We start from the raw sequence: 72089 nt of genomic DNA, 5'->3' as shown, positions 1-72089 counted from the left end.
CGTCAATGACATAGTCGATGGCATCGAGTGCATCCTCAGCAAGTTTGTGGATGATACCAAGCTGAGCAGTGTGGCTGATATTTTGGAGGGAAGGGAAGCCATCCAGAGGGACCTGGACAGGCTGGAGAAGTGGGCCCTTGTGAACCTAATGAGGTTCAACAGAGCCAAATGCAAGGTGATGCAAACAGGTTGGAGCAATCCCAGGTATTCATAGAAACTGAGAGAAGAACCCCTTGAAAGCAGCCCTGCAGAGAAGGACTTGGAGGTCCTGGTGAATGAGAAACTGGATGTAAGCCAGCAGTGTGTGCTTGCAGCCTAGAAGGCCAACTGTGTTCTGGGCTGCATTAAAAGAGAAGTTGCCAGCAGGAAGATGGAGGTGATAGTCCTCCTCTGCTTAGCTCTTGTGGGGCCCCATCTGGAGTACTGTGTCCAGGTCTGGGGAACCTAGCAAAATAAAGACATGGAGCTCATGGAATGGGTCCAGAGGAGGGCCACTAAGATGATCAGACGACTGGAGCACCTCTGCCATGAAGAAAGGTTGAGGGAACTGGACTTGTTTAGCATGGAGAAGAGAAGGCTCTGGGGAGACATCATTGTGGCCTTCCAGTAATTGAAAGGAGTGTATAAACAGAAGAAGAATGACTGTTTACAAGCATGGATAGTGATAAGACAAGGGGAATGGTTTTAAACTAGACAGGGGAGGTTTTATTTATTTATTTATTTATTTATTTATTTATTTATATTATGAGAAAGTTTTTCACTCAGAGGGTGGTAACACACTGGAACAGGTTGCCCAAGAGGGTTGTGGATGCCCCATCCCTGGAGGCATTAAAGGGCAGGCTGGATGTGGCTCCGGGCAGCCTGGTCTGGTGGTAGGCGACCCTGCACATGACAGCAGGGTGGAAACTAGATGATCTTTGTGGTCCTTTTCAACCCAGGCCATTCTATGATTCTATGATCTTGCTAATAGGCTGTATGTGATGGCAACAGCTGTTCTAAATGATGTCAACTGATATCAGAATGATATCAAATGATGTCAGAAAGAAGTGTTCTAGAAGTGGTGAACCTCTCCTGCTTTTCTCTTGGTATAGTACAGAATCACTCATCAAAACACTTGAAACAAGGCAAAATACCATGTAATCTTAAAATGTTTTTCATATTTTGGCCACAGTGTGCACGTAGCTATAGTATTCAGTTTTGAACAGTGATTTCAAGAAGCTCAATCTACTGCCTAATATCAGCACATTTATGTATTCCGATATGCTACGAAAACAGAAATAAAGTTTTGGAATTTTTATATCACTCAATGACTTTTTGGCAGCAGAAAGGCTATTTGCACATACTATTGGAATCAGAAAATTAGATTTTAACCTCTAATGTCTTTTTAAACATAGCTAGCACATAAGTAAACAGCTGTGCTTATTACAGATCCAGAATGCAATAATAATAATAAAAAAATATAATTGGAAGAAATTCCAGGGCGTTCCCTTGAGATGAATTCTTTAAGCTCCCAGCAAATGAAGCGAGAGTCAGAACTACTAATTCTCCGGAGCTTGGCCCTATAATACCGGCATTTTTGTTCTTTAACGTTTGTCAGTAATATTTAGTACTCAGGAAATGCAGATTGCCAGCTGTTACACATCAACTCACAGCAGTAACATGCTCTGATGTTTAAGTCTTATAATTATTTTTATACAAATGATACTCAGGAAGCTTGAAACTTGACAGTGAATAAACATTGGGACATTCAGCTTAACTTGGTACATCTAGTTGGAAGCTTGATAATGCTGTTTGATAGATCAGAAAATTAAGCTAGATAAGGTGACCAGAAGGGGGGTTTCTTGTATGTTTGTATATTTATATGGCTTACTCTATTCTGCTTGAACTTAATAGCAAATCCTGAGGCATTCTCAACAGCAAGCTGATGGAAATGGCTGAACCTGGGGGTCATATGATTACTTGTGTCCCAACCAGCTCAATCTCAACTCCTGATCTGCTCAATCTTTAACAGTGATGAATCCTTCCTATGTCATTCCTAATTATCTCTTTTTCTTCTCTATTTGTTTAATTTGTTGTGTGTATGTTTAAATATTTTTGTTTATTTGTTTTGTTTTCACCCTGAGTGGAAATAAGTTAGCAAGAAAGACTATTCCAGAAGGGATTTCTTGGGCATGAACAAGTGGAACATCATCTTTTTTAATTCACACTTGCCAGAGATCCAAAAAACAGCCCCCTCCCCCCAAAGAAAACCACACACAAAAAAAGCAGAAATGTTATAACGTTACAAATGCTGTTGTAAATGCACCAGGAAGTTAATGGGACAAGTTCTGAATTGCTTTAGCACGGGTGAAGCTTGACAGACAGGCTTTCCTCAGGCAGCACTCATGGCTTCAGGGAATCAAGCACTCCACTTTGCTGGCTCACAGGATGCCATTTCGAGAGCACATTTTCAACTGATGTTATTATATAGTATTTAAAGAGAAACAGTAAGAATCCCAGATAGGTTGGGACTCCATCTGGACCATGAAAAGTGTATTGCTTAGCAACTAGCTGTTACTGTTTTCTCCATTTTTTTGTTGTTGTAAGTATATCTCCAAACAAGTCTGTCTGGCTTTTTTCTTTCTTTTTATCTTTCTTCTTTTCTTTCTTTTTTTCTTTTTCTTTTTCTTTTTCTTTTTCACAATTTAAAATACAGATAAATAAAGCAGAAAGGCTCCAAAACTCAGAGCTACCTTGTGGCAGAGCTCATGGCAATCCCTATGGGTCCATGCCCACAATAAAGACTACAACACTGCCACTAACCTGCACCATATAAAAAAACACTTTTCTATAAGACTCACCTACCCATGTATAAGTGGGTGATTTTTTTAAATTATTCTAGAAAGTCTATTATGGGAGATAAACTGATGTTGAATCAGTGCAGTAAAAAGAAGCTGTAGAAAATATAGGTTATTTATTTCCAAAGAACTTATAAATCCTGTTTAATTTGCAGTGTAAGATTTTACAGGTTTTTGGAAACATTTTTCACTTCCTTTGGTAGAGAACATACCGTAAGAATCAACTGTGCATTAAGCACTCACATCACACTCTGCCTTCTTCTGTAAAAACCCTCACATTTGAGCCTTTGTGAAAATATTTGTTTTCTTTAACACACATTTCAGAAGATGCCTGGTTAATATTTGAACTACAATTGCTGGAATCTAGCCTGGCTTCTCAGTCTGTTTTTGCAGAATACCAACTGGTATAAGGGTCCATGATCAATTCTGTAATTCATTAAAAAACATACATATAGCCATTATGATGTCAGATTTTTGTCGTTTTTGTGTCTGTGTACATGTATGCTTTTTGCTACATTATATTCATGGTGCATTTATATGTTTCAGGAACTATTTATTTTCTCTATGTCTCAGAGCACTGAGGTAACAGTTATCATACTTTGTCATTTGAACCAAGCTAAGATTTATTAGTGTGTAAGGTCACAATATGAGTACTAGACCCACAGTCTAGTTTTTGTGGGCTAATAAGCTACTGTCTATCAGCTAAGGTACACTGAATGATCGTAATATCCTCTTAGCCTGCAGCAAGTAGAAAGTCAAATGTATTAACGTAAGCCTCCATTAAGGAAAAGTAATGTTATAAATAAGGAAAAGAGGAATTAGTGTTTTGGTGCTTTGTTTTTTTTCTTCTTGTGTTTGCGCTCTAATTTTTCCTCTCACACTGCTGCTGACAATGGTGAACTAATTTTTTTTTATTATTTATTTATTTATTTATTTATTATTTTTTTAGGATCTGAGCCTTCTTCCCATTGCAGTCTTCTTATTTTTAACATGCAAGACAGCTACTCCAGCACGGACATAAAATTAGTTTTGCTCAATGGGTTTCTTGTCATGCATGTGCAAAAAGCTTCATTTGCCTCCAATTTAAATTTTTGTTTTCCTCTGGTGACTCATTTTGCTGCATCTGTGTTTATTCTATAACCTGTGGATAAGGCATGTTTTCCTAGCTGGGAGCTGGCTGGGCTTTTGCTGATGACTGCCATGTGTTGGTTTAGTCTTGCATGCTATTCTGTCTTGATTTCCCTGAAGCCCTCACTGTCAGCATTTCCCCAGGGTGTTCCATGAAACTCTTCTGGGAAGTTCTTCAGGTAAAGCTCCTCTGTGGTACTGTGAGAGACATCACAGATGCTTGTCCCTTGTAATAATGTTTATTTCTCTCTAAAAATTATGCATACTTCACTTGTCTCTGTGATAGATTATTTATTATTATAGTTTGTCTTTTGCTTTACAGATTTTATTTTGGTCACAGCAGCTAATAGTAAGAGACATATGCTGGAAACACTAATGAGAAGAAAGATGTTGAGTGATAACTTTCTAAGCTGCTAATAGTATGAGTTTGAGAACTTTTTCTCTATGAGAGATTAAACTTTGTTCATGTCTGTGTGTATTGAAGTTGTACTTCTAATTAACTGTAATTCACTGTAAATATTACTCTTTCTACAATAATAGTACCAATAAAAAGAACCAACAAAAAAGAAAATGTAAGATGCTTTAGTACAGTTTAAGCTTTCTGTGGTATCCTCCATTCACCTCTCTCACTGTTTCCATTTATCCACATTATGATCTAGGTGTATGTGTATATAGTTACCAGGTGTGCTTGAATTTTGCAGATTGTTTAAAATACATCACACTGGTAGGCTTGTTGTTATAAAAGTTTATAAGGGTCTACAGCTTACATAAAATTTGGGAAAGTCTTCTGAGGTTGTTAATAATACATGAAATTTAACTTCAGCGTAGTAGATATGAATATCTCTTCAGCAGAAAGATTGAAGGGTTTGTATTTTGGAAAAGGTGGAAAACCTTGACCAGGATTAATGCAGTGAAGGGTGTGCACAGCTGACATAAAATTACAAATGTCTCTAATAGATCAACCAGTATTGATGAAATAGAAACACCTAATGAGCAAGAAATAAAACTAGGTCAATTTCCTAAGACAGGTAAGTGTTACTATGTTTCCAAAGCTGCACCCATGAAGTAGATCTTGATAAAGTACAACTAATGGGTTTGTGAAACCGTTTTAACACACAAGTAATTTGGAAAGAAAGAATAACTTCTTTCTATCGAGAGCTGAATGGTTAGAAATACATCTGAGCTGAAAGTTTAGCGTGAGAACAGGGAAATCTTAGTGTTGGGTAAAGAAAATTAGAGTTGAATTATTATGGTCTGTCCTTGGACTGTGGTTTTTCTTGCCTTCATCCATCTTTTCTCATAGTGGTTTCTCAAGAAACAATACCTGCAGTTCAGCCATTGGTAAAAAAAGCTCTTATATATCTTGGTAATACTGAAGGTATTTATTTTGATTGTGACAAAGCTGACTCCTATTCTGTATATTTCTGTGGGCAAATAGAAGGCCTGATCTCTCCTGAGCAGATGAAACAGTCTTAGAAATTGATGGGGACTTCACAAAAACAAAGACTGCAAGATTGACCTTATGTCTTGTTATACTATCAGCTTGGAAATAAGTAAGTTTAGGCTTCAGCTTCTTGATACCTAGACGTGTGATTTTCACTATTAATTGGCTGTTGGGAGACAGCAGAGAGAAAAACGTTCTGTCAGGAAGTATGTGTGGTCTATGAGATGAAATGGTTATTGTACCAAGTACTTCTTGATATTAGAATGTGAAAATCTTTGCCACTTGACATTTGCCCAGGAAGGCACAGTCCATTTGTCTTTTTAGAGTACTGTAAAGGCACTGCAACTTCATTTTATTACTCATGCAGTCAAGATACAGTGCTTGTTTGAGAAAGCTTTCTGTTTTCCCTATAGGCTTGGAAAGGGCTCCTTGTCAAAGACTGCTTCCCTCAACCCACAACTCTAGTGAAGAATTCGGATTAACAACAGCACTTGTACAGTGGAACAATGTGGAACAATGAAAATGCTCTTTAAGTGGTGGCTTCTAGTGAATGATATGAGACACAAAGAACAGATCCTCCTTTGAACTTATTACAGAAATAAAATTATGCAAAAAAAAAAAAATTGTCTGTATAGTGCATCATAAGAATTAGAGGAAGCTTCATGTGTACTTTCTGTCTGTCTCTTTTTTTTTTTTTTTTTTAACCGTGAAAATTTTGTGGAAGTCTGGGTCATACAGGACCTGCTTCTATCAATCAAGGTTATACTATTTAGGTGGAAAAGCAGACATTTAATTGGTTTTTGGAGCATGATGTTACAGATTTGATCTCATGGTAGACTGACTGACTTGTCTCTTCTTAGCATCTTCTCCTTTATTAGAGACTACTTGTGGCTTTGTCTCCCCCTTTGTTAATAATACATTTCAGGATAAGGTGGAATAAAATGCAAATTATTTGTACACTTGGCATCTAAATCTGGGTTTTGTTCATTGGCAATAGCTACAGCTGTTGGCTTACCTTCATAACCAGACATCAGTCAAGGGCAAAGAGGAGGCAAGTCAGGAACTCAGGAAAAAGCCAGTGACAAACAGGTCTGTAACTCTGAAAGTAATTTGTCTTGAAACTGTCCTAATATTTTGGGAATTTTATTTCAAGGACATGAAAGTGTACAATGAATGATCATGCTAATATATTGTAGTTAACTGTCTCTGTAAAGGCACTTTTCATTAGGTGGTACAACATTGGATCTGGTTGGTTTTATATACAGTATTTTCCCTATGAAGCAGGAAGAGTTAGGGAACAGAAAAAAATAAAAAATTAGAAAACACACCAAGAAGCTTGATTGTAGTGAATTCTCATACTTCTATCTACAGGTCATATCCTGGGCTTGTTATAATCCATAACAGAAAGCCTTTCAGAGCCAGGCAGCTTAGCTACAGCAAGTAATTCACAACCTGAAAGGTACAAGTCTCCCAGTGAGGGCTGCATAGCTGTTTGGCAATACCTTCCAGAGTTTTTAGAGTTGGACTTATGTGATGCCATATTTAAAATTTTCTTCTGCTGGAATAAGTAGGACAATTTTGCAGATACTTTGTGCATTAGATTACCACTTACTCTCAGGAAAGGAAAGGTAGTTTCCTATAAAGTACATTTTCCTATGAATTTCAAAAGCATCAATGTTAAATACTGCTGGTATGAAATTGAAGACTAAAACATTTTGGAAATATACATATGCTCTTTTTTACCTCTCACCCTTATCTAAAATATGAAGATGTGTGGAGAGATGCTTTTGCTTACTCAGACATGTTAAGACCCTACAGATGGTTAGAAATTGAGAAAAATATGACATGTATAAATGTGGCAGGATCTAGTTAAGGAAAAAAAACTTTTATGCAACTGTCATTTTTTTCTCTTATGTGAGAAATATTATATGCTGTTGTGAATCATTATTGAAACTTGATGAGTATGGCTTATCATAGTGAGAAAAAGTTGAAATGCTTATTCCTGCAGCTTTAAACAGTCTCAGTGACCCATATAGCTGTATGTTCTTCCCCTCTTTCTGTTTAAAATTTAAATAGTTTTCTTCTGACTAGTAGTATGTGAAGAAATGTTAAAGCAGAAGAAGAAATCAATCAAAGTCTTTAAATTTTTCTGATATAATGGACTAATTCAGTGTCACGGGTTTGCACTTCGCAACATCTAACATTAAATAGATTTGTCAGCAGCTGGAATTCATTATAAGGTTACAGGTTATAAGGAATTTAGACCCACTAGTCCTCTCTACCACCATTAAGTTGCTGTTTAGCAGTTGGAGCCACAGTACTGCAGAAACCTAAACTTTAGTAAAACAAGATCTTTTATGTTTTTAGGTATGAGAAATATCAAGCTATGGTTTAAAAAAAAAAAAAAAAAAAAAGCACTGATTGAGATCTAGTCAAGCTCTTTATCAGATTTGAAGCTGAACTCTGGGACTATAATTTTCAGTATCCTTTCAGGTGAGTGTCTGCATCCTCTTTCAGAGTGTGGCAAACCTGTAGAGTGTAATGACCTTAGATGTTCTCAATTGATGAAACTGTTTGGCTGGAACTGCTCTGGAAGTTGCACAGAGGCTTGCTACAAAATAAGCAAGTTCTGATTTAGGTAAACATAAGTGCAGATTTGATTGGTAAAACTGCTATAAAGGAGCATAAGGCACTCAGGAGTGAAATAGGTGTAGAAAATGGGCTGGATTGTTTGGTTTTTCACTGCCTTTGTTTTCTGTGCCTGATAACTACAAGCTGTCTTAAAACTACTCAGTGCATTTCATTAATTTTAACTTTTATTTTCTGTTGTTAAAGTTTTGTTGTTTTTTTTCCTCCCTGGTGAAAAGTCTTTCAAGGATCTCAGAACTAGATGTTGAGTAATCAGGGCATAGATGTTTGTGTATGTCTAGATAAGTTGTGATGTGTAGGTGACTAGTGGGAACATAGACACTTGTCAGGATTATGGTAGCTTCTAGATGTTTGTCTCTACCTGCTTAACTTCAGAATGTTAGGCTTAATTTTGGCTATTCTGCAGTGCTGCAGAGGAGAAAACAGTAGTTCCCACTGAAGTATTATACTTCTCTAAAGATTAGACTTCATAGCCTATATTCGCTTGTCAGTAGCTAATATCTTCATAGAGGTATCTTTGGAAGCAGTTGTTTTGTTCTGACATAAATGTCTATTCTATATTCATGCAAATAAATTAAAAACAAACAAACAGCCTCCAGGATTCTAGGCAGACAAGCTTTTGATGTTTTTTATGACTCAGAAATTAATTAGGGTATCAAGACTTTAGCATAATTATAAATGAAAAAGCATTACTCTACTGCCACACCAAGTAAAGATAGTTTCATTTTCATGTACTCCCAATAACACCTGAAATGTAGCATGATGCACTTAAAATGTCTACCTTGATGTACTAGAGGAGAAACAACAGTATAGTCGAGATTATCTTTGCTTTTATGGCTTATAACAAACAGGTAATGATATAATAATTGGAGGGCATTCTCTGGTCTGCACTGTAGAAACCTTAGCACCATGAGGGCCAGAAAGAAAATTGCTGGACACATATCTGTCATCACGAATAATTAATAAAATGAGTAGGTTTTTTGACAGCATGGTTCTTCTCTAATTGTGATTGTTTTATTTATGCAGGCTATAAATAATGCTGAATATGGCATGCTACCTGGCTTTGGTCTCCTCACTTCTATGAGGGCTTTTTCCTAGTTTTTCTTTTTTCATGCCTTGTATTCACGTTTGAATTGCAAGATGTTTGCAGAAAGAAGTAATGTAACCATAAGAATTAGAATATCAAGTGCTTGAGTAGGCACTTCCCAACATCTTTAAATGCTTTGGAACTGGAAAAAGAATAGAGGTTTGAAAAGAAATTGAGACTATAATAGTAGTGCTAAGAAGTTGCTGGTGGTAGGTTTATTTCCAAATGAGTTACATTTGTTTCTTGTCTTTCTTCCCTTCTTTAGCTGCTCTACAGCTTATGAGTAAAATCAAAGTTAGGGTCTCAAGAAACAGATGCTCACAACTGATCGTCATCTTACTGTAAGGTAACTCTCCTCAAAATCTGAGAAATTGATGTGTCTTTAGTTGTTGTGATTCTTCCCAAGGCTGCATGCAGATTAGTTACCAAGATAGCACTATATGTTTGAGATGAAAAGAAAAAATAAGCTAATTGTGAATGTTCACTAATTTATTTTTGTCATGACATTATTCTGTTTTTCTCAAAGTGCATACCATTTTTGTGAAGAAAGGATGTGGTGTTGTTGTTTTTTTAAATAGGCTTTCTGTGCTATCTCTGTGCTTTGAAAGGAGTTGTCATCTTTTATTTTAACCATTCTTCTGGTTAAAAGCAAATACTAGTAATTCCCACCAGTGCTTTATCGATAAAAGGTAATACAAGGAATCTTGCAGAAAAACATTTTCCAGGTTGTTAGTGAAAAGAATTGTGGATTAGGCAGTACTCTGCTCTATTGTTTAATTTCTCCTTTTTGAAATGGATGTTATCAAAAGCAGCTGGCTAATTTGTTGAAATAATATGGAATAGTATTATTTTATGACAACAAACAACAAACTATCTAACTAGTAACTAGTTAAAAGTTACTGTTAAAGCTGGGAGGAGCCTTCAGCTCAAGCAGATTCAGATCAAGCAGTGCCTATGGTGCTGATGATCCCTGACCTGTTTAAACTAGTACTCTGCTGCTGTGTGTTTAAAAATTGTGTAACTCTTAGCTGAGGAGCCTTGATTCAATTGTTTTACCACTAACGATTTCTGTCTTTTAAAATGAGTTTAATTTTGTACATGGTGAAACACATACCTAAGCATATTTATTATACAGAATACCAACAAATATAATATAAACTTGAAAACAGGATATGGAAGAGGGGATGATTCCCTCCAAAAGCATGGAAGTGTAAGACAATCCTGAAAATGTGGAGCTTTTCTACCCAGTTTATTATAAAACCATAGGGAAGCAGGAAAAATACATCATAAAATGTTTCTAAACGTGGAGGATGCCAGCAGCATTACATTTAGAAATGAAGTTTCTAAAAAGAAAACACCTTCCACTGCCCTCTGCTGCCTACAGGCAGTGTAGTGAAGCTAGTCCTGCTCAATTGCATGTGCCTTTCTCAAAGCCCTGTGCTGGGGAAATGGTGCTAGTTATGAATGAATGGAACTGTGAAGGTGAGTCATACTTTGAGGATAACTTTTTACTGAAGGTGCTACTATAATATCTAAAAGCTTTTCTCTGTGATCACCTGAAACGAGGCGCAGAGCATTGCCAGATGTAAAAAGCTTTTTCAAGTCATCTCTGATTGCTGGTTATATTCAGTGCTTAATGTTGGTGTACTGTTCTTGTACTTCTGCTGCTTGGAGACATGTGAATTTTGGACTTCTAGAAAAATATGAGATGCTGTTCTGGCCTATTTGTATTACATAATTTCAGTTTAATTCCAATCACTAAGGAAAAAATGAAATAAAAACAAAAGCACAGGTCTTAGAAGTTTGCACTGGCTTTTAGAGAACATCATGATAAAACTTTAGAGACTAGAGGGATAAGTAGATTTTTACATTACAAGTAACTTCAAGCCCTTAAAGCTCTATACTCTTTTGGGATCACAGTAGTCATTAGGGTACCTTAGCTTGAAGGTACTATAACTTTCTTTTATGGGCAACTCTATCATTAGCAGGGCTTTGGATACGATGTGGCAGAAACAAAACTTCTGCTTGCTTACTATACCATGCTGGGAACCCTCCGTTATCCATCCAAGGAGTAAATCATCTCCCTGTAAACATCTTTTTACACTCTGTACCTAGTACTATGTTAACAGAAACAGTGTTATTACAGCAGAAGTTAGGGCTGACTCAAGTACCTCAGAACAGAGCACCAAAATAATTAAGTCAGCATTGTAGGAATTATAGCCCAATGTACTACTTCCACACATTGATTTTTAACCTTTCTAATATTACACAGCGATCTTGTTTCCTCAGCTTTTATAACTTCACTCTGCCTTAATTTAGAGATGAAATGGCTGTGTCTTGTACTTTCTGTGAAGAAACATAACTGGATGCTATGTGTAAATACAGTGATATTGTCAGGTACCAGATACATTCTTCACCTTCGTAAAAGCCAGCAACTCTTCAGAGTTGAGCTAATATTACAGGCCAAGTAATGATTCTAGGTCAGCAGATGTACTTCAGTAAATATCACTTGGTTAGCACAGATCCCAGAAGTAAGTTAATCACAGTGAGGATGTTTCTGGGTAAGTTTTTTTTTCTTACCTCGTCCTGAGCTTTTTGCAGTGTGGTTGAAAATGGCCTTATTGTTCAGGTGTAATGTTGTATGGATGAACTGATGGTATGCAGCCCTTATGAGGACTGAATATTGTGTAACTGCATTAGGCATTCTTGTTACCCACAAGGAAAGTGAATTATGAGGTGGTGTCTCAATCTGGTAGCTAGAAGTTTTCCTCAAGCTATTGTTCTCAGTGACAGTGCTCCCATCCAGACTGCTAGCAGGCAGCAGTCTCCTTCTGTTTCGTGTTCAGTATTACAAGTGGTCTTTGGGGTTTCTTGGATGTTGCTGCAGTACAACCTGTCTAACTGGCATCCGGAGCTGCATCCGAGCCTGCCTCTCCCTCCTGTAGATTTAAAGTACTCTTGGCACTTAAGCATGAACATGTGGGATCTCCTGTAGGAAAGCATGTGCCCATGATCTGCTGAGTTCAGAGGACTTTATGTTGGAGAAAAAGTCTGGAAGGTGGTTATGACTACACATTGTGAATGCACCCGAGGGTCAGGACATAGATGGAAAATGTAGCTATCCGGGTTATTGCACCTGTGGTCTACAATATGTTCAATTTATTGACTGAAGGCATAATTTTTTATGAAATTGTTGTCTAGCCTGTGCTTTTTTAAATCAGGTCAATGATCACAGTTAAATGTAGCTGGAAGGAAAGCAGCATATGAAAGTTGGTCTGATTTTAGCAAGAAGCTTTGTAAAAGAAGCTGTGCCAAGATTGTAGCCTGCATAGTTCTGAATGTGTCCATAGATGGAGTGCTTACGAAAATGCAGGTATCACTCATTATGAAAGGTGACCTTGCCAGCACAGGTAAACCAAAAGAACATCCCTGTAGCAAAATGATTTGTTGGCCTATCCTGGAGGGGTAAGAGTTCTGTATGGCTATATCCTTTGTGTTGAAAACATTGTTATGTTCTAATAGTTCCAGCACATCCTTTAAAAACAAACAAACAAAAACCAAACAAACAACAAAAAAAACCTGTTTCATTATCTTGATAAAGGGGAGATTTCAGGGGGTTTCACTCTGGCTTCTTGACTCTTCTATTCGTTGCATGCCTGATGCCAAATTTTGAATATCTAATAGCAAACCTTAAACTAAATGAGGTAAGACTGTACATCATTGTCTGCTCCTTAATTTACACTGATACTTTTAGTTTGTATTAGAATTCGGAATGTGCTGTAGCTTTCAGGATCAGTGACTATAGAAGAATTACATTTAAGACTGTTTCATTCAGCACCTAAGTGTTGACAATGTTGACAAAGAAAAGTTTTGCAAGTAGCCATTTGTTTCTTTGGGAGAAAGATCAATTCTAAATGCATCTGACTATTGACTTAATTAGCCACGAGCTAATGGTTATTGTAGTCAGTTATGTCCATTTCTATTAAATGGGTGCAGTTAATTTAGAATTATTCAGCTTGCAAAATAACCGCCCGCTCTGTAAACAATTACAGTACAATTATGATTATATCTTTCTAGTATCCATTTGATCACTGAAAATGCAGTTCTATAAATTAATTTAAATACTCTTCACAATACATTTGCAAAGCATAATTAATTAATACTTAGTGCATGTTCTTTCAATTGGGTATAGAAACAGCCTGCTGATTATTCCATCTTTGCCATTCTTGTAGGAGAGATGACAGTAGAAGATATCACTTTTTATTTGACATAAAAACAGATGATGTGAGACTAGCTGCTTGTAAAGTGTTGAAAGTTGACAATTTCACATCCTCATTTTTCAGAAGAGGATTGCAAATTAACAATTATTTTCACAGATAAATTCATTCCTATGTAGATTGTCATGAAGTTGCCAAATTGCATTCTTAACCAAATTCAAACTAATAGTTTGGATCAGTGTTAGTCAAAGAATATGTTACTCTTAATTGAGAATGAACTGGATATCTTTCTTTGCAATATCAGGACAAAGTATTATATTGCATTTGTAGACAGGGAATAATTCCACTAAGATCAGTGTTAAGAAAATCATATTCTGTTAAGTACCACAGAGTAATATTTTTTCATTTCTATTTAATTAATACAAGAAGATAAGAAAGTCTGCATGATATTATTAGTTTTCAATTATATTATTTTTGATAGACTGCTATAGAGATGAGACTAGAACAAATACTACTAGGAGATTTCATGTGGCCAAAGATTTGTTTGAGACATATGTCTACCCTATAACCCTAATATGGAGGGTCAATAAGGAGCAGACTTAAGATACAATGCTTTAATACTCTGTTGATAAATTTTTTTGACTATATAGCTCTAAGCTACCTCTGCCATGTGTCATAGCTATGGACTTTTGGTCAAGCAGAGGTTTCCTCCAACTTTGTGATGGAACCTGTGAGAAGTATTTAAGGGGAACTGCAATTATTTCAATCTCCCAATAACATTTCCAATTGGAAGCACACAGAGCCTCAAGGGAAAGTGGCATTGCATATGCTGCTCTAAACCTTCTGTTCCTGTCAGTTACACAAAGCTCTGATTCTGATTCAGTGGACAAACTTAAGTGAGAAGTCATGAAAGAAAATAATGTTTCAAAGATTGAAGCCCTTAGAAAGTGCTCTGTTTTATGCTAGTATTATTAATTTAGTAAAAACAGAGTCTATGGAAATTGTGCATGTTTTCTGCTAAGCCTCAGGTTACAGTTTAGCCTGCAGAAGAGAAGATAGAGAGGGGATTTAATCAGTGCTTGTAGATGTCTAATGGGTGGGAATCATATAGACGGAGCCAGGCTCCTTTTGGTGGTGCCCAGAAACAGGACAAGGGATGATAGACACAAACTGGAACACAAGAAGTTTGAAAGAACATGAGAATAATCTTCACTGTGAGGGTGACAAAGAACTGAAATAGGCTGCACAGAGAAGCTGTATAGTCTTTTTCTCTGGATATATTCAAAACATACCTGGACGCTACACTTTCCTGTGAAGTATACTGTAGGGGACCTGCTTTAGAAGGAGGGCTGGATTAGATGAACTCTGGAGGTTCTTTCCTACTCCTACAATTCTGTGAAGTGTTTTATTTATTTATTTATTTATTTATTTATTAAAATAAAGTAACCTAAAATTTTTTATTTACTCTAGTGGACATTCTTGCACTGTGGTTTTGTTTTGATTTAATTTTCTTTTTCTTGCAATCTGGTTGTATGTTATTTACATGCCTGAAATCCTCAGACATTTTTCTGAGTCCTACTAAATAATGTGCTCAGGAAGGACAAGGCAAGCTTTAGGGAAAGCTGCATTTAATAGAAGAAAGGGCCAGTTGCTGTCTTTTGTGATTTGATGACTATTCTGGGAACTTGCTGTACTTTTCTATATTTGCCTATGTTGCTACTTTGTGCCAAAGCTGTTTGTTTTCTAGTTTGTTGTGATTAGTAGTGTCTTTACTACAGTCTATTTGCAGATACTTGGTATATAGAAAGACACTGATGTGTACTGGAAACAAAATATATATTCACAAGAGCTTAGCTTTTTTCTTGGTAGGAGAAAAGGTATTGAGGGAGAATTAAGTCAAAGAATTGGAAATGATTTCTTAATAGATATTAAGAAATCACAACACAAGCATTTCTGCTTGTGCTTACAGCACTGCCTGGATGGTATAGCTACAGAGACTGGGAAGTGAAAACAGTTTTTTGGGTTTTTTTGTTTTGTTTTGTTTTTTGTTTTGTTTTGTTTCTTTATAGCCAGATATAAAGTAGTCTTAAATGCCTGAAAGGAAAAATTTTAGAGCTAGATCTGTGCTGTGTAATATTTGCTGCACAGCTGCATATTAAGACCTTCCAGAAGAGGCTATAAGGGGTCCACAGTCAAATGGCAAACAAGCTCAGATGGGTGGTCAGAAGTTCTGGATACTGCTCTGCTAACTAATTTTACACTAAAATTTGGAAAAAAAGTATGTATGTATGTGTATATAGTATGCATATGCATGCATTTATATAGCATGGGTTCAAGTAAGCTTCTATTTATACACTTACATGTATATTAAAATAGAACACATGGTTTAGGAAGAAAGGAGACCATGTTCCAACCACAATGGAGGATGCTATATAATACAGTGGAGCATGAATAGCATTAAGCTAGGTCTGTCTCTGAAAGTCTAACAATACCATGTCCGTTTCCTGAGTTAGGCTCCTTATGACTAGTTCTTTCTATAAGAGGAAACACTGTTGCAATTACCAGAACCAGCACCTGGTTAAGAGGAAAAATAAGCATTGATCAGGTCGTTGCAGACAGCTCCTTCTCCACACGGTTTGAGGCTGGAGCAGCTAACATGCATGCATGGTGCCTGCACAGAGCTGGGCCTGGTGACCCAGGGAAGGGAAGTTCACAGTGATTGCTGGCACAATTTGTTACATTAACTAGTCTGAAGGTCTTGAAGCTCATTTTCTACTTTTTTTTTTTTTTTTTTTTTTTTTTTTTTTTTTAAGTTCTTAGCTCTTCTGCATACCTGGTGAGCTAAACCTTGGCCTTTAACACTGAGTTTGATATCCTAAGCAGTCAGATGTTTCCACACTCAGGCAGTATTAGTACAATTAACTTTCTTGTTAAAACAAAGGTAGCAATTCAACAGGTGATACTCATGTTGTAAATTGCTTTACTTTCAGCACTACAAGTGAGGAAAACTAAAGCCAGTTCCATTACATCAAGCTCAGTTCCAGGCTATTAGATCACACTATCAGGTTTTTCTTCCCCTGTGGATAAATAATGATGAGGTAGTGTTATTTGAGTGCAGGGTTATAATTAAGGGTCTTTCATAGGCAGGTGTGTTGTTTGCATACTGTTCAGAGCCTTGCCAATACTCTGTGACGGATCTGCTTTCTGTCAGGATTTCCAAGGGGTGAGGTTTTCATCAGAAAGCTAATTTGTGGGTGTTATTGAATATGCACAGAATGTAGTAATACTAGGTACAGATAGTGTTTTTTTGTTTTGTTTTGTTTTTTAAATCATGGTGTCCTGTTGCAACTGTTGCAATTATAAATGCTAGATCAGTGCACTGTTCTGGTTTCCTCCCACCACACAGGGGCATTCTGAGCTCCTGGCATTTTTTCATTTCAGCCTGAAATCCTCTGTGCTTCCTTTGTGCTTAAAAACTATGACTTCAATGACTTTTCTCTTCTGCTTCTTAAGAGGCTCAGTTATTCTAGCTGTCATTTTACTTCACTGTTATTAATGGTAGAAATGTGATTATATTTTTTTCTCAGAAATTCTTTTAAGTTTAGAAGCTTAAACTCGTTGTCACTTCTTAAATCTATGTAGAAACTCAGCTTGATGGTCAGTGCTTTCATTACTATAAGTCTGCCAATACTTTCTAGAGGACATCAATAGTAGATTTCAAGATAAACGTCTCAACTATTCCAAGATTTTTACTTACATGTTCAGTTACAAGTATATCAATACCAGCACAGTAATTCTGTCAGAACTATCATTTTTTCATATTTCTCAGAAAAACTGTTTGGTGTCCCCTCCCCTGACCTCCCTGTTGCACAAAAAAAAAAAAAAAAAAAAAAAAAAGTAATGTTTCTCATGAAGAATAATTGTGATCAAATGTTTGAAAATATTTTTAAAGTACGTTGAAATGAGGGTACAGACCTGTTACAAAATGTTTGATGTTTGATATCCAGTATGTGTGCATTTCTACACAGTGTTTTTTGTTTAGATTGACTCTTCCTTCCATAAAATTAATAGGAAGAAGAACTTGGAAAGAACAATCTCTCCTTGGAGATGAGCTCTAGTTTGTTATTACACAAGGAGGTGAAAGGCTTTCTTTTTTTTTTTCTCTTCAGTGGCAAGCTAAATGGCTGTACAACCATTTATAGGAAGTGGCTTGAAATCTCGAGATCTTCAGGAAGAAATGGTTATCCATGAATAACTCCTTCAGGTCAGGTTCCGCAATCTGTCTTTTAGCCAAAAATTTTTGAAGAGAAATTCTCCTAGTATTGCTTTTACTGTCTACGGGAGCCTTAAGAATGGCTGGCAAGAGCTGTCTGCCTAGTAGTGCTTTCTTTAATTCTCTAATTTAACCAAAGGATTTATTTAGTAATGTCTATAGAAGAATATGAATTCTTGGCACCTTGCATAGTTCATTCGTGACAGACCATGAGGTGGACTGTGGCATACATTTCAACATAGTTCAAAACTAGATATAAAATAAATAAATAAATAAATAAAATATCTAATATTTATAATGGAGAAGATCTCTTTTCTCTGTAAAGTCTTACAAAAAAGAAGTGCATTACAATGTAAAACTTTTTCCAAATAAATTCACACCTGAAATTTTTGAATGATATCTTTAAAAAGATCTGCAGATTAAACACTTAATGATTATGTATCTTTTTGGGAGACATTTTAATATTTGTAGCTATAACAATGAAGACAGCCTTCTCTACATTTACCAGTTTCAGAAAGAAAATGCTGTACCAAGAGAAGTAACTAACTTTTGCAGGCACTATCTTAAGGTGGAGAAGAAAAATCCAGACTTCTTAAAGGTGACTCTGTAAAGCAAGATTTTGTCAAATACAGATCTGCCACTCTCTAGTGGTCACCCATAATTGAACACTGTAAGAAAAGGTCGTATCTTGTCTTTCTGTCGCTTGTTCTTTCTCTGAGAGGCCAACTTCCTTCTTTCTCAGCTTGATTTTGTGTTTAAGTTGTTCCATTTCTGTGTGTCTCATTTGAACAATGCTGTGGACAACGTTATAGGTTTTCTCTCCACAGCACAGAGTTTTATCCAAATGAATTTTTCCCTCTGATAAGAAGAGCACTGTTCAAATTGGCATTGTGTGTTCAGACTAGAAATACAAGTTGATAGAACAGGTACAGGCAGATTTAGTGCTTAATATGTGGAAACTTCTTAAATTATATTTACCACAAGACAGTACTATTATTAGTATCAATAAGTTGATCTCGCAATCCCTTTTCCACAATATTTTAACTTATTGCTTTTGTTGGCTGACCATCATTAGTATATAAGAAAGTTCAAGGATGTGATTGAATGAAAAACTTTTCAAGAGTTTTGACAGAATATTGAATTACTTTTAGATGGTTTTTCTGTAAGAAATCTTATGATGAACATTAGTTCACAAAATGGTGTAATTGTCTGAAGCATATTAAGACATACATGCACACTAATATTTTATCTAATCCCAGAAATTTTTAGTGTGACCTTAAATTCTTATACCGTGCTATGTATTCCATTGTAATGCCCAAGATATGCATAAAAGGTACAAGTATTTCTTCTGGAATATGTGCACATTCAGTATCCATGGCTGAATGTTTCTCTTGCAACTATACTGATTTTGCTAAATATGCTGTCTTTCTGTTGGACAAACATATAAAGAAAATCATCAGTGTGCAGAGTACATACCTTAAGAAAACATCCACTTTTAGGTACTACCAACAGGTAGTAAGCGAGAATTATAAGTACTGTTTTGAGCCCCTACAATCAAACTGGGAGTTAGTGCCGTCTTGCCTTCAGCCTTTTGACTGCTCACTCCATCATTCTCATCTAAATGAGAACACTCAGCATTTAACTGTATTTTGTAACTGGCCTGACTGGCATGAGTGAAACTACATCATCTGCAACAACAGAAAATGAGTAAGGTCTGTGAAAGAATGATAGGCAAATTAATCTCACTGACTGTAGCATTTATTTATTTATTTATTTATTTATTTATTTATTTATTAATTACAATTGCCATCACTAACAAATACAGGGCTGTACAATCTTGAGTATATCTGAACTCCATAGGATCCTGGCCTTAAATGCCTTGCTGAAAGGTTAAGAACAGCCAAGCAATCCTTGTAGAACTAATGAGTACCAGTTAAAGTGATCATGCTGGCAGGTTCAGTGCAGTGCCTGCTCCTCCCTCTCCTCATGCCCACACTGTATGAGACCAGCCTCTACTGGACCATGCTCTGTGTTATTGTAATTCATCAGTAGACACTGCAGTTGAGTACTACCAACAAGCTGGTGTTGGTGTTGCTGGAACTATGCTGGTTAATTAGAGCTCTTTAAGACTTCCAAACCAGACTGTTAACATACCACATTTTAGTATGCATCTTCTCTCCTTTAGCTCTGTTTTGATTTCCATAGCTCCAGAAAGATGGAACAATGACCTTCCCAGACTGTAGAGACACTACTGGGAAGTTAAGGTCTATAATGAAGCAGTGATGTTTGTTCTCATTTTTTTTGTGAACACTAGAATACAACTGGGACAAGGTTGTAATTGTGGTATTTTGCATAGTTGCTTTCATCGTGAATGGCATTTGCAGTAACTTCATAATAAAATAACTAAATTTGCTCTGTGTGAAATGATTTACTTACACAGAGGAGATCAGGTAAAGAATCTTCTCGGTGACTATCATTATAGTAGTGTTTGGCTTGTACACAGGGTTTCTTGAGGTAAAACTGATGCTGTTGATTTTAAACTCTTAAATTAATGTAGATCCTTGATGGATTTCCACTTTAAAAATCTTAGTGACTTGCTTCCTCTTTATATCAAAAATTCAGTACTTGAAAGTAAGAAAATGCAAGGATATACCAACTGCAAGAAAAGAAATTTGGTGACTTTTTTTCTCCCCTTTCCTGTGTGCAGCTAATTTTTTTCCTTTTGTCTCCATTTTCTGTATGTGGCAACAACGTGTAACATAAGAAAATGAATTTCACTTTTACATTTTTGTGAATGAAAGAGCTCTTATAGACTTCTACCAATTAAAATTTTTAATAAGTTTTGTAATTTTATAAGGAATACTTAGTTTTGCAACTTCGTTTCTTGGGAGTGGCAAAATGCATCCTTTTCCTGAAAGTGTTATTATTTTCTTTAGTTAATTGCAGAAAAATTGGAAGATTTTCAACTTTTCCAGTATAATCAGAAAGAATAGTATACATGTTGATAGTTTTAAACATATGGATACTCACATATTATTTAATACAATACCAGGATTATCACCTGCTTTGAAAACCGTAATTTATAGGAAATAATGTATTTGCAAGTTATACTTTCCTATTTATTAAAATTTAACTGCTCTATGTTTACTTTACTCTGTTTTGATATAGTTTATACCAGACAATTTTTTTTTTTTTTTGATTGGTTGGTTGTTTTTGATTCTTTTATAATGACATATTTATGTTCACAGATGTGGCTATTTCAGCTCCTATGAAAATGATGCATACTGTTCAGCAGAGCCCTTGAGTATCATTGCAGAGCACTCAGTAAGTGACATGAGACTTCATTGTGCCCTTATCAAGACATGTGCTATGTAATGTAAGTCTAAGTGATTTTTTTCAATTGGTGTACCAATTTCCAGTTATAACTCTCTTCCTGGCTAATAATGATTCTTCACTCTTGTTATGCATGTAACCATTGAGAACTATCATTTAGTTCTTCAGCAAGTGAAAAAAAAAAAAAAAAAAAAAAAAGCTAAGAAGTAAGGAAGGAGACCCAGCTAGCCTGACAGATCAACCTTCTATAAACGCTTCTAAAGTAGAGCTTGAAAAACGAAGCAAATAGTTTCAGCTTCATTTAACCTTCTACTCTGAGCCTGTTATTGCCACTCTTCTTACAGAGAAAATGCTGTTTCACGTCTGGTGGTAACTTTAAATACAGACTTAAAGAGAACAAGTTCTCTTAGCTTTATTAGGGCTAGACTTGTTATGGGGAGGAAAAAATCTTCAATTTCTCAGCAACAGTTAGTTAGACCTCAGCTCAAATGTGGCAATCCTGAACATGTTGAATTGCTGATATCTAACCAAATTATACAGAACACTTTGTTATCATTTTATTCTAATATTATTCCTAATAGGCATTTAACATCTTTACATCTTATTACGTTCAGGACTTTTATTAAAATTTAGGTCCAAATTCTGCCATCCTCTCTGTTGTTGGGTAGTATTTGTTTCAGCTTTGCACAGGAAAAACTTGAATGTAATTGTGTAAGGCACAAGGGATGTTTCTTAATGTATCTCAGCAGATATTCAGTAGTCTACTAGCTGTGAAAAGGAATAAACTTGTTTGAACTTCCCTTATGTGACTAATTTATGCACTTAGGGCTGTTAAAGAGTAAGACTTTTCCTTGAATTGCTATTCCAAATGTAAGTAATATACTGAATCTTATAAACCTTGTGGTTGGATTGTCACTTAGAATGTTTTGGTATGGTTCTCATCAGGATAGGTAGCTAGCATATCAGTGATGGGAATTAATGATGATTTAGGCTTCCCTGCATACTTTATAGTTAAGATTGTGTCTAATTGAATTCAGATTTTTTTTTTTTTAATTTAAATTGAATAGAAATCAGGAGTTCTGTATGAATGTAAAATATGGGATGGCAGTAGTTCCTGCTCATATATAGATATCCCTGTGATTTGGTGGTGAAGGTCATTACCTGCCTTTAGTCAAAGGAATGGACTTCTTGATGTAACAAAGTTAAATTAGGCTTAAAAGACTTAAATGCCAGGGATTTAGCAATGGTCAGATCAAGAGGATGAAGAAAATGAACAACTTTACTCAATTTAAGATGGAGGAAAGAGAATTTTAGATTTCAGAAAAAGAAAATAATGGCAGAGCAGCAAAAGGCAACATCAGACCTTCTAGTGAAATATTTTCATGCAAAATGGCAGTTTATGAGGCGTGGAGTAGACACTTTATATATATTCTTCTACCTTCTTCTGATATTATTCTACATATATATATTTTTATATACATATGTTTTCTTTCCTATAGCTAAGCAAATGCAAGGTGTTATGTAATCTTGGTACTCAAGAAATCAAGAAATGTGCCTTTACCATTGTCCAGTTAAAGCCATCACAGGTTAATAGTCTTTTTTGTGTATAACTGCTACTATTTAGCAGGATGCTCTCCATAGGGATATAATATTGTACACGACTATCACCCAGTGAAATCCTTTTGACTTTCCAAAATGAAAGCAGTAGACATCTCCAGATGGATAATCAATATCTCCAGAGAAATTTGACAAAAGGACTTTTTATTTCCATATCAACAGATTGAAAGAAAACTGTTATCAAAAATAGGCATCCTGATTCCTGGAAAGCACATATGTTTTTTTTCCTACACATTATATTCAAAGTGATTTGTGGAAGGCAGATTAGTACGGGTAAGATGTGAAGTTCAGAAATAACCTTTAGGTTGGCTGATGTGGTGATATGTCAAATAGAAAACAAGTGATAGGTGATGTGAGCTAAACTAAAAGTGCATAAATTTATACCAGAGATATCAGTAGTTCTGTTTTGTAGGTTTTTTGTTGTTTTAATTTTAATTTATTTTATTAATTAAAATTTTATTTTTTTTATTATTATTTTATTATTATTATTTTAAAATTTTATTATTTATTTTATTTTATTTTATTTTATGCTGCATGGTATTAAGTCATTGTTCTGAAACAAAAGAAAGAGTCATCTTCAGATGAAAAAATGAGTGGGTGCGGATGAAGATGAATGTGAATGTAAGATCACATTTTCACTTGATCTGGTAAATTCACCACACAAAAAGATTACTACTGACTTAGGCATGTACAGTCATGACTACCACAAGACTGAAAATCCACATAAAGTAGTTGGCACTTTATTTCCTTCCAATTGGGTTTATTTTTCCCTTATTTAACACAAGAGGGGAAAAATAGACAAATCTTGAAAAGCACAATCCTGACATATTGAGAAGATATTGATGTGTTGTTTCTACAGAACAGATTGAATGGCTATTAGCAAACAGACGGAGGGAAGGGCTTAAAGGAGTCCTTCCATGCAGAGAGATTTAAGAGAGATAAGGAGAAGGATAATGATAGTTAGAATATGATCTTAGAGCATACTGTGAAGGCTAGGAGTTGCCTATTTTATCTGCTGGTGTATTATGGTGATGGTTCTTTTCTGTGATGGAAAGTTCTGAAATAAATACTTATTAGGTCTGGATCACCCTATCAGCTCTGGGAATGTGAATAGATTTCATTTTGTACAGATATTGTTGGCTTGCCTGACTTGGACTGCTTATCAAGTAAAACTCTCCTATGCCACATGTGTTTTATCCCAGTTATTTCTATGACCTAGAAATACTTTCCTCACACAGAACTTTGACTTTGAAGAATATAACTTACAATATGAGGAGAGGAAGTGCAATGTAGAGCAAGTCACAGATCCATTGAGACTGAAACCTTGATAACTGAGAGAAGAAAAAATACTTTGATACTCTTATGATTCTCTGTAATTGAAACATTGGCTCACTTGAGTTACTGCTTCTATAAATTCAAGTGCATGATGTGAAGTGGCATTGTTCTCATGGGAAAGAAAACAAGAATTTGGCTGTCTAACAAGCTATATCCAAAATAACGGGGTACTGTTACATGCATTAACTTCAGAAATATATGCAATTTTACTGATTAGAAAAGAAATCACACACTTCTTATTTTGCAGTTATCAGTATGAGAAATTTCCTCATTAAGTCATCAGACTGACATTAAAATAATAAATATACTAAATTTATTGTTCATAACTGAGGAAAAAAGATTATTATTAAGACTGCAAAAACAATGGTTTGTATTGAGTAGTTATTTATCTTTTAAGTGAGTGATGTGGAATTTGTTCTTTTAAAAACTTGGATTTTGTAGAAGGTAAGTACTTTGCAGGATTTCTCCTCTCTCTGAAAACATGCTTTACTTGTCTTCTATAAATGTTCATTAATGATTCTCTCAGACACGCCATCATATTCTTCGGCAATCTTAATCAAAGCCAGCTATTATTATATTGATTGTACATAAAATTATTTGTTACACTATTGGCAATCACAGATTAAGGCTTATAGTAACAGATTTGCTCCATTTTGTGGTGCTTTTACTCTAGTTCTTCCCTCCCGTCCCCAAAATATATATATAAGCATTAGAGAATAGAAAACAATTAGGTACTATAAAAAAGTATGTGTCAGTGTTTGTTAAAATGATTATTTTAAAAAAATACTCTGCTGCTTGATCTAATTGAATTTATATTCTAGTAATTTTCATGCTATAGGAACCTTCAAGTTAAGGCAAATCAAATTTGTGATTACTTTAGAAGTCAATTAGGCTTGTATGTGTTGTGAAACTAAGAGGTTTATAACAATAACCTGGTCACTATCTGTTGAAACAGGAAGAGTCTTTCCCGAGAAGATAGGAATTATTTACAAGCACTCCAGGGTACCCAATACTGGATCTGTCTAAGAAGGAAAAATTATCTTAATTACTGTTTTAAGTAACTTCATCTCTGAACTAGCAATTTTTTTTTTTTCTCAAGAATTCAATGTGATCTTCCATTACTGAATGCAAAAGCGTGTTTAGCCATTGTAACTTAGTGCAGTGTATGTTATAAGAGCACACCATCTGGCTTTCTGTGCAAAATGGTAAGGAACATCTTGCATGGTTGTGTGTTTTTAGCTGTGGCAACTGTGACAGTGGCTCACCTTTGCTGGTGCAGATGTTTACAAGCACAGCATGCAGGCTTTTATTCATCGCTGGTGAAAATGCATAGCTAATGGTGGTGGCTATGTTCAAAATTAGTATTTGTAGCTGAGGACGTGCTCTATCAAATAGCCTTATTGTGTGCAAAGAGCACGTCTTGCACGGAATAATTTAAGATGACTGTAATTCTACAGCAGAAAAAAAAAAAGTACCAATGAATACTGTTGAACTTGAGTTTTCCCTGTTGAAATAATAATTTATGTAGACTGCAATGGTGGAGAAAGCATTGTTCTTTTGCTAGGTCTCAGAACACACGTGGTTTGGTCTAGCTTGTTAATATTCTTCTTGGGAGTTTTGCACTGGGATCCCAAAACTCATCTTCACTACCTGATCTCTCCACATTTACACGTGGGCTGTCCTGATAGTAATTCTTCCTACTTTATGATGTTGGGCCACAATGTCAGAGGCAGATGTTGGTGGTGTGGCAGCAGAACTTGAACCTTCCCACCAGTATTCCGCTACATGTTGTTGCTGTGTGAGAGATGGCAACAGAGGGGCCGTCTGACAACATGGCATTTGGGGAATGGGGAAGCACACATGAAGGCTGTTCATTATTGGCAAAAGTGTGTGGGTAATGACGGTGGCTGTGTTGAAAAGTAGTGTTTTGTAGCTGAGTGCATGCTCTATAAAATAATGTTATTTTGCTCTTTTTATCTGTTGTAATTTCCATGGAAATAAATATTACTTTTGGAGCAGCCTAGGTGCAAGAGATTTTCAATAGTCATTCTTTTTTTCTTTTATCTTTCAGAATCTCATGTTACACTATGATGCTTCTGTGACTTCCCTGTACAGCTGGTGAAGCCTTTTTTGCTCTTTATTTGCAAAGGTTCCAGCCATTTTAACATTATATTTTATTCCCTTCATCTAAGGCTTCATCTGTTTTCTTCTCCTACCTTCTGTGTTTCTTATTTCCCTTAGTAATTATGTAAGAACTGTATTAATCCTCTAAAGCTCTTCTTTTTGCTCTTCTTTTTTCCTTTTTAATTCTATCATCAGTTGTTTTCACAACATGTACTTCTGTTTAAATCTCAGAATCATGGACTTCCAAATTCCTGCATTAGCGTTCTGATCTAAATTGAATCCTTGTGTGCTATTAAAGCCCCATGATGCAAAAGAACTGCCAAGAATGTGTAAACTATCTTGTTTTATTAATATAATATTACAAAAGCAGTCACATTATTGCAATGGGAAAAATAATTCCAAAGCAAAAAGTAGTAAATTCAAACAACTTTAATGATTATTCTGCAGCTTGTACTTATAACTTGCTATCTTTGCTAGCTTGCCTGTTGGCAAACAACTTATGCTGAAATGATCCTTCTACCAAACCCCTCCCAGAGTGTGTGAAAGTTGGAGGCAAGCGATTCAATTGTAATCATGAAGTGTCAATTCCTCATTTAAATGCTTGGCTACCTTGCTGGTGTTGCAAGAAAGTAAGTTTTTGCTGTATAAAATGATTTATAGCTTCTGCTATATAAATTGATAGTGAGCTAATTTTTTTAGCATGAATTTAGCTATGGTTTGCACAGATCAGCTTCCTACCAGAAAATCTGGCCATCACTGATTCCTCTTGGGTTTACCTCAATGTGACACTGAAAGAGGCAGCAACAGATGCTGTTAGAAATTCTTGTTTGTACATTTCTAACTCCAAAATAATGAACACTTCCTTTTGTTTCATAACATGTACTTTTCTGTCTGAATGAAAAAATATTTTCTGTGTAAAATTGATGATAAAACATCATCATGCAGAGGAAAAATGAACTACTTTTTGTTTTATGAAAAGGAAAATAGAACATCAAATATAGAAACACAGAATCATTATGGTTGGAAAAGTCCAGTGAGATCATCTAGTCCAACGATCAACCCATCATCACTGTGCCCACTAACCCAGGTCTCTCAGTGCTGCTTATATACAATTTATGCGTTGTTATTCACATTTCATTCTATTTGAAATGACTTTGTGGTACCTTTCATTCATAATAGCAGGGATGTAAGTCAATAAATCAGAGATTAATAAAGACATAATATTCATTAAAGATATTATATCTTTTTATAAGTTGAAATCAAGTGTGGCAGGACTGTAAATGCATATCTGCCAAGGAAAACTGTTTAAAGAAAATTTCTGATTGATAGTTAGACAATTGATATGTGTGGGGATTTTTGTAGATGTAGAACACTGTTAACAAATAGTTCATCAAGTTAGTGCTCTTTCTACATAGGTTGCTATGAAATCTATGTTTCCTTTTTATTTCTATAGAAACAATATCAGATACAAAGAGCACAATAAAATTATTTGACAGAGCAAATTCTCAGATACAAAAGACTATTTTTTCAAAGCAGCCACCACCATTATCTATGCAGTTTTACTAGTGATGAAGAAGTCTACATACCACACTCATAAAAAAGTTTGAATGACTGTCTGGAGTGTGGTTTGTTTTTCACATCACTATTTCCATTGCTCAAAGGCACCACTCACCACTTGCTTGTGCTAACATACATTGATTGGTCTCCATCAATATTCAGAAAGAATAGAAGAATGTTCATATACTCTTCCATGTCTGATGGCATTTTGTCAGACTGCCTCTCTGCTGCCATCTGTTGCACAGCAACAAAATGTAATGGAATAATGGTAGAAAGGTTCAACCTCTACAGCTGTATTACCAACATCTGCTTCTGACACTGGGGGCCAATATAATATAACTGGAGCAGCCCTCATACATTGAAATTCCCATGTAAATATGTTATTTTGTGTTCAGGTATATATGGAAATTATCTCAGAGAGAGGCCACTGGAAAGGTGGCTTTCTTGTAAACTAGTTTTCCCAGTGCTCAGAATGACAACTTTGTTCTTAAATGTCTAGACATTTGCGCCTTAAAACCTGCTGAAGGGTTAAAACCCACAACCATTGACTTACTACAGCAATTGTATGTAAGACCTGTACCTGATTAATTCTGCTCGGGGCATGTAATGTGACCTCTACACAATGAAGTAAATGAAATTTCTAAGTGGATAACATCTCTTCACTTATAGCCACAGTACTTCAGTTTTCTTCAGTTTTCTTCAGTTTTCTTCAGTTTTCTTCAGTTTTCTTCAGTTTTCTTCAGTTTTCTTCAGTTTTCTTCAGTTTTCTATCTGTATTTACAGATTTACAATATGGAAACTACATACTTACAGAGGCTTCTTAGGCTTATGAACAAGAGATGTCTGAAAGGTGTTGGAAGCAGGTGACCCAGAAAAGAGATTATTTCTATTTTTAAATGATAGCTTTACCTTAAAGCTCAAAATAAAGTTAGCTTTTGTTTTATTGACCAGTTTTATGGAGGATGTTTTTATTATCTTCTTTCAAAGCTGCTTAATAAAGGCAAAGATTGGGGAGCTCTTTTATTTCAAAATGGATTCAAACAGAAACTAAGTCCCGATTGGACCTATTGTTGCAAGGCTCTGTCTTTTTTGTTTTTACTTCCTTTTCCTCTCTCTCTCTTTTTTTTCCTCTAAAGGAGCATAACCAGAATTAAGCAGACTTAAAAGTCTAAAACAAAACATAAAATGGAAAGGTGGGTATAGAATATGGCACTTCAATTAATACAAACTAAATAGAGCCTTTTTCACTACTTGATGTGTTGACTGATTTTAATGGATCCTAAAATCAGCCTGGGTTTCTAATTGAATATTGTGTTAGTCACCTTTCATACATTTTTACCTTATATTTCAACCAGTTTAAGGCAAGAATAATGAATCTTGTCAAAACCAGTTATTAAAAGCCTGAATAGTCTATCTATTTATTGCTAGAAGATAAAACTTCCTGTGTATCAGTCCCTCAGAAAGATAGCATGGACAAAACACAAAGTGGCCAAGCACAGAGGACATATTAAATTAAAAAAATTGAGCTTAAAGAAGAAGTGAAATCTTGCATTCCATTCAGACAAATCAGGAACTTTATTTAACTAGTGTCAGCCAGGCAATTTGCAAGCATGATGTCTACAATAAATTTAGGATTTGAGAAGAGATTTCAAAAGCAAAGAATTTCTAAATGTAGGAACTTTTTCTGATATGAAGAAGATGCACAAAGTAGGAGCTGCTAGGGACAAAGCCTCAGGTTAATATAATTTTTCAATTCTCATCAATAGGAATAAATGAAAGGACAACATGGAGAAACACTGAAGGCACTCAGAGTGATACATGTCATTGTTACCTGCGCTACAGTACTCCAGAGGATGCTCAGTTCAACTTTCTCGTGGTCAGTAACCTTTTCCTCCTCAACAGAACAGCAGCTATAATTTCACTTTTCTATCATTAGCATAGTGTTTCACTCTGTGGTCTTGATCCAGCTACTGTTGATGATTGACATGAATTCCAATGAGAGCAAGAGTGAGCTGTGCCAGAAAGGTTTCTTGACAAATGTGGGAGTTTGGTAGATGTAATCTATGGGTAAGTATACTGTGAAAAACTGTCAGGCTCTCATATTCACAGAAAAGTAGTCCTTAAGAAACTTCAGAAATATACATAAAGTATACTGATGATTGCTCAAGCTGATTTCATTAAGTATTCTGTTGCAGATCAAAATGCAGACAAAGTCTGGTGGTTACTGGGCAAATGGAGTTTCTATATAAAAGATCCCTCAGAGAAATTCATGTTACAACTTTGCAAGTCACTATTTCAGCTAAAGAATAATAATACATTGAAAAGGTTGTACTGGATCAAGATAAACATTTATCCAACCTACCATCCTGTTTCAGATAGAGGCTGGAGTAAGCAAGGGAAGTAAATGTTTGAGAATGTATGACTGAGACAACTGTGTTATTGTATTTCATTATTTTTCTGGCTACAAGGCAACTACAGCATGGAAAGTTTCTGAGCTAGTAGTGCTTTCTGCTTTTTTCGTACATGATAAAGTTATGCCTGTGAAGAAAAAACAGACAAGAATTTTCCCATTAAAGTACAAGAACTCACTGAAAATCTGATCATACAAAATATGCCACATTTCATTTGAGAGCTCATTATATCAATGGAATTTTATAAGAAAAGTAGTAACTGTCTTTCTGCTATTAATATTAATAATAGTATCTTAATATTAAAGGCAAGGCCTTGTACTTAACATGATGTTAAAGGCAGAAGATGATGGAGAAAATATGTCACTGAAAAACTATCCCGTGAATATTTTTAAAACTGTGGGAAAGAGTAAAATTACAGCTTTTTGCAGCAAATAGCACAGCGTATGTTTGAACTGTGGAATTCATTATCCACACAACTTCTGTTGTAAGTGTTGTAAATAACAAATCTATAATCATGCCATAGAAAATTGTTAATTTTCTCCTGAAAAATTGTAACTTTTAGTTCTTTAGTGCAGCAAGTGGAATTGTAACATTTCATTTCATTTGGATGTGTTTCTGATGACATGGGTCATATTTTCATAGGTATGCTGCTTTGATTTGGTAGAAATAGAGTGATGGTGCTACTGTGTGCAGAGATTCAAAACTGCATAAAGTCTCACACTGGATCAAATAACATATAAAATAGGGATAGACTATCACACAAAAGGAAAAAACAGATTCACAGTTAAGATTAAGTTCATATCACACTTGAAGATTTATATGTACCAAAAAAGTGAATATTTAGTGACATGTAATATGTGACTGTAGTAGATTTAGAATCTGTTACCAGTTCATCTTTTGAAATTGACCAGCGCTAATTGAATGAATGTAAAAAGTAACTTTTCAACAGTCCATAAAATAGCATCTGAATGAATTTTGGGAATGATTGTTAATATTGGTGAATGTTCTCTAATAATGATATAAATCTTTTTTATAAATCTGCACTATGTGTGACCTTATATTATGTATCACATGCACGGTTCTCTGAGAAATATTGTAGCATTTCTGCTAATTGTGCTTAATGATAAGCAGTGGCATAGTACACTGATGCTGATTATCAGCAGAGGAAAGAAAAAAGATTGACCTATTGCTTTATCAATAACTGTAAAACCTTATTGTTTCTAACTTTTCTTCATCGCACTTCTTGGGAGTTGTGTCTAGGGGAACAATGTCTAAGCAATTTAACTGACAAAATGGAAGGTAGTTTAGGAAATGGTGAGATGTGAAGAAGTTTTGAAAGTAATGAATTCTAGAATTCAAAGGAAACAGAATGAGGGCAAGGTGATAATATTGAAGTAAGTGCAAGTCAGCTGCAGTGAGAATTTAATTAACTATTTTCTCTATTCTAGGCAGCAAGCATGAAATAATGTCCTTAAAGTGAAAGTGGTTTTTATCACAAAGTAGTGGAAGCTTTGAAGCAGCTAGGAGAGAAGATAACACTAGAGGTTTTAAGAAGAGGTTGTTTAGAAATAATGTAGGAATAGTCACCACTGTCTTGTCACCAGGAGTCAAATTACAAATGACATTGATGCTTGTTTATTATTATTATTTACTGCTTGTTTATTTTTGTTTCATTTTCAATATTAACAACTATCTTGGCCAATTTTGGATTCTACCACTCACCTTGTTGCAAACGCAATGCTATCTATCATGTACTGAGCTTCCTTTTCAGTGTTAGTTGGTCTCAGCCCCTGGTTGAATTCAGAGACCAGAGCTACGTGGAAGTTATAATGAGTGAGTCACAGGAAGCAGCGGCACAGTTTTGAAGTTTGGCTGGAGAAGGACTGAAATGCTTCTTCTTGTTCTATCAATTACAGTAGAATGCTGATCATTTGCATGCAGCAAATAAAAATTATTTTGATTTGATAAAAATGAGACATCAGTGTAACGTTGCAGGCCAAGAAGGCTAACAGTATCATGGGCTGCATCAAAAAAGGTGTGACCAGCAGGGAGAGGGAGGTGATTGTTTTCCCTTATTCTGCTCTTCCTATCCATAGTACTGTGCCCAGGCCTGGGGCCCCCAGCACAGGAAAGATGCGGAGCTGTTAGAGCCACAAAGATGATCAGAGGTCTGGAGCACCTCTCCTATAAAAAAAATGCTGAAGAAGCTAGGCTTGTTTCTCTTGAAGAGGTGAAGACTCTGTGGAGTCAATAGTGTGACCTTCTGGTTGTTGAGGGGAGCTTATAAACAAGAGGGAGAATGACTTTTTGTGTATCTCATGGTGATAGGACAAAGGGTAATGAGTTTAAACTAAAACAGGGGAGATTAAGGTTAGGTATTAGAAAGAAATTCTTTAGCATCATTTGATGATGATGATTTGGTGATGGAGCACTGGAACTGGTTGCCCATAGGTGTTGTAAATGTCCCATCCCCAGAAGCATTCAACACCAGGTTGGTTGAGATCCTGAGCAGCCTGATCTAATAGTTGGAACTAGATTGCCTTTAAGGTCCCCTCTAACTTGAGCCGTTCTATGATTCTATGAAATATGGGAAATCAGATTAGATGATGCAATAGTGCCTTGAAGTCTGTCAGTATATTAACTCATGTCCAGCGACTACGGGATGTAGATGTAAATGGTTTGATTACATCTGTTCAATAGTTTGCACCTTGCTTGGCTTAATGCTATTATAGGTCAATTTCTTAAGTAATAAAAGGTAATAAAACATTTTTTTTTCTTTAAAGACAGAAATGAAGATGCCATGAAAGTTCACCTGTAAATTGCACAATAAATTTTATGTGCAATGTCATTACTTAGCATTAAATCCAATGTTCTGCATGGTATTAAATTCAGCACTCTATACCTGACCACAGTGTGTGGAGAACTGTACTCAACACAATGTGATTATACAACCTTCATACTTCCAGTCTCCAATAAACCACTTGATTATCATTAAGACTGTACTCATGATAACAAAGATATCATTTTTATTTGTCCTGTGTCCTTTTGTACATATACAATAAAAGCTAGCCCATGGGATCAGAGTTGTATAGTTTATGTCAGATTGTAATACCCTTGTTCATTTTGCAAAGATCTATGCTTTACAAGTAGTCGTTCTGGATTAAGCAACATACTGCTCCGAAGGAAGAAAGGATATGAAATGTGGCCCTAAGGAGAAGAATCACCTCTCTTAAGTTAGCAATTCAATATCAGGTTATACATTTCCTACTCAATCTCTTTTAATATTGAAGCTTCCTGCCCAGGCAGGCATTTCCCTTGTATACCTAATGTACAGTTAGCAGCTTGACTTGCACAGTGCTTCTGGCTTCTTAAATTCCTGCTGTTACTCCTAGAGGTCCTAGTATTTTCCTAGATTAGTTTTTTCCTAGATGCCAGATGCTCGCTGTAACCATCACAACTCCTTTTTGCAGAAAGACACATGAGGCAGACTGCTCCTTACACCCTCCTATAAAATGAGGTCCAGGGAGCAGCAGAACTGTAGAGAGGACAAAGAGTGAAGAAGATGGAAACCGTTACACCTTTTGTCTATATCCTTGTTGCATATCAGCAACAAGTGGATGATTTCTGTGCTGCCTACCTCTGTGATTCAGATATGGTACTTGAAGTAGGAGTTTCTTGCTACTTGGTGCAAAGCAGAGGTCAGAGGCAGTAGGGAGACATTTTGATTAAATATTAGGTGTTCAACCCTGGGATGCAGTCAGTAAGAGACACTTAGCAAGGGAAAGTTCCATTTAATAAAATGACACATGGAAAAGGAGGAAAAAGTATGTGCCAGAGATGGCTGTTCCACAAAGACTCTTTCTATAGTGTTCTTTATAAGAAAACACTGGGAGAAGAGAGAGGATGTCTAAAAACCTTCCAAAACTTTTCAGCACAACAAAAATTGTTCTTAGCTTCACAGGTGGGGAGAAATCCTGCATTTATGAAATTGGGTTCTTTAAGCATATATTGACTGAAAAGTGACCTAAGACAACTTGATCCAATGGATTTAATCATACTTGGCTTCTGCTCCCAACTCCCAGGTAGCTGTATAATCTTGGCAAAGTTTTTTTTTTGCTTTCTCTCGCTGCTAGTTTCCCTGCACACAACCTCTAGCCAATTATCTTCCGAATATCAGACATGGATGCCATTTTATTTTGTTCTTGAATGGGAACTGCTGAATCACAGCCTGAACCCTGAACCCCCCTGAACCTGAGGGGAGCAATGAGTCAGCCCCAGGAGCACAAGTGAAGGCAATCCAACTGTGCTGCTGGAAGGGGTGGAGCCTGGCTCCACCTCTCCTAGAGCCATTTCAGAGCTGACTAGCAGTAGGGAAAGATTTCTTTCTGGAGATTCTTCCTGTTGGATTTTTCCAGCGAGCTCCAGACAAGAGTAAGCTCTCTGCCTATTTTTTTGGTGTAGTAACCCGCTTAGCCAAACTCTCTTGTGTATTTCTTAGTTATAACATCTGTATATTCATTAGTTATACAGTCCCTTATGCTAAAATGATCTAGAAGATGAACTAATTGGCACTGCTTAGTAACATCTAGCAGCTTGTGAAGTACTCAGGCATTATGTCAACTACTGCGTGTCCCCATTCGTTATACTAGAGTGGGCCTAAATCTATCTCTATAAAGGCAGATTATGCAATGCTTAGATTATTCTCTCTCACAGTCCTTGACTAATCATCTGGGACTGCTATAAATCTGAGATTGCTATAAATCTCTTCTGTAATTTCCATTATATCAGGTTGAGGATTAAGGTTTTCTCTCGTGTGCTTATGGTAATGAATTGCATGTTACCAAAATTGCCTCTTATTGTATCTGCCAAATGCAAGCCACTGACTGACGGAATTTCCATTTACTATAATGCAGGTAATTGTTTTCCTTGAGGCTTTAAGTCTTTTTTATGGGATTCTTAATTTCTTTAGATGATGTTAGTATTCATCTAGCTAACAAAGCTAGTAGATCTGCTGCTGCTTTTCTCACTTCAAATGATTTTTTAATAGGTGTTTCTTATTCTGCTTCGTTTCTTGTGTGTTTTCAGAGGAAGATGAAATAGAGTTTTCCATCTTGGAATAACTGTGCCTATAGAATAAATTTGTGCTTTCCAGAGAATTTTCATTGAATAGAATGTGTGTAACTAAGAGCTTATTTTTTTTTTAAAAAAAAAAAAGGCAGGGAAGATGGAAGCAAGTGGTATAGAAATATTTTATACATAAGTATTAATGACCTAAAAACTTTTTCTGTCCCTGTAACTACATTCCTGTTAGAAAATATTATTCTGTACTATTCTGCTTCCCAGATAACCTTTAGCAGAATACTTACGTATTTAACAACATTTGAGGGTACAGGCTGAATATCATACGTAGAAATCTTTGCCTCACAGATACACAGTTATGTATAACTAGCTAGAAAGCCTAATCCTTCATCTCTCACAAGAAGTATAAAGGAAGGCAAGTGAGCCTTCCTAGTGTTAGTAACACTTATATTGGAATCATTCATTTGAAGAGGAGAGCAAAATCTCCTGACCAATGAAGCAGGGAGGATGGCTTTCACCCTCCTTAATTTGTCCCTCCTCAGTTTCTAGGTACTTGGGGGTTTAGTCAGATGACATAATGAGTTCAAGAAACTGGTAGAGAAACAAATCTTTATGTTACTAAGTAGGAATCCCTCGCAACATTTCCATTTATGGTTCTGGGAAAATTTCTTTAAAATGCTTTACATGGCCTACTGTACTCCATTCTGATTTCAGTAGGTATGTTAACGGTGTAAGTCTGACATCTGTGCTGTTCATAAATTGCAAATTGAAGCTCTCAAGAAAGGTTTTAGGATTACTGGAGAGAAGCAGAAACTTCTAAAGATCTATAATGCAAATTCTTAAGTTTATTTGACGAAGACTGTGATGAAGACTGATTATACCATTTCTCAAGAGCTAAATGCAACCTTTGTCTATACTGAATCAGATATTCAGTGTTTTCCCAGTGAATGAAATGCTTTTTCTTATCTACAAATACCAGGTAGCAGATTCTATTTGTTTATTCTGTCTTTGAAGAGCGTACAGGCAAGTTGGTCTTTCTTGTAAAATACAATCTGAAAAAATCTTATTTCTTCTGCCCTGGAATTGTAATCATAACAAATTGCTGTTTGCTTATGCATTTAACAGGGGAACCTGCTATCACTTGTGCAGCGTGGCTTCCTACTTGATCTGTGAGGTTAAGGGAGAAGGATTATAGGGTAGTAAAATCATCAGGACATTCTCTCTGTTCACTTGAAGATATTTATGTTTTTATGGGTATGGGAACTATTGAGTCATGGCCTGAACCTCTGATTGATCACCTGAGGCAAGGATTGAGTCAGCCGTGGAGCACAGGTGAAGGCAATTCAGCTGTGTCACCAGAAGTGGTGGAGCCTGGCTGCACCTCTGTTAGACTCCATTTTCTAGTGTGAGCCTGGGATACGGGTGAGCATTTCATTTTTTGATTGTCTCCACCACAATAATCTTTCCAATTATAAACCAGTAAAACATCATCCTGGGCTTTCTTCTAACTGTGCATTTGTTAATTGTACTTTATGCAGATGTCTCCTTTTGCTGCTTAGGTAAAGATTTTAATAAGCAAGTTTTTCTGGCATATAGTATATTGTTAATATAGTCTCTTAAACCTGCATCCTATCTAATTAAATGAATTTCACAGAAATTTAGATATAGTATATTCATATCCATATAAAATAGAAAGTAAAAAATCAATCTCTAAATTTTTAGTATAATGAACTGTACTCATTTTAACTTTCTTCTAGGTCTGTTTCTGAGCCACTCCTGTGTTCAAAGGAATACATTTTGATGCAGTGCATCAATCATACTCCTGTTTTAATTCCCCCCTTTCCCCCCTCGTTTTTTTTTTTTTTTCAGCATACCCTAAATCTATAATTATGTGAATCAATGATTTTCATTTAAGCTTTTATTTGGGTTTACAAATCATTTCTAGAGATGGTTCTTTACTTAGTTAGGTAAGGTAGATGGATCTTTTGTCAAATGTCAAGGGTTATATTCATGCTGTTAATTTAAATTTCCATCACCTGCCTTTCTGCACTTATCACTACACTGTTTCATGTAGTTTCATAAAATGTTTAACAGGTGCCAGAAAAGAAAATCTAGTTCAGAAAAAATAAAGGTCACTCAAAGATTTTAGAAAGAGACCAAATGCAGGTAGAAAAAGCTCAATCATGCAAAAGGTCAGATTAAATAAGACATACTGTGGGGTAATTTGTCCCCTACTTGCTTGACTTATGAAAGTTGTGGAAGCTCAGAGGTACAGGAGTTTTGTTTTTAGAAACAGTTGCTGAAGCCAAATTTTATGAAGCTGGATGTCTTTTACATAAGTTATCAACTCAGAGATACCTACCCACTTAAAAAGTAAGTCTTTTTTTGTGTGAAGATCATAAAACAGTTTTGTTAGCTCTCAGGCTTTATAAAGCAAATACTTTAAGTTATAGTGGGAGAAAGACAGGATTATGATTTTTTAAGAGCAGTCTTAGTCTTCAGTGCTTCTGTCCTTGGACTGGTGTGTCATGACTCATCTGAGCTTTGACAGATTGGAAGTTGTGCTATGTGCTGCACATTTGCAACTGATAATTTGTTTTTATCAAATATCTCATGTTCTTCTCCTACTTTGAGAAAAGAAATGCATGCCCATTATTTCTAGCATGTTAGCGAGTGTTTAAGGAAGGTCAGATAGTCACAGAGCTTTCTTGCACGCTTGTAGTTAAAGAAAAGAAAAAAAGCTGTTCACTTCCTCAAAGTATTTATTTGTTTCTCATTCATTTTACCATTTTATGTTGCGGAAAAAATATGTATTCAGAGCACATCTTTTTCAAATGTATTACTCTGCTTTGGGACAACTCTTGGTTGGTTTTCCAATCTAGTAGGTGATATTCTAGTTGCAATTAAAAGAGTTGTTGGACATGTAAGATACTCTTTTATGTACTATGATCAAAGAGATCATTTACCACTGAAAAGAATATGGAGGAGATAATAGCATCTGTCAAAAATTTTTCTCTATCGCAGAATTCAGGATAATTGGGAAATACTACTATAATTGCTTTCCTGTATAAGAAATTTCTTATATTTGCTTTGCTAGGATCCTTCTCTATCATCTTGTCATCTTCGGTGTCTGTAGAATAACTGACAGGGGCTAACAAGGAATTGTAGGTGTCAGTAGGATAGCCATAAGCCTAATTATTATTTATTTTACTGTTAAGATTAAGGAATGTCATCTTTAGCAGTTAGTAATTCTGTATCAACAGGTATCTCTATTAACACAGGGAGTTGGCTTAATTTATTTTTCTTACTTAATATTTTTTCTTTTGTGACTTCCACCCACCTTCAATCTAGGAAGTGATGTATCCAGATGATAAATAAATAACACAGGCAATCCCAAACAAGCACAGTACAGACACTGACCCACAAGCAGAATTAACCTAATAATTTCCAGAACCTTAATGTTATTGACAGTCACTCTTCAGGAGGTTGTTAATTCTTGTGAACATATGTCAATAATAGTTCAAAAAAAAAAAAAAAAAAAAAAAATCAAAATGAAAGAAACACCAATCAACTGAGACTAATATTCCCTTCATTCTTCCATTTCAAAGCCACTTACTCTCTTGTGGTTATAGTCATTGCAGTTCTCTGCATATTTTTAGAATTTATCTACAGGATTAAGAATAATTCTATATTATTTTCCTTCAGGAAGGATAAATTGAAAGTGTTATTTCAATGCCTGAGTCTTTTTTCTCATATGAGTAACTGAATTTTGTGTTTTCTTGTTTCCCGATCATATTTTAGGCAGAGAGCATTTGACTGAATTTTATTCTACACTAGTTTTATTGAATTACAAATAAGAAGAATTTAAGACTTGGCTCCATTCCTTCCTATGTTTTCTGTTAAGTAAGAGGTGTATTTACTTGTTTGCACAAACAAATACTTTTAGTACACTGTTTATTTTAATTTTAAAATAGGCAGTCAATTTGAAAAATTCTTATAAGGATGTCTGGGTTTTCTACAGCTGTGTTCCATAGTTGTTCTTATGGCTTCGGTTTGCTCCATTGGCTTTGACATCTAATCTTTGTCAAATCCACTTTCTGGAACAGAACAAAATGCTGCTACCCTTTCAGTGTGGTGCAGCTACAAACTAGAGTTAAATCAGGAAGTGATGAATGTTATATCAGGAAGGAATGCTCAAGCTGAATCATGATATGTGTTTTATTACAGTATATTCTTTCTCTAACGTAATTAAGCATCCCACTTCTCGATGAGACTGTGCAGGAGAACTCTATAGTAACTGTGAAACTCATTACAGTGTTGTGGGGCTATACTTGAAGATTACAGTACTTTTCAGTCAGTAAGACCTTCACCATACATTTGAAATGGAATTAAGAAACCTCATTTGGGTTCCTCTTTGCTTACTTCACAGATTATTCCTTTTGAAACAGCTGAGACAAGAAAGCAATGTATATTGGTTCATAAATATACTATATAAAGTGTTCCTTTCAGTAGGAGGGGGAAATAACATTGAAATAATGAACGTCAGTGGTAGTCTTGTAAACTTCCTTCATGTGCTTTCTTTTTCTTTTTTGTCTTGAAGATGAAGAGATGTTTTTACAGTCCTTTACTGTTCTTCAATCCGTATTTTTACTGTGAACTTTACATTTTGATCTGTAGGGTGAAGATGTAATTTCATTTATGCTGCCTAGCACTCAGTGGCGGTCTTGAAAAAATTTATATGCTTTCCAGCCTTTTCCAGAAATAATACAAAATGGTGTATGAGACCATTCTATACAAACAAAAACTACTTGAACCAATTGCTCTGAAGGCTTCTTTGTAAGTACATAACTTCCTTTTTTTCTAAAAACAGATCTTTTTTGTTGCTGTAACAGTATACAAACACTTTGCAGTACTATTCCAATTATATTTAGTTGAACTCCTTATTTGTCTTGATCTAGTTGAATGTGTTTTGTGACTCATTTTACTACTTCTGGTTGGAATTGTATTGTGTACTCTAAGTTCCTGTTCCACCTATGACAAAACCAAGTGGATCAGCATAGTTTGATTTAATGCTTTTATAGATAATTATGAAACAAATCTGCTCCTAAAGGTTTATTTTTCTGTTTACATGCAGTGATATAAAATTCCCCAAGTAACATACAGCTTTGTGAAACTGACGTTCTACTGAGATAATATCTTGAAATATTCGCTTCTAAAAATTAAAAGAATGAAGAATTTGCCATCAAAACACTGTCGTTGGAGGTTTTTATATGTTGTTTAGATTTTAACAGCTTCAAATGCCTTTGTTTCTGTTGAATGTGCTATTCTTTATCACTGTCACAATGTATGTGATCTGTGTGCAGTGTAAGCAATTATATTTCCCTGGTGACTAAAGTCATTTCTGTATATGGCAGCATGTAAAAGTTTGGAACTAAAAACTATCTAAATTTAAAACAATATAGATTTGTGACATTTCTACTGAGCCATGCCAAATCTTCGGGATTTTTTCCGTATTTGGTAATTATTGTGCAGCGAAGGGAAGGTAGCGCACGCAGTAAATATGGGTTTCATGGGGATATTTTGCGTATTTACATATGCAAAAAATAAAAGATTAGTTACTGCTTCTCTGTATCCCCTTAATAGTGTATTGATCTCTGAAACACATGCAGGGCTAATGCAATAGTTGGAGCGTACTACAGTGCATTGCATTTAAATCCCTGTGGATGCCCAAAGGTCACTATTTTATGGCGCTACATTGTAACCCTCTAATGCTCTCACATTCTAAGATGAACTCGATTCAGTTTCAGTATGTGCTGTTCCTCTTCTAGAGTGAAATCTGAAACAAACTTACGCGCAAGTCAGATATTAGATTCTTTCAGCATGATCTACAAGAGACTTTTTCAACAAACCCACACAGTTTATTGGTTTTCATGTTTACTCCCACATGTTCGCATACCATCTTCCTTACTATACGCCTGATTATTTTTGCTAAAACATTGGTCTCTGTGCTCTGTTTCTATATTTTCACCTCCTATTAGCACATAGTTATTTTGCCAGACTTCTCTTATTTCTCCCATTATCTGATTTCCTGGCAATATTTTTTTTATACTAATAGAGCTCCCTAAGGTTTCCTCACTTGAGGAACAGCAGCTCACATTCAGAATGGGGCTTTATCTCACAGACCTGAGCTGTGCAACCTTCTGCACCAGCACAGCAGGGGAGGCTTAATGGGAACAGGCTGCATGAGTGAGTGGAAGTCTAAGCAAGCAGGGAAAAACTCTGTACCTGAATACACTGCCGACAGAATAACATTCTGGCAAATCTAGAGGCAAAAAGCTACAGTTAGGAGTTAGCTTCTGTATTGCAATTGCTTAACAGTCTTTTTTATTATTATTGAATCATATGTGCTTCCAAGAAAGGCATCTAGTTTCATTTTGGAAACTCAAACTCTTTTGCTCCTTAGTGTTCGACACCAGACATGAATTCCTTTCCAATCTAGAGAACAACTGCACCTGATGTACGACTTAAACATGTTTGAACCCAAACACTGTCACAACACAGCAGTCTTAGTTTAGCATCTTTAACAGCAAGAAGTGACCAGTGTAGGCTTCAGTACAGGTGAAATAGTCTCACAGTGATAGATTAAATGTTAGGATCTTCAGCTGAAGGGAGGCATTGCTCTAAATTCTGAGAGAAAGCTGCAAAGGAGAAAAAAAGTCATTTTTGGATGCCAACTTTATTTCATGTTCATGTGTTATGTTCGTTTGCTTTTCACTAATTTTATTGAGAACAGTTTTTTTTTTTTTTTTTTTTCTAGAGAGATTGTTCCTAAAATTTCATAAGAGGGAGGAATGTCTTTGCATGCATGAGAAGAAATGAATTTGTCTCCTTCTCTATTAGGCACATGTGGAGTTAGAAACCCTGAAGCATCCTCCTTTTTCCAGATTCATGGGGCAGTTTGCATTTAAAAAGTTGCTTAAGCCTCTTATGTGAAGTTAAGTTATTCTCTCAAAAAGCCAGAAATAATAGTATATGATTAAAATTATAAATCCTGTAAGTCAATAACAGATTTCAAAAGTGGCTAGTTGGAGTACAAAAGACGAAATGAGTAATTTACTAGTTTCTACTAACTTAATGACTGAAATTATCATTATTGTGGATGTTTTTTCCATTTTTGTATTAGAAGAGATGAATTGCTCTATACCAAAGTCTCTTCTTAGCCCATTTAAGTTGAGAAAATAAGTTAAACTGACAAAACAAAAGAATAATTCCTTGCAACAACTAAATTAATTGGCTACAAAAATATAAGTTGGTTTCTGGACTGTTAAGTCACTTGCTCTCAGGAAAATGTATACTTGTGAGAGAGAACCCTAAATGTAAATTAGAAGTATTCTTTGTAGAAAAGGCTCTGCATGGGTAAGAAAACAGTATGAATATATAAGAAAGAAATTACTGACCTTTTTGAAAGTTAATAATAGAAAATAGGCTAGAGCAACATGAATGCTGTTCTAACTGAAGTGTAAAAGAATATTTATGTCACTTTCAGTGCCATGTATAATAAATGTGTATATGATCCAAATGTGTGTCCTTAAAAGTAAAATCAGTGTATGTTCATCTAAAGATATGGTGCCATGGACCTAAAATAATTCTAGGATTGCTATCTGCTGGCAGATATACATTATTTATTTTTAAGACTCTTTTCATTTATTACGCCTGTCAAACTAACAGTGCTGTTAGTGGTTTACTTCCTCTCTTTCTTTGTCATAATCACTGAAACATGAGCCTACTTGTGATAATGGGTTTGTATGTGGATCAATTGTATCATCCTGTAAGGGTGACATTGAAGTTAAAAGAAATGACTAGAGAAGGACTCAGGGGAAGTGAAAGCTAATTAGTCAAGTTAAAAAGGGATAATTCATTGCAGGCATTGTTTTAGAAACAAATTTCAAAGTTTCATTTCCACTTCAAAGTTGCAGACTGTAGCTTGCAGAACTATCTTGATGCTTAAAGTTGAAGGAAAACAACCTTCTTTCTAATTGAACAATGTCTGAATGAGATGCAAGACCTACATCGTTATAGTTCAAAACAATTATTGAGAAAGAATATCTCACTTCAGGGTTTTGGAGACTTCCCTGCCACTCCCAGTGACTTTAGACATGTTTCCCTCTTTCTTCTCCCACCTCCTCCAATCTTAAAAGATATGGCAAGTGTGTATGTGTGTGTGTATACGTATGCACACACAAATCTTTGGCTTTGGAAAAACATGTTTGTTGAAGTTTTGCAGAGAACTACGCAGCAGCAAATTAGCTGCCTGTGTATGTTAAAGAATATAGAAGGTACATGAGCAATCAAAAAGCTTTTTAGCTATCTTAACTGAAGAGTTAGCTGGTGAGAGCTGTGACAATCAGTATAATTAAGATTTCATTTTAATTCCTTCTAATCGGAACTGAAAACTTTCTGAATTGTTTCAGTTTGGCCAGATAATTCTTGATCAGCTCTTTTCAGCTAAGTTACACAGAAACTAATGAAATATTGCTTTTCCACTTCAGAACAAAAGAAAATACTTTAAAACCTTTTCTGCGATTATAGCTCTGAAACAACTAAACTTATAATGAATAGTAGATTATAATCTGTCAAATGAATGCTCCAGTGACTACACATTTAATTGGAATGTGCCATAAAATCTCTTTTCCCAAAGCACAAATAATGCTATTTCTATGCTGTTTTCTTAAGTATGGTTCAAGGAAGTATCTATATGACAAGAAATGGTTAACAGTCCATATCTTGTGTGTGAGTGTAATGGGACACCTGCTTTTTTCAAATAATATTTATAATATTGCACAGTTTCATATTTATAGTATTTGCACATTTCATTCATCTTCCCATGTGATGATTCCCATGTTCATGGTTATGAAGTATCTGTAGATTGTGCAATATTAAGGGCTAAAAAGTGAATCTCCTTCAACAAGACAAAAGCTTATTATAATAACACAATGTGAAAGAGAAATTTCTTATACAACCCCTGAATTTGCAGTTAAGATATAGTTACAATTTAAAACTTTTCAGGAAAGTACATATTTAGAAAGATGAAGAGAAAAGGTGCAGCAATGATTGTTGACAAGATTGGAATACAGTCAGAAAAATAGTGAGCCATGTTATGTATCCATATAGATCGAATGGAGAATTATGAATAAGTAAGCAAAGAAGATAAGAAACTAATATTCAAATACATGGTGCTCTTTCATGTCATTTAAGTATTATTATCACAGACAGAACACTAGGAAAAAGTTTTCTCCCATCTACAGTGTGCAAAATAGAAGAGCTTGTCAGAAACAAAGTTATGAGAAAGACATTAACTGAGGTAATTTAATATAGACTATTATTTGATGCATATATAAACAACTCTATTATTACTTTATTTAAATATATATTAGTATATGTTATCAAAACACTTTTGAGGAATAGGTGTGATCCTCCTCATGTGTAAAGACCTATTTCTACAAATCTCATTGAATTCCATGTGTTGTAGCCTTAAAAGAGAATCGTCTGTGTGCCTGATGCTTGCTGTTCTAAGTAGCATAGTTGAAAAAATCCTCAAAGGGAAGCAAATCCTGTTGAAGCCATGTATATTGCAATTTCTGTAGCATACGTATTAAAGAATTTGAAAAGTCTTGGTGGAAATGTAGATTCTGATTTGACAGGTAGAATTACATACTGTGAGGTTGCAGCAGGCTTTTGATATGTGGAATTCTCTTGCAGACGTCTATAATCCTTCAGTTATACGTTCAGAGTTCTCAAGTGTTCTGACTTATTAGAATAAATATAGAGCTATTGTTTATTCAAATGGTAGTCCAATATGTTCAACAAGCAACCACCTTGATACAGTACCAAGGGAGAGAAGTCATTGGGAGCAATTTTGTTTGAGACACATATAAATGTGTAGTATCTGGCAACAATCTAGTCACAAAATGCAATAGTAAGATTTTTTCTCTGTTCTACAGTAGAGTTGCTATCCAGATTCTTTTACAGATTAGAAGAGAACTTCCTTGATCATTGCTACATAGACTGGTATATTACAGTGGCTGCTCTCAAAGTAATTTATTTCATTATGTTGGCCAATGATGCCAGAGGCAGATGTAGGTGGTGTGGCAGTAGAGGTTGAACCTTCCCACCGATATTCCATTATGCTTTGTGGTCATTTGGCAGATGGCAGCAGATGGGCAGTCTGGCAGGCATGCAGGCTCTTTTTCATCACTAATGAAAATGCTCAGCTAGAGGTAGCGAGTATGTTGAAAACCAATGTTTTGCCGTTATGGAATGGCTCTATCAAATAGTGTTGTTGTGCTCTTTGCTGTCATTTCCACGGAAATAAATAGGCTTTACTTTCAGTGCAAAAGAGACATACAAAGAGATATCTTGGGCTTTCTTTCATTTCAAGATTTTAACACAGAGTTCATACCAGTCTTTTGAAATAATTTTGCTTTGGTTATTACTCACTTGCAAGCTCATTTGAAGGGAATTTCAGTCTCACCTTAAGGTAAGAACTTTACTTTACATCGTTGTTTTGCCATGCAAGGGGAAACGTCTCAATTCAGCAGTTGATTCCTATAGTTTAGATGTATTTTTAACTCATTCTGGTGGAATCCTTTCTACACAACTGTTTGTTGTAACAGACAGTCTTTTCGTCAACTATTCAAGCCTTTCAAGAAATCTTCGCGCCATTAGAACCAACAAACCCCCACAGCACTGAGACTATTTTTATTCAGGTCCTTTGTGAGGGGAAAAAAAAATGCAGAAGTCCTACAGAAGGCAGGTATTCAATTTACTCACTGCTTACGTAGAATATCGGAGTTACCTGTGATGGAGCAAATTTGTGTAGTATATTTTGTCTTTGCTGGAGTCCAATAAAATAGTTGGAAGGGACCTTTAAATGTCATCTAATCCTACTGCCCTTCAATGAGTAGAGACATCTGCAGCTAGATCAGAGCCCTTCCTCCTCTTTGTGTTCCTTTGGCTTTGTGTGTGATGTGTTTTTCTTGATTATTTTGTTGTTGTTTTTAATCTAGTGCAAGGCAGTATGTGATGCAGTGTGCCACTGAGTGGGTAACTGGTCTTGTACTTAAATGATGTTAATTCTCCATCTGAGATGTCTTTTAAAACAAAGAATTTGAACTACAGCATGCTGTAGAAAGAAAGTGGAAGATTGTCATTTACTTGCATATGTAAGTTGAAGAGCTGAGACCCACCAGAGAGTAAGCAGTACTGTACCAGTGTGGAAAACAGTGCCATTCCTTCATTTAGCATTACAGAAAACTGGAAAGTTGAGATAAGTTATAGGCATTTGTTTTGTAATAAAGTAATAATTTAATCTTTTAATACTAAGGATATTAAAATTTGTTCCACAGTTACCTAGAATAATGTACAGTATAATTTTCTCATGATAGAGAGAGAAAGAAAACAAAAGCTCTGTGCTTCTCTGTCATTACTATCATCTTCAATTCTAATATGTTTCTTTAGAGATGGGAGGTCAAAAATGGACACAGTAGTGAAATGTGGATTTCTACAGTTAAATAATTTCCATCTCGCAGTTCTTTGACAAGAACTCTAAATGTAGTTTGCACTTTGTTGGCTGCTGTTCAGTGGTGTCCTGTTTTCACTCCAGGAAAAAATTAGTCACACAAGCAACTGACTTTTTATCTCTGAAGTTGGGAAAAATTTTTGTTGTTTGTTTCTTTAATCTGATGACATCTTCAGTTTATCCACACTGAATTTCAGCTGCTGTTCCACTGCCCAGTTTTTCATGCTCTTAAGGAGTGTTTCTGCAATTTGTCAGCCTGCCCCCAGCCTTGCTGCCCTGTATAGCTTTTTATCATCAAGCAACTTTTATCATCTTGCTGCTCAACTGCTTTTTCAGATCACTTATTTCAAAGTCAAATATCCAGACCATTATAAAAATTGACCTTTACTTCCACTCTCTGCTTCTTAATCATAAGCAGATTATTTATCTTTTTCAGATCTCTATCTCTTATATCTACTTAACATTGGGACGTCAGGATGTCACTTCATTTCTTTCTTAGTCAGGATTAGGAATCAGGAACCCTTGACTATGAAAGTTAATTAGACGCAAATATGGCCTCAACACTCACAGGTTTGTCCCCTTTTGGGGGGTAAGACACAGGGCTGCTTGACAGTTACTTCTGAATATCCCAGACCAGATGACTTGCTTCCTCTTTTCACTTCCTTCTCAATTCCTTCTCTTCAGTCATGCTCAATTTTTTCCAAATAGGCATGTCACCTCTCCAGTGCTGTTTGCAAGCTCCTAGCAGTCATCACAAGCCTGCTTTTCTTTCTTTACCTTCCTAAAGCCTTTCAATTTTTCATATTTGTTCTAACTATCACTGGGATCAGCTCAATATTCTATCCATGAGCAACCCCACAAATGATATTTCCATCCTTCTCCTTAAAAAATTGAAAAATAAAAATTACAGGCTAGTTTTTCTCCTGCCTTTGTTACTATTCACAAGAATTTATTTCTCCTTTAATTGTAGTGTTTGTCTCTGCAGATGGTCTTATCACTACTCTTCCTAATTGTTGTGGGTCATCTTTATTAGGCTCTTGTTCATGACTACAACCTTAAACCAGGAATTCCATTATTGTTGAAATGTTATCAAAGCAATAATTAGTGCTCATTTTCAAAATAGTGCTGTGAATTACGCCAATTAATATCAGAGTCCAATGCTCTTTGATCAGATTCTTTAGAATTTTGCATGTGTGGACAATATAAAATGTATATGATGAAGATATTTTAAGTTATGTGAGACTTTGATTTAGAAAAATGAAACAGCAGTGTACTAAAGACATCATACAAGCAGAATATAACATTTGCAATTTATACTTAAAATCATGGAATCCTCAGAGTTGGAAAAGACCTTTGAAGGTCATCTAGTTTAACTCCCCTGTAATGAGCAGGGACATCCACAGCCAGGTCAGATCTACTGCATCTCTGGGCTTCCTATTCCCGTGCTTCACCACCCTCACTGTCAAAGACTTCTTCCTCATATCCAATCTACATTTACCCTCTTTCAGTTTGAAACAATTTCCTCTTGTCCTGTCACCACAGACCCTTCTAAAGAGTCTGTCCTCCTCTTTTCTGTAGCTTGCCTTTAGATACTGAAAGGACTCCATCAGATCACAGTAGAAATCACCTGTATATCTGTGCTTTGCTGTCATCATGATGCTGGATGTCCTCAGTCACCAGGAAGGTATCTGTAGCTTGAAGCCAGCTCAAATCTGCTGCTGTCTTTAAAATTCGTTTGGTAGTTTTTTAGCTTTTATAAACTTTGTTGGGCTGAACCATGTTTTCACTCTTCTGCCACATTCACAGTTTTTTCTTCCAAAGATCTCAGGGAGAAATGCAGAACTTGTTAATCCATTCAGTTGATAACATCTGTTTATCTCAAACAAAAGCCACACTCCCTTTTTGTTGGGATAAAGTTAACTTTTTTGCAACAGCTGTGGTCAGTCTCAGTCTGCATTATTCCCTAAGATTCATGAGCATTGCCCATCTCCAATTGCCCATCTCCACTGATACTTCTTCCATTATAGAGATTATGAGCCACTCAACCTTCTATGAGAGGGCTATACCTCCTGGGCGTGTTCCAAATTGTTCATGTCCCTGATCCTTCTGGTGACCCTTTGTCCTCTCTCGTCCTAAATCTGTTTAGATTTATTCTGCAGACAGATAAAACAGAACTCCAGCACAGCATTTTAGTTTTGCTGAGTGATTTTCTATTCCCTCTTAAGCTCCTTTAAAGAGAATTGTATCCATTTTATAGCTAAACTTTCACAGATTGAGGTATATTTAACTTCTGTTTAAACTTCTGTATCATTATAAATATAAATAGTAACACATACATAGATATGTACATGTAAATAAAATATAGGTTTATCACTCCATATATATTTCACCCTTATTCACATAAGCCATAATATGTCCTTATGTATTGTACTCCCTCAACATGTTCAGTAATTCTTTGTCTTATCTCTGTTAATTTGTGTAGTTAAGACAACAAAATATCAGGCTTCAATTATCAGTGTTCTAGCTGATAGCTTTTCTTCTTTAAAAAGCCCCGAAAATTGATATTACATTTAATTTAAATCCAGAGCTGTAGTGCATTGCATTTTACGTATTCAGCTATTTTATCTTTGAGTTTTATAAAGGCTTTATTCTGGGTTATTATTATTGATATGATTGTTTATGATGTTTATCTATACGATTTATCTATACGATATACTTCTTCACAACTACCTCACCTTCAGATTCTATGTTCTTTGTTTCTTCAAAGAAGAAAGACTTCTGCTATGGAAATCATAGGCTCTTAACAATAAGCAGTGATTTACAGAATATTCTTCAGTTTATCACAATGACTCTGAATCCTTCCTTTAGGAAGCCCAATTTAGGCTTGTTAGTTGTCCCAGAGTAGGTCCAGCATCTTGTTTCAGCATTCATTTTGGTCTCTTATCTTTTTTTCTCAAGGTAACAGGTGTTATGAGAGCCTAATTAGAGATAAATTCACTGCTGTCTGTTCATCTATCAGCCCTTACCATAGAAGGCTACTGAGCTGATCAGTAGTGATTGCCTCTTTGTGTGGTAGTCTGTGCTGAAGACTTCCGCACCTTCTTGTCTCCCATGCTTTAATAGATGCTTTCTATGATTATTTGGTCCATCCCCTTCCTGGGGATCAAGTTGACAAGCCTTAAGTTCCCTGGATACTCTTACCTGCTCAACTGACATATAAGGACACAAAGCAGTTGGTATTAAATGAAGTTGCTTAAATACCACCACTCCTTTTTTTTTTTTTCTTTTTTTTTCTCCAGTTGTTGCTGACTCTCCAGTTTCATTTGGAGGGCAATATTTGGTGTCCCCATGCTGACATGTGGTCTAAATGAAGACAGGAAGAAAAGAAACAGTGAAAACATTGAGGCCAAAACTTTGTAAAATGACTATTACAAGGTCCTGGAAGCAGAGAAGTAGACAGAGAAGTTTACTTTTAACTACAGGTTGTCTAGAGTTCATAGATAGCTGGCTGAACCATCAGGTCAGCAGCAAATGGTATGAAAGGTTTGGTGCATAGGAGAGATAGATATCTAATTTAATAATGTCAGGAACACTTAAAGGTAATGGAAAAAAATGAATGGAAATGGTTATACAAAAAAGATGATATGGGTAGAATATGAAGGAAAGCATGAAGCAACTCTTCTAGAGTTCTCTCTCCAAAGGAACTTAAAAGAGAACTGAGACTGCAGTGCTAAAGAAAATGTGTTCCACAATGTGTATAGTAGTATAGACTCAAGGATAGATAGGCTAAGAAATGTAAGCTGAAGGTGTGAGGAATTGATCCAGAGGAAATGTGGGAGTAGAAGACTAGGTGTCACAAAAAGGAAAACTTGAAATTCAGAAGAGAATTGGAATCTTGGATGGGGATCCAGGATAGGGAGGTATTTTATCGGCTGTGCTTCAGAATTGAAACTGAAATGAGGACTGAGATTTTCTGGCCTAAACAAAAATGAGTAACCGCTTCAAGGAATAAGGATAGTAAAAGATTTCACATTACTAGACTGGAACACAAGGAGTATGGATGAGATGAAAAAGATATGTTAGTACAGTTTTTCAAGAGAAACAATATTTCTAGAGACAACTTAGTGTTTATTCAAGAAAAGACAGGGACGTACCAGGTGGGATTACAGATCATATAATCTAAGGTTCACTTACTACCTCATCTACAATGGCAATCAACAGTGAAGTAACAGACACTTTAAATATTTAGCATATATCTTCTGTTTCCCTGAAATTACTGTTCAGGGACTTCCTTTACGTTAATGAATTTCATTCCATACTTTGCAGGAACCAAGTCTTTCAAGCCTATTTTTTTTAAAATGTTCTGTTACCAAGTGTTGATCATGTACAATGGCAGTAGACTGTTGTCCATTGTTTTCTTATAGAGTGATTATCATCTCTCTACCTATCAGCTCAGTATTAACAGGGATCTTTTTTTTTTTATTTTTAATTTATATAGTTATTGAAGCATAATTGGTTTTTTTTTGTTGTTGTTGTTTCTGGCTTTGACATCTCAGCTGAATGCTTCACCTGCTTCCTTCCTAGTAAAATTATCTGAAAAGAAGCATTGAAAACACTGCCTACTATCTAAAAAAAATTTGTGTCTGACAGTGGTGGGTGAGGGTGTTTTCCTGATATTTCCTGAGATTCCAGAAGGAAATAAATTTTCTCTATTTGGGAACATAGAGGTGTCCCATTTCTGCCTCAACTATCAGAGACTGTTTATTTGGATGAGTCTATTCCTAGAGACTTCTGTGCAGTGAAAGAAATAGGGTAATGTCAAGAAGGGATTTGCTGCATAGGGTTACTAGCAGATTTTGTCAAGTTGACACAAAATCAATCAGCAGAGCCACCAACAAGCTGTAGTCATGCTTTCCTGAGGTTTTGAAATTCAATACTTATGAATGGTGAATGCCTCCTGGTCAGAGACTTCTTCATCTTTGGAGTAAAGCAATGGTTTGCTAGTCAGCTGCTTTTTTATTAATGCTTTGATGTATACATATCATAACTACAGTTCATTGAAAAGATTTTATAAATGTCCACCTGATTTAAGAGAGCAACTACCAGAGAGCATACTTGTTTTATTAATACAGAGTGAAATATTTGAAAATGGAATATCTTGAAAGAGTAGAATTCAGGTTTTTCATATGGTTTCCCACTAAACTGACGTTAAGTAGCATCTGTTCACTGAAATGGCCAGAGAAAAATAATCTTCATACATGTCTTTCCCTAACTAGGAAAACAAATAAAAGCCTTTGGACTTGGACTTGGTGTCCTGTAATTTTATTGCTGGAAAATTAAAGCACTGAATGGACTCTCAGAGTCTTCAGCTTACTGTAAATAAAACTATACAGTCATTTTAATGTTAGATTTAAGCAGTGAGGTCTTGCCAAGAGAGGAAAGATATATCATGAGCATGTCTTTTTAAATTGTCACCCTAGGATAAATATGGATTATTTCCATACTTGTTTCATAGGATTCTCTGTCCATTGTATTTCACTTTCTTCATTTATTCTCCATGCTAAACTTTTATTCATTTATAACATAAAACTTGCATTGCAGTCCTACAAGAACATTTTAGATTTTACAGCTAAACTGACTTATTTCCATTTCATGAGATTTCCTTAGAAATTAATGCTTGCTGGTCTTTTGCTTCCCATTTCCAGTGTAACTTGAGACTTCTTGGATTATTCCCTTGTGCTACTTAACCAAACCCATTTAAAATTGATGGGTATTTAAATGCATGGCTGAGAGAATGAGCTGAAATCAAAGAGGGTTTCACAGATTTGTCTGTGGGTCTGCAGTCCCTCTTTTACTCATTTTTGTGTTATCTGAGAATAAGCTGACAAAGAAGTATCTGATCCCAGGGAGCTCACAGTGCTGACATTTTAAAATTTATAATTCTTTTGTAGAGAAGTCCATGAAAAACTCTGCAACTGGAGTTCCCAGTATTGTTTCCGTTTTCTCAAGAACTACACTCTAGATCAGACTCTGATCTTGTTCTAGGAAGATCTGCAATAAATAGATTTGCAAGAGTTGTCTAGCTTCTATATAAATTGAAGATCATGCTATAGCAAGTGAAGTTAAGAATAGTAATTCAGACAAAAAAAGTTATTTTTTTCTGTGATTTCCATTCTCTAGTGATCCTGGCAAGACTTTAATAGATACTCAGTTGTCTGAAGTGATAATCAAAACCAGTGGACTTAACTGTACGTGATTCCTATGAATATGGATTGTACTGTCATCTATTTAGATAGAGCTAAGTAGTAGGAAGAAATATTGCTTTGTAATACCAAAAAAAATTTAAAATCTTCCCAAAAAGTAATGCCTCCTATTTTATGTTGGACAATGATGTCATAGGCAGATGGTGGTATGACAGTAGAGCTTGAGCCTTCCCACAACTATTACATTTTGCTGCCGTGTGACAGACAGTAATAGAGGGGCAGTCGGACAAAATGGCAGCTGAGTGTGCAAAGGTATGTCATTGAGTACCTCTATTTGGAAAAAAATGGCACCTGTTGACATTTGTTGGTGCTTGCTGAATGTAAATGGAGGCCAAACATTGGATGTGAACACAGTGAGGTGATGGGTGGTGTGTTTTAGCAGTAGTGACATCAACAGTGAGTCACCTCCACTGACGCAGATTTTATGAGCATCTTATTCATCACTGGGGAAAACGTGTAACTGATCATGGTGGTTTGCATCTGAGAATTTGTTCTATCAAATAGTGTTATTGTGCTTTTTTTGTGTCTGATATTGTTTCTATGGAAATAAATAGGAGGTATTACTTTTACAGCGACCTACTACCATAGAGATGAGATGTGTCTCAATACCTTAAATCTAGAAACATCTTAATATAAATACAAATGTTACTGATTTAGTCTGAGGAGCAGAAATGATTGTATTGCCTTAAGCTAGTTATGTATTTGATCATTGTGCTTGGTCTATCCTTCAGTGCACTGTACCTGTATATACTGATCTGAAGTGGAGGAAGTGAAAACAGTTAATTGAAGAACTTCATTTTTCAGCTTTTATGAACCTGCTCAGATTACTTTCAGCATCTACTTCTTTTTCTTTCTTCCTTGGAAAGATGTATGGATTCATAGGAATGGGAGCTTGTTTTTAATGAGAAATAACTGAATACAAAGTAACTTCGTCACTTTATAATTTGGTTTGAACCTGTACTGGTTAATAAAAATTTAACTGTGTTAGGGGATGTGTCTTTTCCAAAAGCATCAACCACTGTATTGATCCCTTAAAAAGTGAAGTTGAACTGCTATAATGGTCACTGCTTCTGCATACATTCAGCAGTGAATGCACATGCAGTGTGGGGAAGGAGAACAACTATTCATGTTTCAGAGAAGAAAAGGGAGTTCTATCACTTAAAGAAATAAAAATGTGTAGATTTTGATTTGTTTATTCCTTAACTTCTAAAATGTGTTTTCTTTGACATCTTTGGCATGTCATTGGTGGAAGTAAAAAAGCAGATTAAGTATATCTGATTAGAATATTTATCATTGTGAATGGATATTTGAGGAGAGAATTTACAGTTCAGATTGTATCCTGATGTCCTAGCAATCTGAAATGTGATGTGATGTACAAATACAACTGCTTTACCTTTCTCTGTCACTGGATAACAAAAAAAAAAAAAAATCACCCAAACCACAAAACCTTACTGTAAATGGAGAGAGAAACTGGAAAAATATGTTAACTTCATGAGGAAAAAAAATTATCAATGCCTGGCCAAATAATTAAGAGCTAGAAGAATTTCTTACAGTGAACTTTTAGTAATCGGATCTTTTCAGATGAAAATGATCATCAATTTAGTGCTTTTCTACTTTTGGAGTTGCAAGTAATAGAAAACTTAATTGCATGAAAGCTATAAAAACTGTGAAATCTTTACTTAGAACTTTATATTTGAATAGATTCGTTGTTACAAGGGTGTAAGGAAAGTAAACATCTGAAAGCAAAGTTGTTGGAAGTTTAGAGAAATCCATGAAAAAATTGGTTACTTAGTTTCTTTCTTTTTGTTTTAACATCTTTTAGAGGGAATGGACGTTTACCTTGGTGACAGTTAATAAAGAACAGTGGGTAGAAATTATCTAATTGGTTTTCTATTATGTTATTATTTGTATCATGTATTATATCAGCTACCAACTTGCTGATGGAGTGGTCTGATTTCACTGCTGCACATGCATGTGTTCATTGTGTTGATCCTTTGTTGTTTGAGCTCAGAACCAGGAGTTTTAATAGATCTTCCCCAAACATTTCTAGTTAACTTCAGAATGACTTACACAAAATATATTTTTTGTAATGCATCTCGAAATAAGCTCTTCAAGTATTTTATGTAATAAAGCAAAATTGAAGGCAGAACTTCAATTTCACACTTTCAGTCCACAAGTACATTTTGCCCTAGGTGATAGAAGTTACATCTCTAGATATGCCAAAGGCAGTATTCTCATGTAATTTTGAAAGTGTTAAAGAAACGTTTGTTAAGTGTGTGTGCATTCACAATCAGGCATGAAAGCACAAGGCTGTTTAAAAAGATACGTAATCTCTATTAAAAAAAAAAAAAAAAAAAAAAAGTGGAAAAGTATTTAAAGTTTGAAAAGACTGCACAAAATGAAGGACCAATTTTATTGGGCTTATGTGGCAAGGTTTTGGCAGCTGTAGGGCCTCAGAATGGCCTCTGTGAGCAGAGCCCAGCAGCTGCCCCATGTTAGGTCAGAGCCAGACACAATAGGGATCTGATGTTAGGCAGAGCTCAGCTGTAAGTGATGCTAGGTGCGCCTCTGGGAGCGCAAATTTAAGGGAAAAACTGCTTTGCAACAGTAGCTGTGAGAGAAGAGTGAGAAAATATCGGAGACTTCCTTGTGGGCATGTCAGTGAAGAAGGGCAGAAGGTATTCCAGCCGCAGCTCAGAAAAAGCTCATGAAGAGCTTTTGCATCCTTCTGCAGCCCGTGGGCGCCACACAATGTTGATCTCCATGTGCAGCCGTGGAGGAGCCCACTGTGCAGCAGTGGATGTGGCTTGAAGGAGCTGCAGCCCATGGAGAGCCCCTGACAAGCTGCAGTCTGTGGAGACCATGCTGGAATAGTATGCTCCTGCAAGATGGGCCATATCATGTGGGCCCATGTTGGAGTAGTGCTTGGAGGGCTGCAGCCTCTTGAGTGCCCACATGGGATCAGTTTATAAAAGATGGCACCCCATGGAAGGAAAACCATGCAGAGATAGGAGCAGAGAGTGACTATAAGGGAGTGTCAGAGACTAAGAATTATGGACTGACTATAGCCTGCATTCCCCATTCACCTGTTGCCCCTTGAGGGAAGAAGGTGGAAGGGAGTGGATAGGAGGAATGTGTTTGAAGTTTGCTTTTAGTTCTCGCTGCCTTAGTCTGTTAGGTGGTAAGTTACTTTTATCTTCCTTATACTGTGTCCGTTTTACCAGGGTTGGTAATTGATGAGTGATGTCCATGACTGTATGTCAACCCATGAGCTTTTCTTCATTGGATTTTTTTCCTTGGGCATTTGAGGTGTCGGGCTGCGAGGGTGATGTGGTGGAGCCTATCTAACCGTCAGTGAAACCACCACACCAACATGGGACATCTAAATATTGTAAACTATCCAAACATTAGAATGATGTTGAAGAAAGTGAAGGAAACTGTGACTGAGAGGAGTGAAGTAGTAGTAGAAACTGGTGAAACTATCAGAGTTCTCTGTGAACTCTCTTTGGTTTTCTCAACCATCTGTGGGACCTTTAGAAGACACTCTGCAAAGAAACATTTCTGATGAAATTCAGACAAGCTTTGGCCACATGTACAAAAAAAAAAAAACTCAGAAGCTTGGAATGTCTAGAGTACTGCTGTCTTTTTAAAGCAACTTTGCTCTGCTTCCCTAGCAAGAGTTTCACAACCCTCAGTCTACTAGGGAACACCATGAACCTACAGTAAGTGACTCTGCATGTTAAATCTCTAGATTATTCAGATTTGCCTAAAATAAAATTGAAAAAAAATCAGGCATTTTGCAGATCTCTACAGGAATGAGGCAGTTAGGAGGAAACTACTTTGTGGGCAAGCTATTGAAAATGTTGAATGACTGTGAATGACATGCTCAGGAAGTTTTAATTACGCAGGGAATTAATATTTGAAGAAAGCACGAAGTTTAGACATACACCTAAGTGAATTCTGTGTAAGAGAATTTTCAAGTATATATTTGTAAGAAAGGAAAGTAAAAATACAATCTGATTATTAAAGAAAATTTATTAAAGAAAATTACGTGCTCAACTGTGACAAATTGGCACTTGTGAATGAAAGAATACTTTGGCTGAAAGAAGTCAATGTCTGAAAGTGAGCAAGTGATATGCAGTCTGTCTCTAGTTAAGTTCTATTTCAGCAAAGTATTATGTTAGCAAAATATGAACCCTTGTATTTTTCGTATCTAATTGTAATTATTCTTGATGATCAAAGTAGACTTATCAGGTATAAGACAAATCTAAAGAATATGTTAAAAAAAAAGATGGTATTTAGCCAATTTTGATATAAAACAAATACGTTTAGTATTTGTTTAAAACTAATCTTTTATTGCTTTCATCTCACCTTCTTCCCACCTGCTTCTTAAAAGTTATCTCAAAGGTTTGCAGATCTGTGATCCATTTTTACTGCTGAATCTCATTTGATATTGGCCAGAACATAGTTGCATTTAAGCCAAAATTATGAATAAACACTGATACAAGAACAAGATAAGCTAAGAAAATGTTTATCTAATGAGAGGAAAAGACTTCAGGAAAATTACTGGGCTGAGAGAAAAGGACCAGGAGTTGGAATCTATCTTTACTTGCTGTTTGAATTATGTTGCTTTTTTTACTGTAGCCATGATCATTAACTTCCATGAAATTGAGAAATAACTAATACAAGACATTTTAGAGAAATGAAATAATTCATAGGCAACCTAATGCCTTTTGATATACGCCGTACACCTTTCCAGGACACAGAAATCAAGTCTTGATTTTATTACCATCATTCTCTTGATGGATAATGAAAATAATCAGCTGACATTCCTAGGAGGATTAGATGTATGGAGCTCAAATAAAAATAAATGTTTCTAAAAATTCAGTAATGTTTTAAGTAAGAATGTGCATCTTTACTTGTGTGGCAAATCACAATAAAACATGTTTTATGAAGTTAAACTTAATTTAGAAGCAAATGCATTTGGCTGTTGTGGATAAAAAAAAGAACAACATTTATTGATTTCTGAAATATTAATGCTCCTCACTTATTGGAGACTTCATTTTAATTTTTCTTCACTGTTTTCGGGGGTGTGCAAAATGAGCAACTCCCCCTAAAACTTACATGTCTTGTTGAAAGTAGTTCAAGTTAAAATCATAAAAGCGGACTTTACTGCTGGTGTCATAGGCTGTAGCTTTACTTTTCTGTATTTTTTGGTAGCTCTCTTAATTGAAAATGATAAAAGTATGTATTACTCTTTTGGATTTTTTTGTTTGGAAGGTTTAAGTGGAGTTTCAAAACTATACTGAGTTTTTCACTGTATTCATACAGGACTTTCCCTGTAAAGGAGATAGACTTTTTAGTTGCCTATCCAGACAGAGTAACATTTCCTGATTTATAAATCTGAGGCATCTAGAATACAAAGAAAAGTACTATTAATGTAAATTTTGTCAAGAACTGAAAGCTGCTTTAACATGGAGAAGCACCACTGCTAATTCAAAAGCCAATAACAAATTCTGCTTGTATTGAGTACTTCATATAATAAATACCATTGGGTACCATTACCTTTACCTCGTAAGTTCTCTACAGTTGAGTGCTAGTATTGACAACTTAAACAGCTTTGTACTTTGAGAATAGGTTTTTATTTATAAGAAGCTTCTGCTCAAGAGTATTATGCATATAAATTTAGATTGCAAATGTGAATAAACACTAATTTGGAGGTAAGCATATGTGGATATTTGCCTTTCAACGTTGGACGCTTTTTTTTGACACCGCTCCATAATCAAACAATGAAACAGGACATGCTTTAAAATTATTTGAAGGCATTTGTATTTATTTGAAGTTTGCTAATCACATAGAAAAATCCTAGTGAAGTAAGTTACATTGTCTTTTACATCACTATATTGTCTTCTATGTACTGTCATGATAAAAAGACTGCTTACTGTGCTGAGCAGGCACTGTTAAAAATAGCACTGAAACTCTTTTGACATAAGTAATTGTCACATATAATGTATGCCAGGGACTCAGAGAAAATGTGGACCAGAATTGCCCATCAGAAATCACCAAGCAGAATGTTTCTCTGAAAAATGGTAGGTAAAGGGCTACTATGTTACAGGTTTAAGATGTGTTGTAGGTGTTCCTAACCAGACAAATTCTTTTTTTTTTCCTCCTTAATTGAGGCCAGACAAATGTTTTGGAAGTGTATATGTTAAGATGCGTGTGCAAAAAATTATTTGGGTTAAGAATTGAACAACCCAAAGTTGCCTGATGGCTGTTATGTATCATTAGTACTTCATCTTTTATTCATCATTTTAAACTTTTTTTCGTAGCCTTGACACCATTCTTTAGCTTTCTCTCTGTAGAGTTTTTCAAGTTGACTTCTATCAAGGGCTTGAGATTGTAAAAGCAGGGAAGAGCAATTGGGAGTGTTACCTGTTAAGTATTGACTCTGTTTCTCTGTCTCATTGAAAATTTCCCTCTAACGAAGCCTTCTTGTCCCTCCTCTATATGTACTGACGGAAGCTGAAATGAAGTGTAATGACTCTGATATTAGGCTGGAATTCGGGAAGAAGTCTGTATGGTAAATGCTGACTTTACTTTTAAAGGTTATGACTTGCTGGGGATGTCAGGTTAGGGATGGGCTTTTTTCTTGTACTAACTTTTACTTCAAACTTTCAGGAAGTCCATCTGAATATATCTTTGTCTTTAGCCTTAAGTCCTTCTACGCTTTCTAAAACCCAGGATAAAAACACAAAACAGTTTCAAAGTTCCTGGCTCATCCTGCTATGGCAATTTCAATATTATGTTAAAAACAAAAATAAACCCATTTGTAGTATGTATGGATGTCATGTGTTTTCAAAGTGTTTAAATCAGTGTCCCTTCTGTGATTAATCTTAAATCTTACGAAGTGTATCTTGAACAAAAAAAAAAAAAGGGAAAGGGGGAATAAAAAAGGCATCTCAGAATAACCACTACTTTTGTAGGCCTACACTGCAAGTAGTAGAAGGTCCAAATTAAATCATATGCAAGAGCAGCCTAAGCACGGAATCAATCTCCTTTAGCTAGAGAATTATTTATAGAAATTGGGACAGCTCTGTCAAGAGAAGCTCAGGTGCACTGCATAAATAGCTACATCTATGCCAATTTCTGTGCATATAGAACTGCATTTTCACCCTCTCCTTGTTGGGATCTAGTCCACTGAGACCAAGGTGTGTACAAATCCTCTATCCTGACTGTTTTGGATATACAGGGAGGTAAACATTTCTGCTCTGGCCAGGGGACCCAGGACCTCAAAGTTCAGAACACCATTCAACCAAACCTTATTTAATAGGCTAATAATTATGGGACTTGATATGTTGAGATCTATGTTTCAGCTGCTTCTCTGCCTTGGAGCTTGATCTGTGATCATACTGTTTCTTCAACATCCAGACCCCCCTTTCCTCTTATTTTTTCTTTTGTGTTTTCACTTCTGATTTTTCTGATGTTTGGGGGGATTGGTGGTTTGTTGTTTTTTGTTTTTTTGTTTTTTTGTTTTTTTCCTTGAATAGCAATGTATCATGCAAGTTTCAGCTTCCAGATTTTTTCTCTTTATTATTTTTTTAAATTAAATTGATGGCAGAAATCCAACCATCTATTCAAATGTACGCTGTTCTTGGATGAGTTCCAATGTATTTTCTAATACCAAAGGAAACTGAGATTGGGATTTAAAATTCAAATCCATCAGTTGGTTTAGTGCTATTTTCCATAGGATTTATAAAAGTCCTTTCCTGCTTCAGCCCTTATGCACAGCACTGTGCTGCTTTATATGTGGGTCTGGAGGACACTAGTTACCCCAAAGGTTGATATGTTTTTGGTTTGTTTTCTTTTGATCATTTTACCGTTGTTAGTGGTCGTGTTTTTTTGTTTTCTCAAGTGAAAAATGCAGAAAAAGTGTCATACTCCCATACGTGAAAGTAGTTTAGCTGCCTTGGGACACTTCCATAGAAAACCCCTAGAGGCTTCTTTTTCTTTTCCCTTCCCCACCTTCTTTTATTTTTTTCCCTAGAAAGTAGTTGGCCGTTTCCTTACTTCTGCTTATCTGCATACACCCAAAAATTCAGGTCTTGCTTCATTCCACAAAAAATTTGATTTCTTGCACTGAAATAATTCTAATTTCTTACCTAGCTTGATAGAAGTCAGGTAAATACTCCTAAAATGCTTAGTTAATTATTTGATTTCTGAATCAAGCTTTGTCTCTAGGGCTCGGTGTTCTTCCACCTGTGTAACCCTTTTAATGATCTCATTTCAGTTCTAGCTCAAGTTTGACAACATCTTGTAATTTTGCTTTTTTTTTACAAATGAGCAGGTGCTTCATGTCTATTGGAAGTAATTTTGAAACCAGACTTCTTTCTACTGAGTGCTGAGCATGGAAATTTCACCTTAAGTTGGAGGTAGAAGAATTTCAGACAATGTGTTTTGGTTTTGTTTTTTTTTTTTTTTTGTTTTGTTTTGTTTATACTCTGCCATCTACTGAAGTATGTATTTTTTTTTTTCTGTTGAACTTTGACAACCAAGAAGGAGGTGTGGTAAGTCCTAAGGATTATCAAATTTTAATGCTACATTTTGGTAAGAATGACAGTAAAATAAAATAAGTAAAAAATGCAGAGATAACGATGCTGATATCTTTATGCTAGAGAGCTGGTAGAGGAAAAACTTATGCCATTAAACTTCAGTGCTTTAAAGATGTATTTTTGTCTCCAGGTTCCTATATATGGGAAAAGCCTCTGATGACACCGAAACTCTCTGAAACAGAAAGCTGAGTGGATTCAGCTTTGATTCTATTGAGGCTTTAACTGATTTGAAAGAAAGTCAGGTAACCAAGTCTTGATGCCAATATGAATTTCTGGATATGTTCAGAATTTTAAAACCCTGAGATGATTCTCTGCTTTCCAGTTTGTGCCAAGATTCACCTGTCAGAAATGTTTTAAATATGGCTTAATATGATTATTGTTTCCCCTCACTGGGTCTTTCTTGAGTTAGCATAAAATTTACTTTTCAAGAATGGCTTTTAAAACCTGGAACTGCAGCTCATTAGTTAATTTGGACAAGTCAAGGGCCACAGTCTGATTTTTCACACCAGTATTAGCCATACTTTGCTCCTACAGTAATTCTACTGTACTTCTCTGCATTTACATGAGAAATAACCCATGTACGTATATTAAAGGACTCAAACTATGTGCAGCTGCTGTAATTGCTATGTCTGCATGTTTGTAAGAGAATAAAACTGGAAAATAATAATGCAATATTGACAGAAGACTTTTGGAGAAACAGAACTTACTGCACCTGAATGACTTGTTGATATGTTCGGACTTATAAGTGGTCCTGAGTGGAGCTGGGAGTTGGACTCAATCCTTGTGAGTCCCTTCCAACTTGAGATATTCTATGTTTCTGTCATACCCAATTGAAGTATGCAGTAAGGTCTGCAGATACTCAAACCAAATGATTTAGGGCTGTCGAAATTAGGGGCTCATCTCAGTAGTCCACTCAGATTTGTGCATGTAAGTAAAGCCTTAAAACACATAGTTCATTGATTAGAATAATTTAGGAGTATTTGCTGTGGTGCTTTACTAGAGGAATTGTCCATTAAAGAACTGAGAGGATAGGTTTTTTAAGATGCATAAAGTGCTCGTTTTTTTTCTTTCATACCCTAATAAGCATTCAAATTTTGTTGTTATACTGTAAAATGTGGCATAATTCTATTTATTGAGCAGCTCTCCTTTTTTTTTTTTCCCCATATCCAAGCAACAAACAGAAGTACTCAACGCTACTGAGCCATTCGCTACATTTACACATTATTACTGACAATATCTTATTTTCCCGAAGAATCAACTGAAGCCTTATGTACTGTGTGTGTACGTTTGTGCTCTTAATTTCTGGGTTATAAAAAGTACCTAGTGCAAGTAACATTAAAGAGGGTGTAACTGTTGTTACTGCTTGACTTTTCAGGATTGACTACAAACTGGAAAGGCAAAGGACAGTACAATGGGGCACTTCGTCACTGGCTGTGGTGGTGAAATTATTCTCAGCATTTTGCCCAGCAGGTAGGTACGTGCCCAAAAATGTTGTATACCTCACTGGATATCATTCTGAGCCATTAACTTACTTTCGGTGATCTAAGTTGATGAAAAAGGCACAGATCAGAAAAATAATCATTAAAGAGGACAATTGCAAATAAATTAAAGAATATGGAGAAGAGTAATGGTTGGATAGCTTGTAACACAAATAAATAGTTTAGAACTTTTTAATGTACAGTGCAGGAACATCCAGTATCTGGAGTCATCCAAAACACACTTGAGAGCTGGACTAATACAAGTTGTCTCAATTTATTAGCATTACTTTGCTGATGTGAAGAAAAAGTTTGACCAAGTTGAAATAGAAAATACATGCTTTTATTTCTTCCAAATTCATTTGTTAGTAATTCTAAAAAAAATTATATAGTTATATAGACAGCACAGGGAAGAAGGCCATAATAGGAGAAAAATTTGGCTCTATTTGTATTTCCTTTTTTCCATCTTTCATAAAGTTTTATTCGAATTTTCATTTTGAGAAATCCTCAAACAAAATCTTTGTACTGGCTTTCAATTAAATAGTTGCACTGCAGAGTCGTGCAGCCTTTCCAGTAATGTTGGGGTGATCGTGCTAGGTAAATATAATGTGAAAAGTACTCAGAAAGCCAGATCCAATTGAGAGAAATAGGTAGTTTATTTTAATTTTGGGTACAGACAAAATTGAATTATCTTAAAAATCATCACAAATAATTTGTTACGTTAGTTAGGTACTTTCTTCCTTGTCCTGTCATCAAATCGAATGTTTTTTTCTTAATTTATGATAGAAATACTGTGGAAAAAGGTAAATGCCAACTGTAATGTGCTGTTTGTTATGATGAAAACACTGTGAGAAGGAAATTATGTTTAATGCATCAAAGCAAGAACTTTCAAATAGGTTATTTCAGCTACCTTGATTTAGTATTTCTTCTGGGGAGAAAGGAATGAAGGAAAGGTAACAAATTCTCACTGAAAGAAACAGTGTGGAAACATGCATCATAAAGAACTGCTATTGGCTGTTAAATGTGGAAACACGTTTTTCTAACGGGTGGACGTAACAATTACTTCAGAGACTTTTAGACATATAACATCCAATTGTGTAATGATAATTTTTGCTTTCTAGCATAAATAATTACTTGACTTGGAGTTAGAAGTAGTGATTCATAGAATTCTTACATTCAGAACTCATCTTTCTCTACCAGGCTCTTAATTCAGTTCTAATAATTTTTTTTTAATTCTTGCACCAATAATTGTGTTGGACAGCAAATCTTAGGCAAGACACGAGACTATCTACATTCTGAGTATATTTTTCAAAAGATCCATGGAAACACCATGCTCTATAGCTCATCTTGTGTTACAACAACTTCTCAAATGTTTCTGGGATTCTGATACTAAAAACATAACTAAACTAAACATAAACAACTAAACATAACATAACTAAAAACAAACTAAGTTGACAGATACGTGTCATTTTTTTTGTCATGTTACTGCCTCTGCTCAAAAAAAAAAAAAAAAAAAAAAAAATAGTGTTCAAATGTACTGTGAAAGATAGTTTTGGCGTGGAGTTTCCTCTGTTGGAAACTGGGAAATTTAGTTTTGTGACATAAGACCTTGGGAATTTCTTCTTTCTCTAAGTCATTTTTCTTGGGTAATCAGAATGTGTAGGTGGTGTCAGCTACTTTGCCTATGCATTTTGTGCACTGCCACAATGAAATATTAGTTGTTAGAAATCCCAACATAGCACTAATGATTACTACTAAACAAAAACACAATGGAAAAATATGTATAGCATTGCAGGTACCATCTGAATGTTTAGTAACTAGCGATGCTTTCCCTATTTGTATTTCGCAAATAATTCAGTCATATTTTTGTTAAAACATCAAATTTAACCAATTTCCTGTTACCTTCTCCAAGCAGGTGAAAGAACTAAATGTGTGGGGTGTTCTCTTGTTTGAAATATGGGCTCAGAACAGCAATAATTCTGTTTTTCTGACTCTCTTCCACTATCTGCAGGAGCACAGACTTATTTGATTCTAGTTCTTGCATGATACGAAGCTAACAGACAGTGTGTGGCATTTCTGGTTCAGTGATGACTTCTCACTGGCCTTTCTTTCATACTGTCATAGTCAAAACTCTATTATCAGCAGCAGTGAAGTAGAATGAGATCAGTAAAATGGTTTGCTCTTGTTTGGCTCTTTCACTCTATGTACTATCCAAAATAATTTGAGTCTTTCACTCACATAACACAAAAAGACTATATGAAGAGCTACCCAGATCTGAACTGTGTCTTCAGGATGCCCTGCCACCACTCTACTGTATTTTAGAGTTTTTCTACAGGTTTCCCTCCACTGTAACACATCATACACTCAGAGATAATTCTCCATCCTTTCTGGCTTCTCATCTGTGAATATCTTCCTTGATGACTTCTCTGTTTCGTTTGGTGGCTTCTCCATTGAACATAATCAGCTCTCATTCTGATTTTATTATTACCTAGACTGGTGACTAGAAAAAGCCAAGTCATAAATATGTACCAGGAGAAGAAGCTGGGAGGGAGGTTAATGACCACCAAATAGGACATGCATATTGTCTTCACCAGCTGCTGAGCGCTGCCTCTGCATTTGATATTCACACCCTACCAAATTCCTTCACTTGTCTCTTGCTGGAATGAGTCCTCGCCTATGCTGCTGTCAATAGAAGACAATAATAAATAACGAGTGTAGTAGAGGCTTCAGGCACCAACATGTCTGCTGCTCTTTCTTCCTCTATGAGTTTCCTCTACTGTTTCTGACTCGTTTTTTCAGCTGGAGTAATCGGAATCTGGCTTTGGCAAAAAGTGTCTTGCATCTCCTTCTCTATGGGAAAGGAATGGAAAAGCTAAGAGTGCAGTAGGAGACATAATCTGAAATATGGAGAGCAGGAGGAGATAAATTGTGAAGACCTCGTGTAGCACTACCTTCTGCTAGCACTTACACGTACAGTACGATATTACTGGGAGGAACCAGGAAATCCAAGAGGTGGAAAAACCTGCAAAATGTTTAAGAGGGAGTTAGAGAGAAAGAAAGTGAATAGGTGGGCATTTACAGAAACAAATAAGGGCTTGGTACTAGAAAAATTTGGCTTGATGCTTACTACTCACTGGGCAGATGAAGAAAGAGAAGGAAAACTATTCTCTGTTACTCTTCTAAACTAAATGAGATTTATGTTTTATGTATAGAGATATTTCATGGTATTTTCTCTGTTGCCAATGAAATGAACAGCTCAACATCATTTTTCTTTGTTTTCTTTTCTCTTTTTTTTTTTTTCTTCTTCAGATCATGCCCAAGAAGTCCTATCATTGTTAGGCACTGCAATCTCCCTCTTGTAGCATAATGGCTTTTTAAGTGAGGAGCATGAAAGGATGGCTCAAGAAGCAGAAGAGAGAAGTAATACAAGTTGAAAGGGAGTTTAAGTATACCTCAGCAGCAGTCCCACTTACTTCACTCTAACACTGGTTGCTCTAAGGGTTGACTTAACTTCATAACCACTTTTTAAGTTTCATGTAGTGAGGCTAAAGGTAAGACATGAGCTTTCAACTGAATGCAATAACAATGTAGTTTCTTTTTTTTTTTTTAAAAAAAAAAAAAAAAAAAAAAAAAAGACTTTGAAATCCTGGCTGTATGCTGAATGAAATTATTGTATTTATTTTGCCCAGCGGAATAACCCTTGATTCTCGTTTGGCATTTGTTCCTTAAGATATTCAAGGCCACCACATGCGCTGTTGAAATACAGTAAATATTTAATGTTTTGTTTGTCTACGTATGACCAAATTAAATTATTTCTATCCTCACATGTAGATACATATTTTTATATGCACATAGACATACACACTTGCAGACACACACGTTCACACATTACAGTCATAGAATGAAGGAATGGGTGTGTAATACTTCGCATTTGTTAAAAAAAAATTAAAAAATACCAATTTAGTCCTCAAAATATTCCGTTAAGTAAAGGAAAGATGAACACAATTATTCAGCAGTGGTGACATCGCCCAAGAGTACATGTTTCACACAAAGTATGACAGGACAGATGGAATCATTGCCTGGGCCACTACTTAAAATTCAAATGGTCCTATTAACCTGGACCTCTTCTGTTAGACAGAGAACCTTCGAGTTGGCAATAGACTAAAGATTTCATATAAAGGTTATTTGGCGGTCACTGAAGCAAGTCTATTTCTTAATGGACAGATGTCCTCCTAACACCCTTCCAGATGACTTTTTGTTTGAAGCTATGCCAGGATAAGCAAAGACTGAGTAGACATGTCAACTAGAGTAGCCTCTTAGAGCCTGGACACTAGCTCAGTGGCAGAGGAACATTTGCTTGCAGCACATAGTCTGTACATAGGTCTGTCAGTGGATTGCTTTACATCAGCACTTTGAGAATATATTTTTCCTCAAGATTACAACAATATAAGGTGCAGAATAATTTGTAAATATATCTTTTTAAAATAGGAGTATCCAATTCTTGTTCATACTTAAATAGCATGATAAAATGGAACATGCTGCCCTACATAAGTTAGGCAATGGAAGCCTGTGGCTGGTTGTCTTACTATCATAAAAGATTTATCTGTCCAGCCTTGAGTAGGCTGAGCTTTATGGTTAGGCAGATCTTTTAAAAACCTATATGACAATAATCATAATTAACAAGACTTAAATTAATATTAGTGCTGACTTTTTTTTGTCTCATTTCATGTAAATTACGAAGCAACCCAGGAATTGTATCCTTACAGAGAGATTCCATACCTGTCACTAACTCACTGAAATGCCCATCTGTAAGGAGTTGCCTATGCCAATCTGATCGAAGAATTTGCCCGTTATATTTTTGGAGTTGAAGTACTTGATTGAGGGTATTACATGTTCCTGCACTTCAAACATAAAGTTATTCTTTGGTGACAAATCAGAACATCCAAATATTATCTGAAGAGAGAAAAAAGCCCATTCTTCTGTATAACTGTCAAAGAAACATGGAAATTGACAAAATTACTGTTAATTTCTCTCCGTCAGGAGTATTCACTTGAAAAATGATCCAGAAAGACCTGAAGAATAAGAAGCTGCAGTAAAAATGAAAACAAATGATATTAAGAGTCAAGAAATAGAAACCAATCTCAGCAACAGTCAATGGGCCTTCCTGGCATTTCTCCCATGCTCAGATGGCATCCGTAACAATTTAGGTATGACTGTTATGTATTTGTAATTGATGGTTCTCTCCTGTAACATATGAGCCATTCCTTCTAATCCCACCCTGTGGTGAAATAATATTGAGCTATCTTAAGAAAGAGAGGGGAACAAATTGGAACCAAGTAAAAGAAATGCTATTTTTCATGGCCAGTTGGCACTGTTGAAATGCACTATAACAGAAGGTCACAGAATTTAATGCTACCTTTTTTTTTAATATTATTTTCTTAAAAAACTGTAAGAACTCTTAGGAATTAAACAAACAACTTCCCAAAGATAATTCATGAAGATTGGTTAAGCTGATCTCAGACCTGTTTGCATGGCCAATCAGCCAGGAGAAAGAGAATAACATTTTCCACGTGAAGCTTTAGATAAGTGAAAGGCATGTGACACTTCTGTATTTATCTGTCTTTCCTCCTCAGATGGAAGCTCAGGTCTCGAGCAGGTAAAGGAACAGAGTGTTACGTGTAGACAAGAGGAACCACGTATCAGATGGACACATTTGTTTTCCTGCTGCATTTGTTTTACAAAAATATCTTTCCTTCATTGCTTTTCTAGGGGTTGCACTAGCATGTAGCGCTGCAATAGGTGATTACAAGAAATATTAAGCACATCAACAATTAACCTTGTAGTTAGACTGCTAGGAAGATGATCCCCTGTTGTAAGAAAAAAAAAAAAAAAAAAGCCTGCAGTGATCCTTCTCTGTGGATTCTAATGGTGGAGCTGAAGTGATGCTGGCATAACTGAGAGTATTTTGGGAGGGAAACTGTAGTGAAGGAAGAGGAGCATGGTTAAAAACTGTGGAAATTTAAGTGTCCAGAGAGCCTAGGGCAGCCTTCCAGACGTCCCAGGAAATGTGCTCATAACTTATTAGAAGTTTGCATTGGCTCAGGTCTGATTAATAGAGTCCTTTTTAGAATAATATTTCCACAGGATCGGTAAATTCTGTTCTGGATTTTTTTTTTCCTGATTTCAACTTTCTGTAAGTGCTTAGCATTTATTGATTAGAAGAGACCATTATCCTTTTTCAATTTTCTTTTTTAGTACCTTGAACAAATTATGTAGCACAAGATTTTTCATTTCGCTGTATAGATGACACCAGTTTGTGGTTATAATGAATAAGAGTTGAAGAGAATGAAAGGTAGGAAGTAGTAATGATTTTATCTCTGGGGGGGATACATATTATGTCAATAATGTGTTTATTATTTAAAGTAAACTTAGTTAAATTTATGTTTTAGTTTTACTTCAGTCTCATTCCCTTCAAGCTTTCAGGCAGTGTTCTTTGCTACTGAAATTATTATTCAGAACTATACTTAAAAAGCATTTTTATTAGATAGACGGTATTTGTGAACTACAAACTCTTGGCTGTGCTTTCTGTCCTGATAAGTATGTCCACAGTCTTAAGTGAAAATGTCCATTTAGTGTGGCCAATTCAGGGTACATTTGCTGGATGCTTTAAGTAGTCTTTAAGGATAGCTGGCTTCTAGATAAGAATTCTTAGTACTATCTAAACTGAGGATTAAAAAGTTTCAGTTTTCCAAAGGTTTTCATTACATTTCCTACTTCGTCTGCTCTGCATTGTACATTATTAAAGAGTACTGCTCTGGCATGCCCCCCAAAGAAGCAAATTAACATTTCTTGTGAACTCTGTTCTTTTGTGGAGAAGTAATAATGACTTAAGCAACTCCAGAAGTTTTTCAGATGATTCAGAATTTATTACTCGTAAAATTAATGCCCATTGCACTCACTGATATTGTGCATAAACTATCATTTATGAAAAAAAGAAAACCACACCTTTTTGTACAATTTACTGTTATTGGTAACTTGCATAGAGGATGTGAACAAGTGCATCATGTGAAGGATTCTTGCTCTAGCTTTTGTTCTCTTCTGTATCCCTTTCTTTTGTCTCATTAACTTAGTGTTAGTCCATTTCTTATCTTTTAGAGGAGACACAGGCTAGCCATTGAAAAGGGGATGCCTGCCTTGTGCTCTCGGGATCTGTTTTGAAGCCTTTTGGATGCTAACCTTTTTTAGGAAATACTCACCTGCCAGTGTGGTTGTAGAAGTAGAAATTATTGCTGGCAGTTTATTTGCAGATTTGGTTATTGAACAGTCATAGAATCTTAGAATTGTTTGAGTTGGAAAGGATCTTTAAAAGTCATCTAGTCCAACTTCCCTCAAGGAACAGAAACCCTACAGCATTATCAGGTTGCTTAGAGCCCCTCCCTACCTGAACTTGATTGTTTCCAAGAACAGGCCTTCTACCACCTCTCCAGGCAATTTGTTCCAGTGACTCACTATCTTTAGTACTAAAAAACAAAACAAAAAGAACCTTTTTCCTCATATCCAGTCTAAATCTTCTTGTCTGAAACCACTTCCCCTTGTCCTATCATGTCAGGCTCTGCTGAAGTCTCTCTTCTTTCTTTTATCCCACCTTTACATACCAAAAGGCCATTAACAGGTCAACCTGAGTCCTTCTCCAGGCTGAAAAGCAGCTGCTCTCTCAGCTTGTTCCCTTAGGGAACATGTTCCAACCTTTAGATCACTTCTGTGACCCTCTTCTGGACACGCTCTAACAGGTCCACGTCTCTCTATCTTGCTCCTTTACACTGACTTAGTATGTCTTACTTGTACCTCTTGAGCTAAATCATTTAATTTATTAAGTACTCAGGTGTGCTTGTTAAGTAGTTCCATGACTGAAAGGCACAATAGGTCAGTTAGACACAAATATGCAAGTCAGATATAATTAGCTTAGTTGAAGCCATATATTTAAGGGAATGCCATCAGAAAGGATTGCTTATAGAGAGATGATCTACCTTTATTTACAATTCCAGTAAGGCTATCAGGTCATATGTATAAGTTCAGAGCAAGTCTTTGACTTCTGCATCCTGTCTCTAGTATAACTAGATGTAACAAGGTCGGAGAAAATAAGACACAAAATTGGGATTTGGACTACTTTATAAGAATACTTAACCTGCCTGTGCAATTCTTGATCTGTGCAATGGAAACGTGTATTTAACTGCAGCCAAAAGCTGACGATTAATTGGTTAATGTATTCATAGAACCCTGAGCATAAAAAGTGCACTGTGAATGTTTTCCCATAGAAATTTCTCCAATACCTAAAGAGAGAAAGGGGGGGAAGTAAATTCATTGCTTTAAAGAATAGTGACAATTCCATCAAGAACACAGATAATTAAAATCATATTAATAGATTTTTAGGTCTTCGTTTTCCCCTTGAGGCCAGGTGTCCCTATTTTTTTTTCCTTTTCCCCTTCAAGCAGTGTCCCTGACTCAGTTGTCAAAGACCGAGAAGCAAAATTGCCCATCCAGCTTTGAACTTGATACCTGCGGTGGAGTTACAAGGTTAAATAAATGGGATGGGTTTTTCTTTTTCTTTTCTTTTCTTTTTTTTTTAAGCTGAGCATAACACTTCAAAAAGATATATTTTTTTTTTTCCCCCACCATCTTCCCCCCCCCGCTCCCTCCAATGTATTTTTAGGCTGCGTGCACTCCTGTCTATGTCTCTTCCTCAGTCCCAGTTGAAGATTTCAAGGGAGATGAGAGCTCTATTTTGTTTCTCCCTCGTATTGCAGATAGGGGGAGGAGGTGGTTATTAGAGAGAAGCGCGCTCGCTCGCTCTCTCTGTTTCTCCCTCTCTGGCTGATAGCACTTATCTTTCGCTCTCTCTCCTTCTCCTAGGTGATCCATTTCTAGGCAACGTGCTGGCTGGTGCCGGAGCCGCCAGCTCTCTGCATCCCTCCAGCAAAGGGAGCTCCGAAAGCATCCTGCAGACCATCATTGCTTTCTTCTGCTGTGCTCCAGGCACTCCTTGCTCCTGCTCTGTCCAACCACTCGCGCGACA

At 35.8% G+C, this 72089-nt stretch overlaps 1 long non-coding RNA gene across 2 annotated transcripts; it reads left to right on the top strand.

The window, feature by feature from the left end:
- Positions 1 to 34743: 34743 nt before the first annotated feature.
- LOC128080263 (uncharacterized) lies at positions 34744 to 54746 on the top strand. 2 transcript variants are annotated; one of them, XR_008206559.1, is made up of 3 exons: positions 34744 to 34925; positions 39769 to 39927; positions 53664 to 54746. It is a non-coding gene; the product is annotated as an uncharacterized LOC128080263 (long non-coding RNA). The 2 variants fall into 2 exon arrangements; XR_008206560.1 differs by lacking the exon at positions 53664 to 54746 and adding an exon at positions 41909 to 42798.
- Positions 54747 to 72089: the final 17343 nt, after the last annotated feature.

Source organism: Tympanuchus pallidicinctus, unplaced genomic scaffold (assembly GCF_026119805.1).
Source record: "Tympanuchus pallidicinctus isolate F22 unplaced genomic scaffold, pur_lepc_1.0 scaffold2, whole genome shotgun sequence".
Lineage (NCBI taxonomy): Eukaryota > Metazoa > Chordata > Aves > Galliformes > Phasianidae > Tympanuchus > Tympanuchus pallidicinctus.
Note: the sequence above shows the minus strand (reverse complement) of the source record. Positions and strands in the feature narration are given on the sequence as shown.